The sequence below is a fragment of the Ursus maritimus genome, unplaced genomic scaffold, assembly GCF_017311325.1.
Source record: "Ursus maritimus isolate PB19 unplaced genomic scaffold, ASM1731132v1 scaffold_11, whole genome shotgun sequence".
Classification (NCBI taxonomy): domain Eukaryota; kingdom Metazoa; phylum Chordata; class Mammalia; order Carnivora; family Ursidae; genus Ursus; species Ursus maritimus.
The window spans coordinates 32688548-32760636 of NW_024423453.1; the positions used below are offsets into that span (position 1 = coordinate 32688548).

Below are 72089 nucleotides of genomic sequence, written 5' to 3' on the forward strand. Positions count from 1 at the left end.
GCCGGCATGAAAACAGAACAAGTACAAACATGATGTATTCGATGCTTGTCACAAATATGAAGCTTATGATAACTGTGCTTTACCATTACACCCTTGACCCTGTGGTTACTACTATGCATACAACCTGCCTAGTTGCTCAAATAATTCAAGGTGCTGGATGAAAAATTACATATTGCGTGTGCCCAGGTTACATTTAAGAGATTGAATCCCTGACTGTGCCCTTTCATAGCTGTTACAAATCCACTGAGTGTAGGGTGGACACTCTAATGCTTTTTACCTAGGCTGGACATCATTTGTGGTGTTCCAATAGTCCACATGTAACACAGCTACATTTCCACTCAATGTCCAGGTGAGACTAATTTCTTTACGTAACAAATATTTATTAAGTTTCTAGTATGCACCAGGCACTTACTTGGTGCTGAAGATATAGCAGTGAACAAAGCAAGCAAAAATCCTTCACCTATTAGAACTGCATTCTAGTAGAAGAACGATCCAGAATAGTAAAGGGCAGAATAAAAGTGTTTATTCTTTGGAAATGTCATCTTCGAAGCCCAAAGATAAGTTGCCCTTACATTGGAAATAAACAGATTTTTATAAAAAGCTGTCTTTTACCTTGACATTATGCAACCTATCAAGTAAGATCTTAGGCATGGACTTCCATATTATGACCAATTGTTTTCCCTGATTTGCCTCTAACTTCCTTATTTGCACAAGGGAAACCAAATAAGAATAATACATCAAAAGATAAAATAGAGAAAAATCTATTGGCCATGAGGATAATAGTTATGGATATGTTAAAGCAGAAATACCAAAACCTTAAAAGGAATTCATAAATCATGTCACCAAGGGAAAGAAAGACACAAAGTCACTTTTAGGACTCATTCACCCAATCTCTACCATCCCCATCATCCTTTCTCTGGTGGTTCAACCTAAGCCTTTCAAACCAAAAGCAGCATCTGTAGTTTGCGATCACACTCAAGGGTTTGCACTGCAACATATCACTTCCTCTCTCCATACCTGCTACAATGGAATCAACTCCAAACCCAGAATTTTAAATATAAGGAACAGTTCAAATGTAACAGAAAAGAACTGCCTGAGCATTGGCAGAACATGCTATATTTTCTGTTGTAAGATTCATGGTATTTCTAAGTATTTTATTTAAAAAGACATAAATAAATGATTTATAGTAAGAATAATAATGGAAATGGCCAATGTTTTTTCAAGTTTATGGTCCTATTCCACACTACACACACACAAAAAGCAAACTCAGTTCCAGAATGGGTACTAATATTATGCCCATTTTACAGATAAGAAAATGTAGCACTGAAGACTAACATAACTTGGGCCCAAGTTCTCATGACTAGTAAATGTCAGAGCTGGGACTCACACATCGACAGTCGGCTGCTATCACATGCCAAACTGTTTTCTTAATACAGTCAGCTCCATCTTAACCATGACTCCATGAATTACTTTCTGCTCCCTCTTCATATTTGTTTTTCCCCTGACAGACAGAAAAACTGCTGTAGGACAGGAATTAGGTTATGTGATTTTACCTTGTCCATGGAGATTAGAATAGAGTTAGACATAAAAGCAACCTGTGACAAACAACTTAAAATCCCCAAATTTTGCTTTGTTCATATATAAAAGGTATTTCTAATCCTGGCTCTTTCAGTATCATGGGTATTTATAATGAGGTCCATGGTATTATAAATAAGAAAATGTTTTGTGAACCCAAACATGAAAATGTAGAAGAAATGTCTGTCAGATAGTGATAACTTTAATTTTTCTCTTAAATACCCTATCCGAAATTAACTTCTACCCTCTCTGGGCTCTCCAAACACAATTTCTGAACTTTCACTATAAGATTTATCTCATTTGGCCTCAATTTGAGCTAGCTCATAAGAGTCGATTGTTGTATTTTCAGGAAATTTGCTAGCTATTAAGCAGAGTCACTATTTTTTAAAAGTATATTATGTAAATTTATAATTTAATAAATTCTATTAGAAACAAAAATAGAATACTTGGAACTAATTACTCCTAATTAATTTAGGACATTTTACTCTTTGTGCTCATATGGAGCAATTGTATCTATACGATAGAAAAACCATATATTGAGCTATAGAGGACCTCTTCCCAACTTCGCAGTCAGGGAGTTCATGTCAGTACTTGAAATTGGGCATGATGAGAGAATTTTCACGATGAATATCAGAGAGCACTACAAATCAAGACTGAACTTGATGCTTTATTGATTATCTGGACTTCAGGAAACAATGATAATATGTTAATCATGCAAACTAAACTTAAAAGTGTTTAATATCCTAAAAAATGGCAACATCATACATAGGTTGGTATGGGCACAAGAATTGTGCAAAAATCAATGAAAGCATTATTTCAGAATTAATGGCTGTATGGAATTTAATAATATATTGCCTATTTTATTATTTTTAAATTATGTGTCACCTTTACATCTGTAAGATATTTAATAAATGTATGCATTTGTGTATATTTATGCATATATGCACATACAGTATATATACTATATATACACACACAGAGATATGTGTGTGGGGTCTGTGAGCAGCTGTTTGTTAGCCTTTTACCAAAATGCTACTCTTTGGAATAGAGAGAAAAATGCTAGTGTGGGAACAGAGAGAGGGGAGAAAAGGAAAAACTGCAATGGAGCACACAAAGCGGTGTGGCAATATAAATATACATCCCTTGGTGATTGAAGGTATGGAATGGGATACTTAATCTAGTTGTAGACAAAAGAATGGTCAGGGAAAATATCCCAGAGGAAAGACCACCTGAGCTAGTTTTGGTGAATGGACAAAAGCTAGCCAAGACAATGTTTGGGGAAAAACAAGTGCAAAGACACAGATGAGATAAGAGAAGGTGTGCTTGTGTGAAAAACTAAAAATTGTTTAGAATACTTCTAGTGGAGCATGCACATAGAGTATAGAAAGAAATGGGTCCCTTTTTACTTCTCTTCATTGTTGACCAGTAGCTACATTTCACTTATCTGGTGTGTCCCAGAGTATGTGAAACAGCTGTATATATCATAGATACTCAATCAAATACTCTGGGATTTGAGTAGCATATAAGTAACACCAAGTGTTACTTAGTTTCAATAATACAAACTGTTAAGTAATATTTAGTGCTACAATACAATACTTAGTTTAATGATAATACAAATTGCATTTAATATTTAGTTTTTATATTTTCTAATATTTTATTTTAATTTCTCATAAAAAAAGAAAGTAGAGTATATAGGGAAAAAAATGTGTCGTGTATTTTTTAGCCCTGTTTATCACTAACTAGAAAGTCCTGCTAGATTTTGAGGATCCAAGTAGCAACTTCACAAAAGTAATCATTTGAATTACTATCTATAAACTAGCCAATGCACTGAATTTAAACAACTTTTTCAACTACCCCATTATAGGAATGCTTGGCTCATCTAATAGCCCTCCTTTGAGTCATTTTAGTTTAAATGCCCAAATTACAGTCAAGAATAGCCAACTTTAAAATCCCCATAGAGACCTGTTTTTCCTCTATAGGTTGGCACACCAGGGATATACAAGCATTTATATTTAAAGATGCAAAACATGTAAATATAGATAGAGAACTATCAATATAATAAAGCTCTCTCAGTACTTGGTGGTAAAGACAGGAGGTCCATTCAGAAGGCCAGGGGCAGTCTCCACAGAAGCCATTCACAGTAGTATTTATCTGAATGAAGCCATGATCTGTCATTCCATGAAGAATAGATCTACCTCTCAGGAGCAGACTTATAACCAAGCTTGTCAGACTGGTGTAAAGCAAAATGGCAATCTATTAATCTATAAGAACAGTAGTGGACACATGAACTAAAACAATAATTACAACATGACTAATCCAAATTTTTTTTAGTAAACAAATATCTATATCTATAAAACAATATGCAGAATGTTTAATTACATATTTATAATAAGAAATCACTATCATATAAACTAGATTCTTTAACTTTGGTTTAAACAGTAAATTATTTCCATATAAAGAAGCCTCTTTGGGAAACCAAGTATGTTACTTATCTATTACTGTGTAACAATATCACCACATCTTATCTGCGTCCTCTGTTTAGTGTCTGACAAGACTGCAATGAAGAAGTTAGCCAGGACTTTGCTTTCATTTGAAGCTTGACTGGGGAAAGATCTGTATCCAAGCTCACTCAAGTTGTTGGCAGAACTCAGTTTCTTGTGAAATTCAGTGCTTCGACTGAGGAGTGAGAACTTCAGTGTTTTGTTGATAGTTGGTCAGAGGCTGCCCTTAGCGCCTAGAGGTCACCTGCACTTCCCTGTCATATGAGGTTTTTCAGCATAGCTCATTAATTTCTCAAAGCTACCAAAAGAGACTCCAGCAAAATGATTGCTAAAATCTTATATAACATATAATGTTACATAACATCCTACATACATGCAATCATATATAGCCTATCACCTCTTCCATCTTCTATTGGTTTAGAAACAAGACACAAGTTCCACACACACTCTAGGGTAAAAGATCTCACAAGAGTGTGAACACCAAAAGCTGGGGATCACAAGGGCCACCCAAAAGTGTGTTTGTCATGAAAAGAGCCCAATAAGAAAGAAGAACAATGTATCTGCAAAACTACCAAAAAGCAATTAACAAAATGGCAATGGTAAGTCCTTACCTACCAATAATTACTTCAAATGTAAATGGATTAAATCTTCCAATAAAAAGACATGGAATGGCTGAATGGATAAAAATACAAGATCCAATGATATGCTGCCTATGAGAGAAATACTTTAGCCTTAAAGACACACTTAGACTGAAAATAAAGGGATGGAAAAAGATATTTCATGTAAATGGTAACCAAAACAAACAAACAAACAAAACAAAAATGAAAGCAGGAATAGCTATATTTCTATCAGACAAAACAGACTTCATATTAAAAATGGTAAAAAGAGGAGAACCTTGGTGGCTCAGTTGGTTAAGCTACTGACTCTTAATTTCAGTTCAGGTCATAATCTCAGGGTCATAAGATCGAGCCCCATGTCAGGCTCTATGCTCAGCAGGGGGTCTGCTTGAGATTCTCTCTTTCCCTTCCTTTTTGCACCCCCCAACTCTGTACTCTCCCTCTCTCTCAAATAAATATTTTTTTAAAAAAACTGTAAAAAGAGACAGAGAAGATCATTATATAATGATAAAAAGGCTAATCCATCAAGGAGATGTAATGATTATAAATATATATATGTACCCAACATTGGGTTTATTATCTAAATATATAAAGCAAAAACAAAAACAAAACAAAAAAACCCAAAACCAAAAAACAGAGCTGAAAGGAGAAATAAACAGCAATACAAGATCAGTTTGGTACTTTAATACCCCACTCTCAACAATGGGTAGATCATCCAGAGAATCAATAAGGAAGAGCAGATTTGGACAACACTATAGACCAAATGAGCCTAATATATATATATACAGAATATTCTATCCAACAACAGTAGAATAGACATTCTTTGCAAGCACACATGGAGCATTTGGGAGGATAGATGATACGTTAGGCCACAAAACAAGTCTTAACAAAATCAAGAAGATTAAAATCATAGCAAGTATCTTCTCTGACCACAATAGCATATGAATAGCAATGAAACTAGAAATCAATAACAAGAAGAAAAAAATGAAAAATTCATGAACAGATGAAAATTAAGCAACAATCTCCTGAAAAAACAGTGGATCAAAGAAGAAATTAAAAGGGAAATAAGGGGTGCCTGGATGGCTCATTGGTTAAATGTCTGCCTTTGGCTCAGGTCACAATTCCAGGGTTCTGGGATTGAGCCCCACAACAGGCTCCTGGCTCAGTGGAGAACCTGCTTCTCCCTCCCCTTCTGACTCTCCTCCCTGCTCATGCTCTCTATCTTACTAACTCTCTCTCTCAAATAAATAAATAAGATCTTAAAAAACTTTCTTAAGACAAATGAAAATGGAAACAACACACCAGAACTTACGGGATACAGCAAAAAGAGTTCTAAGAACGAAGATTATAGCAATAAACATTTACACCATGAAGCAGGAAAGAGCCCAAATAAACAATCTAACTCTATGCCTTAAGGGATTAAAAAAATAAAAAAAAACAGAACCCAATGTTAGAAGAAGGAAGGAAATAACAAAGGCTAGAACAGAAATAAATAAAATGGAGAACAGAAAAACAATAGATTGACAAAAGAAAATAGAAAAACAAAAGATTAACCAAACTAAAAGTTGGTTTTTGAAAAGATAAACAGAACTGGCAAATCCTTAGCTTGACTATCCAAAGGAAAAATAGAGAAGAACCAAATCAACAAAATTATAAATGAAAGGAGACATGACTGATATCAAAGAAATACAAAGGATCATAAAAGGCTACTATGAACAACTATATGCCAACAAACTGGACAATTTAGAAAAAATTGAAAAAAATTCTTAGAAACATACGACCTATCAAGATTTAATCAGAAAGATATAGAAAATCTGAATAGGCCAATTACGAGTCAGGAGATTGAATTAGTCTTCAAAAATCTCCCAATGAAGAAAAACCTAGGACCAGATAGCGTCACTGGTGAATTTTACCAAGCATTTGAAGAATTTACACCAATCCTTCTCAATCTCTTCCAGAAAATGGAAGAGGAGGGAAGACTCCCAAACTCATTTTACAAAGTCAGCATTATCCTGATACCAAAGCTAAAATAAGGACCCTACCAGAAAAGAAAACTACAAGCCAATATCCCTGATAAACAGAGATGCAGAAATTCTCAACAAAATACTAGCACACCAAATTCAGCAGCACTTTAGAAAAGGATCATTCACCAAGACCAAGCGGGATTTATCCCTGAGATGCAAGGATGATTCAATATATGTAAATCAGTTAATGTAATATATCACAGTTATAGAATGAAAGAAAAGAATCTTATGATCATCTTAATGCAGAAAAAACAATTGATAAAATTGGATGTTCATTTATGATAAAAAAAAATTTGACAAACTAGGCATAGATGGAATATATCTCAACATTATAAAGGCCATATCTGGCAAGCTCACAGTTAATTTCATACTAAATGGTGAAAGGTTGAAAGCTTTTCTTCTAAGATCAGAACAAGAGAGGATGTATATTCTTATGACTCCTATTCAATATAGTACAAGAAGGACTGACTACAGCAATCAAGCAAGATAAAGAAATAAAAGGAATAATAAATAAATAAATAAATAAATAAATAAATAAATAAATAAAATCAGAATTGTAAAGTAAGAAATAAAATTTTCTGTATTTGCAGATGTCATGACTGTCATAACGTTTGTCACAACAAAAAACTGTTAGAACTAATCAATAAATTAAGTAAAGTTGCAGGATACAAAATTAATATACAAAAATCAGTAGCATTTCTATACATCAAAAGCAAATTTTCTGAAAAAGAAAGACATCAATCCTATTTACAATAGCATCAAAAACAAAACAAAACAAAAATACTTGGGAATAAATTTAACCAAAGAGTCAAAAGATCTTTATTCTGAAAAGTATAAGATATTGATGAAAGAAACTGAAGAAGACACAAACAAGTGGAAATGTATCCTGTGTTTAATGATTTGAAGAGTTAATATTGTTAAAATTTCAATACAACCAAAAGCCATCTATAGATTCAATGTAATCTCTGTAAGATTCTAATGGCATTTTTTTTTTTTTACCAAAGTAGAAAAAAAACTCCTAAAATTTTAGTGGAACCACAAAAGACCCTGAAAGAAATCCTGAGAAAGAAGAACAAAGCAGAAGGCATCACATTTCCTGATTTCAAGCTGCACTAGAAAGCTATAGAAGTTAAAGTTAAAACAGCGTGGTACAGACATAAAAACAGATAAGTAAACCCATGGAACAGAATCAAGAGCCCAGAAATAAACCCAAGCATATACAGTCAACTAATACTTGACAAGACATCCAAGAATACTCAATGAGGAAAGCACATTCTCTTCTTTTTTTCTGAGAAAACTAGATATTCACATGTAAAAAAACCAAAATTTGATCCTTATCTTATACCACTCACAAAAATTAACTCAAAGTGGATTAAAGACTTAAAGGTAAGACTGGATACCATGAAACTCCTAGGAAAAAAACATAGAAAGAAAGTTCTTTGACATGGGTCTTGGTAATGATTTTTTTAGAAATCACACCTAAAGCACAAGCAACAAAATCAAATATAAACAAGAGGGACTGTATCAAACTAAAAGGCTTCTGCACAGCAAAAGAAACCATCAACAAAGTGAAAGGACAACCTATGGACTGAGTAGAAATATTTGAAAACACTACATCTGATAAGGGGTTAATATCCACAGTATATAAAGAACTCATACAACTCAATGGCAAAAACAAAACAAACAAAAAGACAAAACAAAAACAAAAACAAAAAAGCCCTAAATAATCCAATTAAAAATAGGCAAAGGACCTGAATAGACATTTTTCTAAAGAAAATACATAAATGGCCAACAGGTAAATAAAAAGATGCTCAACATCACTTGGCATTAGGTAAATGCAAAGTAAAAACACAGTGAAATATCATATCATGCCTGTTAGAATGGCCATCATTTAAAAGATAAGAGATAATAAATCCTGGCATGGATGTGAAGAAAAAGAACACTTGTGCACTGATGGTGGGATTGATACAGCTACTGTGGAAAATAGTATGGAGGGTCCTTAAAAAATTAAAAATAGAACTACCATTTGATCCAACAATACTTCTTCTAGGAATATATTCAGAGGGAACAAGATACAAGCTCAAAAACATATCTGCACCCCCATGCTCATAGCAGTATTATTCACAGTAGCCAAGACATGGAACAACCTAAGTGTCCACTGGTAGATAAATGGATAAAAATGTTGACTTACAGGCACATCTCATTTTATTGTGCTTCACTTTATTGAACTTTCTAGATCATTGAACTTTCTACAAATTGAAGGTTTGTAGCAATCCTGCATGGAACAAACCTATTGGCACTATTTTTTCCCCAACAGCATTTGCTCACTTTCTCTCTTTGTAACATTTTGGTAATTCTCACAATATTTCAAACTTTTCCATTATTATTATATTTGTTATGGTGATCTGTGATCTTTGAAGTTACTGTTATAAGTGTTTTGGAGCTCTATGAACTACGCCTATATAAAATGGAGATATTAATCAATAAATGTTATGTGAGCTCTGACTGCTCAACTGACCAGCAGTTTCCCTGTCTCTTTCCTTCTTCTCAGGCCTCCTAATTCTCTGAAACAAAACAATATTAAAATTAGACCAATTAATAATCCTACAATGACCTCTAAGTGTTCAACTGAAAGAAAGAGTCACATACCTCTCTCCCTTTAAATAAAAATCTAGAAATGATTAAGCTTAGTGAAGAAGACATGTCAAAAACTGAGACAAGGCTAAAAGCTAGGCCTCTTTGCACCAAACAGCCGCACCGTGAATGCAATGAAAAGTGCTACTGCAGTGAACATATGAATGATAAGAAACTGAAAGAGACTCATTGCTGATATGGAGAAAGTCCGAGTGGTCTGGATAGAAGATCAAACCAGCCACAACATTCTCATAAGCCAAAGCATAATCCAGGGCAAGGCCCCAACTCTCTTCAATTCTATGAAGGCTAAGAGAGGTGAGGAAGCTGCGAAAGAAAAGCTGGAAGCTGGCAGAGGTTGGGTCATGAAGTTTAAGGAAGAAGTTGTCTCCATCACAGGAAAATGCGAGGTGAAGTAGCACATGCTGATGGAGAAGCTACAGCAAGTTATGCAGAAGATACTGCTAAGAAAATTCATGAAGGTGGCTACACTCAATAGATTTTCAATGTAGATGAAACAGCCTTGTATTGACAGAAGTTGCCATCTAGAACTTTCCTAACTGGAGAGGAGAAGTCAGTGTCTAGCTTGAAATCTTCAAAGGACATGCTAACTATCTTGTTAGGGGCTAATACAGCAGATGACTTTAACTTCAAGCCAATGCTCATTTACCATTCTGAAAATTCTAGGGTCCTTCAGAATTATGCTAAATCGACTCTGCCTGTGCTCTACAAATGAATAGCAAAGCCTGGATGACAGTGCATATGTTTACAAACATATAACATATGTTTATATGTTACTAAATATTTTAAGCCCACGGTTGAGACCTACTGCTCAGAGGAAAAAAAATTCTTTCAAAATAGTATTGCCTATTGACAATGCACCTGGCTACCCAAAAGCTCTGATAACGATGTACAATGAGATGAATGTTGTTTTCATGGTTGTTAACACAACATCCATCCTGGAGCCTGTGGGTCAAGGAGTCACTTTAACTTTCAAGTCTTACTATGTAAGAAATGCATTTCATGAGGCTATAGCTAGCATAGAAAGTGATTCTTCTGATGGATCTGGGAACAGTCAGTTGAAAACCTTTGGGAAAGGATTCACCATTCTAGATTCATTAAGAACATTTGCAATCCGTGGGAAGAGGTCAGAATAACAATATTAACAGCAGTTTGGAAGAAATTGACGCCAACCCTCATGGATGATTTCAAGGGATTCAAAGCTTCAGTGGAGGAAGTAACTGCAGATGTGGTAGAAATAGCAAGAGAACTAGAATTATAAGTGGAGCCTGGAGATTTGACTGAATTGCTGAAATCTTAGGATAAAACTTGAACAGATAAGGAGTTGCTTCTAATGGATAAACAAAGAAAGTGGTTTCTTTAGATAGAATCTACTGGTGAAGATGCTGTGAAGATTGTTGAAATGACAACAAAAGACGTAGAATATTGTTATGTAAACTTCATGCAGCAGCAGGGTTTGAGAGGACTGAATTCAATTTTGACAGAAATTCTACTGGGGGTAAGCCTTATCAAACGGCATCATATACTACAGAGAATTCTTCCACAAAAGGAATCAATGTGCAAACTTTATTTGTCTTACTTTAAGAAATTGCCACAGCCACTGCAAGCTTCAGCAACCACCACCCTGATCGGTCAGCAGCCATCAGCATCAAGGCAAGACCTTCCACCAGCAAAAAGAGTACGACTCACTGAAAGCTCAGATGATGGTTAGTATTTTTAGGAACAAAGTGTTTTTTAAATATTTATTTATTTTAGAGAGAGCACAAGCAGGAGGAGGGGCAATGGGAGAGGGAGAGGATCTCAAGCCGATTCCCCCAGAGTACAGAACCTGATGCAGGGCTCAATCTCACAACCCATGAGATCATGACCTGAACCAGAATAATGAGTGGGACACTTAACCAACTGATCCACCCAGGTGCCCGAACAAAATAGTTTTTAATTAAGGTATATACATTCTTTTTTTAGACATGATGCTATTGCACATTTAATAAGGTACAGTGTAGTGTAAACATAACTTTTACATGTACCAGGAAACCAAAAAATTTATTTGATTCACTTTATTGTGATATTCATTTGAATGTGGTGGTCTGGAACAGCACCTGCAGTATCTCCAAGGTATGACTATAATGTATAACAAAGATGACTATAGTTAACACTGGTGTATGATATATAAATACATTGTAAGAGAGCATACCTTATGAGTTTTCATCACAAAGAGAATTTTTTTCTTTTCTTTTTATTGTATCTATATGATATGATACGTTAACTAAACCTATTATGGGAATCATTTCACAACATATGTAAATCAAACCTGAAACTTATACAGTTAAGTATGTCAATTACTTCTCAATAAAACTAGGGGAAAAAAGGCTTACAAAGTCTATTTGTTATATCACATAAAAACATTCATTTTGTGAATAACATGAGAATTGAATATGTGATGGCATCAGGTCAAGACACACTGATAAATCCACCTCGTCTCCATCACAGAAAGTCTTTCCAACAAGATGAGAATACACAAAATCCATGAGCTTCTTCCTTGAGCAATTTTTTTTTTAAGATTTTATTTATTTATTTGACAGAGATAGAGACAGCCAGCGAGAGAGGGAACACAAGCAGGGGGAGTGGGAGAGGAAGAAGCAGGCTCATAGCAGAGGAGCCTGATGTGGGGCTCGATCCCATAACACCGGGATCATGCCCTGAGCCGAAGGCAGACGCTTAACTGCTGTACCACCCAGGTGCCCCCCTTGAGCAATTTTTAAACAGGAAATCACAAGGTTTTTCTTTGTGACTATCTTATCTCTTTGTCATTGAATGTCCAACTTTCTTCTGATTCTTAGATGCTGTGTGAGTTTTCTATGGCTGTCTAACAAAATACCACGGACTGGAAGATTTAAACAAGAGAAATATATTTTCTCACAGTTCTGGAGTTTAGAAGTCCAATATCAAGGCATTGGGAAGTTTGGTTTCTCCTAACACCTTTCTCCTTGGCTTACAGATGGCCACCTTCTCCCTGTCTCCTCACATGTTCTTTCCCTTTTGCACACGCATTCCCCAGGTCTTTCTGTGTCCAAATGTCCTCTTCTTACAAAGACACCAATTAGATTGGATTGGGGTCCATCCTAACTGCCTCATTTTAACTTAGTCACTTCTTTAAGGCCCTCTCTCCAAACATAGGCACATTCTGAGGTACTGGCAGTGAGAGTTTCAACATATGAATTTGGGGGGCATAATTCAGCCAATAACAGATGCTGTCTTCTAGAAATGTTGCAACATCACTCAGCCCACAATTGGGTCTCACTTGTCTACAACCTCTTTGAGGTGATTTACCCACTCTGACTGCAATCCACTATATTTTCATGTGAAACTTTAGCTCTCAGAAAGAAATTATGTTCCCCTTAACTTTAAGTTCTCGGGGAATTTGTGACTGTGGACTCCTATGACTGAAAAGTAGACATGTCTTGATTTTGTGATCTATCCCTACCAAAAGGACAAACACACACACATACAATAACTGCAATTTTGCTAAACCCGCTATGTTAGACATTGTATTGAACATATGCCTTAATTCATCTAACAATCTAACAATTTATTGGTCCCAGAACAAAACTACATGGAGTCTGCATTCATGGAGCCATCATTTAAATGCGGAATATGAAGGGGGAGGAGGCAGACATTAATTGATAAGCAAGCAGATAAACACATACCACGTACGCAATATGAATTGTGGAAAGCAATACACGGTAGGAAGAAGCTATGAATGTGAATGCTGGTGAAATGCAAATGCCAGTAGATTAGGGGAGGAGAAACCTCCTTTTACTGGGTGGTGAGGGATGGCCTCCCAGAGGTGAAGATGTCTCACTTGAGGCTATAAAGATATTGAAGAACCAATAATGTAAAGAGTGAAGGAAGAGTGGTTCCAAACCAGACACCAGCAAATGCAAAGACCCTTGATGCAAAACAACTTCGTGTTTGAGAACCTAAGGTAAAGTACAGAAAGTGACAGGGGCATGAAATGAAGACTCCAACTCTTGCTGATCAGTCTAGTCGCTGACACACAAAAGCACCCAGTCAGGAAAGCAGGCTCCATGAAGAGCCTGCATGTGGATGACATGTTTGGGTTCCCATCTCTGCCACCTACTAGCTGTGCTAACCAAGATGTGCCTTTCCAATTTCAACAGCATCAAGGGGTTATTGCATTTGCATGCTACTGCAAAGACTACATGAGTTAAACACAGCACTTGGTATCAGGCATACAATCTCTGTGCAGCAAATATTATCTATCTTAACATGAAACAAGCCCAACATACTATTTTCTCTCTTTGTTACTTCCTCTGTTAAACCTGCATCTGAAGATAATCTAGTAGTTTGAAAGTTTTCTTGATTAAGGATCTCTAATTGAGAGATAGTTAATTTGGGGAAGACTGAGACTTAAAGACCTCATCGATAACTGTGGTTAAAATCCAGCTGTTGATTCTGCCAAGATAAAAAGTATCCCAGTGCAGTTACAAAGAATGTGGAGATTTGGTCCATTTTTGCGCCCAAATCTTAAAAGAAGACAAATATATGTGTTGAGTATCCAATCTTCTCTCTCTAGTTTTTTTTCCCTCAAAAAAAAAAAAAAAAAAAAAAAAGCCTGAAATATTTGGTGGGCTTAGAAAAGGCAGAATCGGTACCATCGTGTGGGATAAAGTTAACCAGAGAGAGATACATTAAGTAAATTGGGTCAAAATCACTTAATCCACCTCTCACACAATTTCAGCTTCTGGGGCAGATTAGATGGTACTGCTTCCAAGTTCAGCAGGCCTGATACATTCATTGACAGATGGAACTTTATATTATTAGATAGCATCTGGCCCAAGTTCAGGACTGTTCCTCATTGCACAATACGTATAGGATTCATCCTTAGAGCAAAGAGTAATTCAGGACTCTTTTCTTTCACTTCATCACTGTGGGATTTCTGGAAGGAATATGTCTGCACTAGTGTAGAATGTGGGCTACAAGGGGCAGAAAGTGGCATGTCTTGTCATTATTTTGAGTATAAAGAACAGGACCAAAGAAAAGAGAGCTGAGGAAAATCTGTCAGGTTTAGAAAAACATACTTTTGTTTACTCTGAAGAAAGGATATGAAATCTGGGAGGACAAAAATAAGGACAAATTTTATATTCCTCTAACAGCTTTAGGGAGTTTTTCTCCAAGTTTTGTACTGCACAAAGGGAAGCATTCAAGTATTTCTACATAGCAGACAGCTTTCAGATCCGGCCTCCCAAGTCCTATTGGAAGTCAAGGGCAGGAAAACAGACTACCCAAGTTACTGTCAGATTAAGAGGTTATGGATCAGTATGCCATCTTTAAAATCAAAAAGATCAGCAGACAACAATTCTCCGTGAACTTTAGGTTACAGCAAGATAGATAGGAGTTACATACTTTCTATAATAATTATTTCCAATAATTAATCTTCCTTCAGATTACCTGATGGGAAAAGAGACTACTACAATTATTCTAAATTGGGCTTCAGTGTAGGCATATTGTTCTTTGTATGAGATTATCCCAGAGTCTTGCAACAATATGACTCCTGTTCCAGCTGATCTTAAATCTACAGGGACTGGGGATAATATAGTGGATGCTCCTAAGAAATTACTAGAAATAATGGCTGGCATGAGAGACTCACCATCTTCTGCAATTGTGTTAAAATGAAAGAATATTAATCATGCCAAAGAGAAGGACTACTTAAAAAAAGAAAAAGATATGCTACAACTGTGCATGGTGGGAGCCAGCAACGGCTGTAACATCCAGCAATTTGGCATGCACGTGCTATACACGCTGATTCTCTTCCCAAACACATTATACCTTCTGCTGCCAATTTTCTCTTCCTGTAAGGCCTTAGTGGTCTTGCACACCTTCTCCAATCATTTCCCTAATCTGATGAAAACAATCATCTAATGGTCAAGAAAATAAATCTACTCATGGATGGCTACCGGATGGAAAAAGCAGATGCTACAAAATTATGTTAGTTTTTAAAAGCCCAAGACTGGACTTAGAATTTGTACTGTACATTTATTAATGCTGTCACGTGAAACCACAAAAACATATGAGAAGAGAAAGAAGCACATGCACATTCGATTGCTTTACTTAGGTTTGTTCCAGTGGTTGGAAAGAAACCCAGGTAACTAGAGGTCTGTTAAACTTTAAGTAATATGCTCAAACAATATTTTGCTCTGTGTGTGTGTGGGAGAAGCTGGGGGAAATGCAAATTGAAATTTATGTCACGTGGAAGTAGAGATGTTCCAAAAAGAATTCAATGACTCATAAAGGGAAAAGTGCCAGTTATTAATAGTAGCATAATCAACCTATAAAGAATATGGTCTAACCGAAGAGAAAAGAAGTGCTTTTGCAAAAGCCTTTTGAGAATGAGTAAGGTGAGTGTACAATACAACTCTTTATAAGATGGGCATGGGCCGGTCCACTTGTCGGAGCCATGGTACAGCTTCCCTACTTAATATTCTTTATACTTGTTGATCTGTGACTGCTAAGCAAAATCAGGAAAAAAAAATCAGCTTCCCCCATAAGTTCCCCATAAAACCAAAATGAATAATGGTCTGTCATAACATACTAAGAGCTTGGCAGTTTGTTTACAGTACATTTTGCTATTGAGGTTCAATGTACGAGTTCTCTTAACTGGAGATTAATTACCATATATATTGGGTTATACATATATGATGCAAAAAATAAATTACTACAATCGAGTCTCACTTTTACCAGTTTGTTAGCCGTGTGACCTTAATCTGAATTTATCTAGGCCTCATTTTCTTTATCTGAAAAACAGATATAAGTCTATATTGCACATCTCACCTCCAAGGATCAAATTGAATATAGGTGTATCTTTAGCTAGCCTTGTCAATGTCTTTTTCTCTGAACGGGGTCATATTTATTTTTAGGCCAAAATTACAAGAATTCTGAGACTCTACCTGCCTAAGCAAAAAAAAATCCGCCCCTCTCAAAGATTCTATCAATTACCTTTTGAGAGTCTAGAAAAAGGATTTTATCAGCAGCAGACATTCTCCCTCTCCTCTCCTGCTCCCACTTCCCACTCCTGCTGCCTATATCCTACTAGAAGGGAGCCTTACCACCACCTTGCAAAATGAAGCAGTTGTGAGAACACGTTTGTTCTGTGCCAAGTCAGCTGAAGCCGTGTTTGCTGAAGCAGATGCTTGATTGCTTGCAGAGCCAGGAAACACAGGCTTCTTCCCAACTCTGTGATATGCTTTACACCAGGGCCATGAACAACCCCACCAGCTAGAATGCATCACCTCTCTCCTAGAATCCCAGGTTCCTGAAAAGAGTCTTTGAGTATTCCCTCTAGTTCCATAGGAGACCACGCAATCCAAGGAACCCAATACAGAAGAGCTGCCTCGTCATTCCTTCCAACGATCTGTCTCCCCCCCATCCCTCACCTCAAACAAAACCCCTGTCGAGGTTTTCCAATTTCCAGACACAAAGCCCTGAGTAAATATATGAATGCCATCAAATACTGGAGATAATTGCAAGGGGGAGAGGGTTATACAAACAGCACATGAGACCCCACTGAATCAACTGAAATACCTGTTTGTGTGTGGGTGCATTCATTTATCCGACAAATATTTCATTTAACAACATTATTGAAGTAACTGGATTTGTGATGAGAAATCAAGAAACAATATTATTTGTTTCTCAAAGTAGCTTTCAAACCCACCCTTCCCTTGAATACCTCAGAAAGGTCTCAAAGCCTTTTCTGATTCTTTTCAGGTAGTAACAGTTACATCATGGGATATTAAACATTTCTATTTCAATCAAAATTAACACTTAATCTCTTGGTCAGTTGAATGCTTCTCTTTATCCCACAACTCTAGCTGTTGTCTCAGCCTAAAAACCTGTAGTGTATTCTCCTTTTCTGACTGGAAGAATACATGAAGAGAAAAAGAGTAAGAGTTTTGTTTTGTTTGTAAAAAAAAAAAAAAAAGTTTTTAAAATAAACTATTTTTCAACAGTCTTAGAGATACAGACAAATTGCTAAGATAGTCGGGTTCCCATGTATCCCATCCTGTTTCCACTATTATTAACATCTTCCGTTAGTATGTGCAACTGTTATCATTAATGAACCAATATTAATTATTATTATCTAAAAGTTCATATTTTGTTCAGACTTCCTTGGTTTTTACTTACTGTCCTTCTTCTATTCCAGAATTCCATTCAGTATACCTTATTGCATTTAGGCATCACATCTCCTCTTGCCTATGACACTTTCTCAGACTTTCCCAGTTTTTGATAACTAGTTTGGGAAAAGACTGGTCAGCTATTCTATAAAGTGTTGGGATTTGCCTGATGTTTTTCTCATGCTTAGATTGGGATTTGGAGAGGACGACCATGGAGGTGAATTGTCATTTTCATCATATCACATCATGGGTACATACTATCGGTATGACTGATTACTCTTGATGTTAACCTCGATCACCTAGATAGGGCACCTTTAGGCAGGCTTCTCTACTGTAAGGTGACTCTTCTTTCCCCCTTTCCACACTGTAGTTTTTGGAAGGAAGTCACTATGTGTAGACCACATTTAGGGAGTGGAAATTATGGACCACTTCAAAGGCAGAGTATCTGTATAAATTCTTTGCAATTCTTCTACATGGAGATTAATCTATTCTCCCCTATTTACTTCTTTATTTAATCATTTATATCAGCGTGGATTTATGAGTAATTAGTTTATACTTTGAGTTACAATCGTATATTACTTTATTTTGTTATTCAAATTATTCCAGCTTCAGCCACTGAGAGCTCTTTTAGTTGGCTCCTGTGTCCCTCTGACATATCCTCAGCATTGTGTGTGCATGTTTCAGGGTGTTGTTGTGGTTTGTTGTTGCTGGCACTTCTTTTCTTCTGGCAGTGGAAGACATTCCATGACCATTTCATGCATTCACTCTCCCAGCCCTAGACTCAACCATTTCTCCAAAGGGCCTTGGTTCTTTTTATTGAAAAATGATATCAGAAACCAAGATCTTTTGTTTTGTTTTTCCTCATTCTTTTCAATAACTACTGCATAGTATGTGCTTTATGGTTATATTATAATAATAAATTTATCTAGTCACTGATTGGTGTGCATCTAGGTTTTCACCAATCAGAATCTGAATCCCAGTTCTAATTTGTAACACAAGGGAAAAATATTAACAATCCCGTATGCTTCAAGCCTTGTAAACAAAGTCGGGGAATAAAGCAAATAAAGTGTTTGCCATGACAAGAAAATAACACTGCACTAGTCATTCCTTAGTATAGATCTTTTTCCTCCTGTTGGATTATTTCATGAAGTAAATTTTTAGAAGTGTGTTTACTGGAACAAAGGGAGGAACATTTCTATAGTGTTTGATATATGTTGCCATTTAGCACTGTGAAAGGTTTGTATCAATGTCTAATGCCAACAGCAATAAAATAATAGCCAATATTTTTCACATGTTTATTTTGTATTTTTTGTACTATTACTCTTAAAAGTGATTTATTTCTGTTAACTCATTTGTCTCATAAATGTAAGATAATGTAGATACTACTAAAATGTAGATAGTATTATTATTATCAACCCCATTTTTTCAGATAAGAAAACTGAGACAAAGAGAAGTAATTTGACCAAAGTTACATGACTAGGAGAAAGCAAACTTGATTTGAATCCAGGCAATCTGACTTCAGAACTGTGAATTTCACTATTGCCTCTTATTAGATAATTACCTAGGATATATCAAACATTTAGATATTAAAGTTCTGGCAGGCAAAAAAAAAAAAAGAGAAGCATTAATTGCATAAAATACTATCTCAAGATTGCTTCATTTTTACTTCTTTGAATATTACTACAATGACTTTCCTATGTTCTTGTTGTTGTTATTTTGCTTTATTTGTATTTTCCTTTATATGAAATGCTTATTTAGGTATATTTTTGCAACAATTAGTTGAAATTACTTTTTTTTTATTATATTATGTTAGTCACCATACAGTACATCCCTGGTTTCTGATGTAAAGTTCGATGATTCATTAATTTCGTATAACACCCAGTGCGCCATGCAATACGTGCCCTCCTTACTACCCATCACCAGCCTATCCCATTCCCCCACCCACCTCCCCTCTGAAGCCCTCAGTTTGTTTCTCAGAGTCCATAGTCTGTCATGCTTCATTCCCCCTTCTGATTACCTCCCCTTTCTAAGTAAGTGTATATGAGGGTTGGCAAATTATCTACTTTTTAGTGGTAAGGCGACAGAAATTGAATCTGCTCTCTTGGTGGTATTTCTTCTCTCTCTGCTTACTTCTTTCTGATTCTTGCTCTCTAATGAAGTTAGCCCTTGGGCAGCTCCAACAGTCTCACTCAACAGGCGCCTTCTAACTAATAGTTGACAAACTAATATATCCGTGACAGCAGTTCTTGGATGTGAACTTACTCTAATTTCCCTTCTCCAAATACACTCCTCCAAAGGATCAACTGCAGTGTGGAAATGTCAGGGATTAGTCTACGTGATTTTTACCATAGCATGATGGAATCTCAAGGTAGAAAATGTGCATAGACAAACTAGACTTAAAGTTAATGTAAAATTTGTTAACCAAAGTTGTATATTTTGAGAGAAAAACAGAAAGCTATATTTATTTCTACTCTGGGTCAGCATATAAACAACTCTGTCCTGAACAAACCTAGACATGTAGTCATCCTAGTCATGGTAGACAATCAACTTAGCAATGTACAAATATTTAGGAAGTCATTTGACGGAGTTCTTTGCTTCCACTCTTCACGTCAGCAGGTTGCCCTATATTGGTCACCTAGCATCACTTCCCTTGTTGTAAATTCACCTGACTTCTTATGAAATGCTGAGGTAGATTCCTCCCCCCTCCCCCCCAAAATGGCTGGAATAATATTTCCATGCTCATTGGCCATTTGATTCTGCTACTTATTCCACGAAGAGATAAAGTTGATTTTCCTTCCCCGTGAGTTCGGACTGGTCTTGTGACTTGCCTTGACCAATAATAACAGGATGTCTGGGGTCCAAGCCTCCAGAGACTTCACAGTTTCCTCCTTTGCCCTCTTGGGATCGTGCCCTGAGACCACTTCAAGTCAAGAAACTCAGGATGGAATCCTCGGCTGCTTGGCCAATCCACCCCAGCAGAGGCCAGCCCCAGCTCACCCACCACCAGGAAAAACCAACAGAAATACCACCCACACAAACCGTGAATTGTTAGAAATAATGAATCATGTTTGTTTGTTTAAGCCTTTTGGGTTGATTTGTTATACAACAAAGGATCACTGTAACAAAAATTTAAAATAAATTATTTTCCCTCTACTTTTCTTTAGACACTTGAAGTTTAATAACCACAATAAAGCTATTTGAGATTTATCCAAGGCAGCAGGTTTTAAAGCCACCATAATTCTTAGCAAATGGTCTTTCTGATACCAGCGAAAGCAGCAAACTTGCTCTTGTCAGCTCTTTGGTATCAAGTGGAAACCAAAACTTAGTCTGTGTCAAGTCAGGGACCCTTCTCATTCCTTACAGGATTCACAACCACACAGATTAAAGGGCATTATTTTGTGCTTTTTGTTCTGGTCTCCAAGGTTAATATCATCTCAATTACCCTCTAACTAGCAACATTTTTCTCCCATCTGGTCTCCAAAACCACTGTTCATTCATTAAAAGTCTTTATTATGATGGGCCAAGTATGGAGCTAGCGGGATTACATCATGTCATTCAAACCTCCCAACATCTCCTGTAGGTGACACAGGATAGAATGAAATTCCTTGCTCTGGTGTCCCCAAACAGTAACTGGAAGGATAGGGACCCCAATTCAAGCACAATCTCATCCCAGCATATGTGGGATTTTCCTGTTTATTTGTGTGTATCTTAATGTCCAAATTAAAAGGGTTCTGATTTCTTGAAAGGGCTTTCCTACCTGCTCTGCAGACTCCATGCTTTTACACACGGAGAACTATGTGCACCAGTGATGCCACCATTTACTGGAGTTAGAGCTTAGATGAGGCTAAAATCAGTTCTTAAACATTCCACAATAAATTTTATGGGCTTTTCAGATAGTGTCAGGAGAAAATAATAATTGAGATAAATGCACAAATTTAGGTGACTGAGACCTAGGTAATTTTTCACTTGAATGACTCTTTGAATCACTCAGAACTCCCCTTTATCCTAAACTAGATAATCCCTTCTGAAATAGGATTAAATTCTGGAAGGTGATTGTCAGCAAGTTTCAAAATCGAACTTGCTGCCGTATAAATCCCTTTATCTGTAAGCATCTTCCTTTTGGGGAAACTCAATGAATAACATGGTAAGTGTCCTTTAAGAATCCGTGGTAACTCATTAATGATTTATATTCACTGTGGTACAATATCTACTGTCTGCCTTTAAGGCTACTGTGTCTTTTTTTGGAATACCAAGAGCTATACCAGGCAATACCAACTAAAGTACCAATGAGTTGGGAACTACCTCCCTTTTATAAACAAGAACCTACAATTTGATAAACAAATCCTCCTAACTCCATAGAAATTTGTTCTGAACATAGCTACTAGTCTAATAAAAAAAAGACCAAGATAACCTTCTTGCACCAACAAGATCTACAACATTTAAAAATATCAGATTAAAACACAGCTGTTCAAATATATATTCTCAAATATTTTGGATCTTAAGAATGTTTGCTAAAGGAATTTTTCAATCTTTTCATATTCAACATTCTGGCCTTGAAAGTGCTAAAATTCCAAGAGGAAGCTGCTGGCAATATTTCTGTTTCATTAGGAAAAGAACACTAAAATAAATCAGTTTACTCGGAATTCACATCAATTTATAAAATGAGAAGTACTGAAAATGTCAATATCGAAGGCAAATTCTTTAAATGCAAAGAAAAGCAATGATTTAAAAATGTTTTTAAGTTTTAGTTTTGCTTTTTTTTCTTGCTGTAAAAGATTATATACTTAGTACAGAAGAATGGGACAATCCAAAAATATAAAAAAAATAAATCTAAAGTGTAAGTAAAATAAATCTATGTAACATATTAATAAAGTTAATTCATGCTATATTTTATACTATTCATTCTTACATATATGGTATTATAATGAAAGTGTAATATATATTCTGATTTTTTTTTAAAGATTTTATTTATTTATTTGACAGAGAGACAGCCAGCGAGAGAGGGAACACAAGCAAGGGAAGTGGGAGAGGAAGAAGCAGGCTCCCAGCAGAAGAACCTGACATGGGGCTCGATCCCAGCATTCTGGGATCACGCCCTGAGCCGAAGGCAGACGCTTAACGACTGAGCCACCCAGGCACCCCTATTCTGATTTTTTTACTCAACATTTTGTCATGAGTATACCCATAAAAATATTTTTTAAAAAAGGGAAAAGCACAAGCTCTAATGCTACATCAACTCCACCTTATACAAATTGAATAATTTATTTAACCATTCTGCTTTTTGTTGGATATGGTGAGGAAGCAGATAAGCATTTTATTTAAATATAAAACGAGCTACAAAATTGAGTACAGGCAAACATATAAATAAACTATACTAAAGGCTATGGTGGTAACTTTTTTATTATCACACCTGAGTACTTTCTACTTGACTGAGTTAACATAAAGCATTTATAGACTGTCATGTGTGTGTTTATATATGTGTGAGGTAGCTTCACATGTTTTTAAAGTGCTCCAGTCCTGGCCAACACAAAGCCTGACACTAACGTTGGCCTGACAGTCAAGTCTCTTGGTCTCTAGAGAATGGAGACTGGATTCTGGTCTGTCAATCTGATCCAAAATAAAAACTAGAAAACTCTAAAGTTGTTTTTGCAGGTGTCTATGTACAAAACAATTTTTAAACTAACAATATGTTAAGCCTTATGTACAGACTTTCCTTTTTCTTGCATGATATTAACCTTGTTCAACATAATAATTATAGAGTAAATGCACAAATGTATAGAGAAGATACACTTTCTTAAAAAAAAAAGTATTACTTTTCAGGAACAGAAGGGTTCAAGTCATATCCCCTGCTAGGGATGGAGGAGTGAAAAGATTGTTCCACTATTGTCCTTAGTTGTTTGATAATCTGCTTTTCCACATGGATGGTTATGTTTCTGCTCGAGGGTGCAAATGCAGCAGACCCCCGGTAGAGGAGAACAGCATGCAGCATGCCCGGAACGTCAGCATCATATTTGGTTCCATACTCCCCAGGCACTTCCCACCAGATACTTTCTATTATCTGACTACTTGCTGCTGTATCTTCAGGACATAAGGTAAGCCTTTTTTTTTTTATCATATGTTAGTGACCATACAGTACATCATTAGATTTTGATGTAGTGTTCCATGATTCACTGTTTGTGCATAACACCCAGTGCTCCATGCAATACGTGCCCTTCTCAATACCCATCAGTGCGCTAGCCCATCCCCCCACACCCCTCCCCTCTGAAACCCTGTTTGTTGGGTTTCTCTTTTGTTTTGTTTTTCTGTTGGGGGGGCAGTGTTGTTGCTGTTGTTTGGTGAATGAATCACTATTTATAAACAGCCACAGTGACGGCTACACTTGCCATCAGATTTCCTAAAAATAAAGGTAGAGATTTCCTTCTGGAGTTTCTAGCCAGAACTACCAGGACTTCTTCCCTTCATTGATCTCCTTGCATAAGGCAAAAGCCAATAAAAGGGCAGTTATTCCTCTCTCATCCACGTGGAAATACCACACCTTCAATATTGTAATGAGTTTGGAGAAAAGAGGGATTAGAAACAAATATAATAATATAAATGGCCTAAAATAAAATGAATTTCTTTCTTTCTTTTTTTTAATGTTAGTAGTCTCAAATATGAAGGATTTATAAGCATCCTGCACCTTCTAACAATTTTTTCCTTTCTTAAGAAACTGTATTCTTCTATCCATTGCTCTCCAAATCAGTTTCTGGCTTGTCTCTATTATTTTTTTTTAAAGATTTTATTTATTTATTTGTCAGAGAGAGAGAGCACAAAAAGGGGGAACAGCAAGCAGAGGGAGAGGGAAAAGCAGGCTCCCCACTGAGCAGGGAGCCAGATGCAGGCCTCTCAATTCCAGCACCCCAAGATCATGACCTGAGTTGAAGGCAGATGCTTAATTGATTGAGCCACCCAGGCTCCCCTGGTTTGTCTCTTTTATATCCCCAAGGACTGGAACAAGGCCTGGAAGATAGCAGGTGCTCAACAAATGTTAGTTGATTTCCTAGGTTAAAGAGGTACCCTCTGGTCTCTACTGTCTCTCTCCATCTGACCCACTTTGAACAACACCCTCCAGTCCTAAAAGACCAGTTTGGTTACTCCCTTCTCCAACCAAAAGTCAACAAAGCTGCGTTTGATAACAATATCCATAGCCAACACCCTCACTTTCAAGCTCCTCTGTATCCTTGCTGTGTCCCACTTCTCTAGTCAACGCTGTTATCACTAACCAAACATACACTCTCATTCCACCAGTCCTTCCCATGGTCTTTCCCAGCCACCGTGCTTGCATTTTGGCAAGAATGAATCATCACTGATTCAGAAGAGCTACTTTTCTTTCTCCCTTTCAAAATCCCATTTATGCTTCGAAGAAGTTCAAATCTTGCTTTGTGAAATGTCTTTCTTTTCTTGTCACTCTTCATCGAGATTTTCTTCCTTTGAATTCATATATACTTACTACTTTATTCCTCCATTGTTTTTCTGTGGTTTACCGCTACAATTAGATTCCCTCCTCAAAGTCCCCAACAATTTTCCAGTGTGTCAGTGTATATAATTCACCTTAAGGCCCTGAGGCTGCGTGGGAGGGTCAAAGATCCCAGAGGCCGCCTAATAATTGGTGAGAGGCTAATTTAATTCACCATCAGGTCCTGTCAAATGCACAGTACTGCCATGAAAAAGTCATAAAAATGAATTTGAATGTTTCAGTTCAACCAGAAGAAAGGCCTATGAGCATGTGATCATGTGTACATAAGTAAATGTGTGTTTTGATTCTAAATGACTGACCCAGCTCTCTCTCCTTTCTTCTCCAGGTAATTCTCTTTCCCCCTTTTCTGAAAGCGTATTATGCTCAACTTCACAGAGCTGGATATCATATTAATTCAAAGTATTTAAAACTTCACGGGGCGCCTGCGTGGCTCAGTCAGTTAAGCATCCAACTCTTGATTTCAGCTCAGGTCATGATCTCAGGGTCATGGGATGGAATCCCATGTCCGGTTCTGCTCTCAATGCAGAGTCTGCTTGTCATTCTGTCTCTGCTTCTCCCCATGCACTTTCTCTCTCTAAAATAACTAAAATTTTAAATACATATGTAAATAAATAAATAAAACTTCACTGATAGCGATCCGAAACAAATACTGTCCCCAAACGGCTTTACTGCTGATAAAAATTATGATCTAAAATGCTTTCCCTAAAAAGCTTATCTAGAGTACCAGCTATAAATACCCATTGTGCTGATGACTTTCTAAAAACTATTTATCTGCTTAGTGGCGCTTATTATCCTAATTTCACACATACTTATTTTCTCTTGAAGAGGAAAAATATTTCTTAAAGATTCAACTATGTTCTTAGCCCATTTATTACTGCTTGTTTGTTTGTTCACTGTCCATGCCACTCCCATGCACCAGCTGAAACAAGAATATAATCCTAAGTCACCAAGAAGTAATGAATAGAATAGCCTCCTAACACAGCACTGTCCAAAAGAACTATCTATGATGATGGAAATGCTATGTAATTTGCACGGTCAAAGAGAGACGTCACTAGCCGTATCTGGCTACTGAGCACTTGCAGTGTGGCTAGTGGGACTAAGGAACTAGATTTTTCATTTTGGTTAATCTAAATAGCCACATGTAGCTAGTGGTTTCTTTACTGGAGAGTGCAATTTTAATATACTCAACACTGTGAAGATTATGCATTTACTGAAAGTAGAGGTTAAGTAAATAGTAGTCAAGATAAAATGACATTTATTTGAACAATAAATGCTTTTCTCACTTGCAGTTGAGATCGCTGGGTAAATACAAACAAGTTTTTGGCAAGAATATTTCCCAGGAGACAGAAGGTGTGTGTTTGCACCTACATTCCTAACTAGTTGAGTGGCATTGGGAAAATTGCTGTATTTCTCAGGGTCTTGAAAGTTTAGAACATGTGATCACCAACTTTGAAATTACTTGATTCTTTATTAGTCTCATACTTTTTAAACTATCTTGAGGATATTTTTGAGGATCAAATGAGAAAAAAATATATGAACACTTTGTGACTAGAAAGTGGCCCTTTAATGTATCTGCTACAGGCCACCAATTCTTAAGTTTACTAAGATCTTGATGCTGAAACCCTAATTCATAAGTTTTTCTGGACCCACCGCAGAATATATGCTGGAATCTGCAAATAAATATCTATAATATTTCAGATCTTGTTTTGTTTTGTTTACTTTAAGGAAAAGCAAATAATGGCAAGCACATAACACACAATAACTGTGATTTAAACACTTTATCTGGCCCGAGTATTTATAAAATAAATATTTTTTTCATTTGTGTACAAAAAATAAACTGGCTTTGCAAATGCTTCAGTTCTCTGGGAGGTCCCACATGAAAGACTGGTTTCTTCAGCCCACTGTATAGGACACATAGATGTGGCCAACAGCTCTGCCCAACTAATCACCTTCAGGAGGACGGGTGGAGGAGAAAGGTGTTTTCCAGTTGTGCTTCTCTCATAAATTGAATTGGAAAGCAGACCCCATCCTTTTTGCTTCTGCCTCCAATGTGGGGTGGAGGGGGCACAGTCAAGTAGGTTCATAAAATGATCCATTTGTATACAGAAAGAAAATATTAAAATTTCTACATTATTTATTATTTATTTAGTGTTTATCCTAAAAAACTAAGAGAAATTAAGCTTTACAAACATTTTACATATGCTGTGTTGAAATTAATTGCCTACTGCAATATCCATTCTCCCTTTCCCACTTAGTAATGAAACCCTAACTTTTAGCTCGATTTGTTGTCACTTAGAATACAAGTTGTCATTTCCTGATCCTCCTTGCAGCTAAGTTTTGGCCACTGTGATGCAATTATAGTGCTGCTGCTAAAATGTGAATGTAATGAGTACAGATCCAGCAGCAAATTTGTACAATGAGGCAAAAGACCCATGTGAGGATAGAAATTCAGAAGAGAGCTTTTTACATGATGACCCCAAGGAACTGCCAAATAGTCTTTGACTGTCAACCTTCCGATTTCACAGGGAAGAAAAGTTAAATTTCATCTAGTTGAAGACATTACTCTTTGTTTTAAATCACTGTTCTTTTTGGATGCCCTGAACCTAAGATTAATTGAAACATAGATTTGTTAGTACTGCATTTTAATGTGCAAATTAATATACAAATAACATATGCATGTTCTTTTTCTCTGATATTATGTACAGTAAAATAGTTTCAAGATTACAGGGCTAAAGGATTGTTATATGCTACTACAAAGGTCACCTCTACTTTGAATTAATAGAGGCTAATGGGTTACATCAGGCATGTACTAATAACACAACAGTAGATTCTTTTTTTAAAAAATATTTTATTTATTTATTTGAGAGAGAGAGCACAAGCAGGGAGAGCAGCAGAGGGAGAGGGAGAAGGAGACTCCGCACTGATCAGGGAGCCTGATGCCTGGCTTGATCCCTGAACCCTGAGATCATGACCTGAGCCAAAGGCAGACAATTAACCGACTGAGCCACCCAGACGCCCTACAACAGTAGAGTCTTAATATTTGGGGGAATCTATAGGTATACATCCTTGGTAAACTTCACAATACATACATCTTTATAAAGACCCCTGAATTTTTCACAAATTTAACTTCTGTCCAGAGTCTCATGTTCTCCGAATATATTTGTCCAACACATAGAAAGTACTGAAAGAAAAACGTTTAAATCACTACATAAAAAGCTATACAGTAACAAACAGAGATCACAAAAAGTATCAATATATAGAAGCTGGCAGTTACCTAGATTCATTCATTAGTTAATAACTTAGTCCCACATATCCGTCTCACAATGCATATTGCTCAATTCCATACCTTAAATTACATTTTAAAAATTGTATGTCATGATTCCATTAGGGATACTTGCAAATGGCAGAGTCCTCCAAAGTTGAATACACAAATATCAAGGGTACATTAATCTAAATTAGCCAGTCTCCAACTGCATTGCCTCATGCTATAGAAATATTCTTGGTTAATAGCAACCCATGCTTCAACTCAGTGGTGACGGCCTAAGTCGGCCCTCACCTGTCTCAAGCACGCTCAAGCCAAGAGCCCTTACACTCTTAATTCATAACCATCCATTCTCCTCAGTGGCTTTCCTTGATTCTACCAAAAGACTCCATGCCTAGAGCCACTGTTTCTACTGACAAATTGACACTAAAAGAGGTAGACCCTACTCATTCCCTGAGTGTGGAGACATAAACATAGCTGACGTACATTCACATCAACTCACACGTTCACAGCTGATCTGCCTCACCTTTGACACCTGCAAACAGGGATCACTGCTCGCTGCCCAGAGTGTATGTACTCTCCTGCAGCAAGACAGGCCCTGCCTCAGTGGGCAGACCACAGCAGGGAGCCACATTCCAGCCAGATCTTCACACCCAGAGGGGATGCTAAACAGTCATCAGGGAAGATGAGATTCAGTAACATAATGAGGGAATGCTCTGCCGCTAATTTCACAAAATTTAGCCTGCGAAGCAATAAACAAAAAGCTGGCACTATTCCAGGCACTGAATGTCTACTTCTCAAGCACAGTGTCTCCTGGAGTTCAGAGGAAACAGCACAGATGAAAAGGAAAATGACTGATTTAAGTCATCGGTTAAAATAGCTGCAACAGAAACCCTGTAGAAAACTTTGCGTGGAGGATTCCCTTATTTTCCTTCACCTTGCCTTGCCAAGGTAGTTTAACACAACTTCCAGGAAATGCAATCAAGAGAACAGCATGTCAAAAAAGTTGGAGTTTCTCATATCACTTGTTCTTCAGGTTTCATCTTTTGTTGAAGATGGACTACAAAAAATTATTACAACTGATCAATTTAAATATCACATTTAAGTAGCAATGTGGCAAAATGTCATCACAATGATGAAACAGTAATTCAAATGAGACACTCTAGAGGGAATTAAAGAAAATGTGATTTTATGTAGCTCATGTGCTTTCCGATAGTTAAAGCAATGGATATAAACAGAAGACTGCATCTCGGAAGTAGGTCGTAAGAAAAGAATGGAGGAAATATATCTATTTAGTTACCAAAGTAAGAATTATTTCTGAAATGTTTGGGTTCACACGACTTAACACAGAATCATAATTCTGGAATTCAAAATCAAGGAAGAATAGTAGGACTCATCGAGCCTAATCTCATTTTAAAGATGAAGAAACTGGGGCTTAAAAAAGCTAAGAACGTCCACAAAATTACAGATGATTAGCAGCTTACTCAAGAGAAAAACTCAGGTCTTCAGATTTTGTTCAAATTTTTAATCTTTTTTTTTTCATTTTTCCTATTCCTTCAGTATTTCTGAGCTTCACCTTTTTATTTAATTTTTTCCAAAGACTCACTTAAAGCATAACCTTTGAGAGAGCTTTTTTGGGATGATGAAATTGCTCTGTATCCTGATTGTATTAGTTCTTACACAAGCCCATGCATGTATTAAAATTCATACAACTCAATACCACACAAAGTAAATTAAAAACAACCAAAAAATAACCTTCAGTGATATTGAAAGAGCTGATTTTCTATCCAGTGTATATGAATTTTTCATGCTATAATTTCTTAGGTATTTTCCAACAACAAACCAAGAATAAAATCAGAACTCGTTGTCCATTATTCACTGATTCGGTTGTATTTGGTGGCCCACCATTTTACCATACCCAATTTCTCTATCATCAAATGTAAATGTAAAATAAGGAAAAAAGAATGAAGTGTAAATCCTTCCAAATCCTTGACCAAATCTGCCAAAAATAAATTCAAAAAAGAATTTGTGTGTGTGTGTGTGTGTGAGAGAGAGAGAGAGAGAGACACCTACCAATGGAAAGGTAAGCTATATGGATCTGCTAAAAATTTAGAAAACTTGTATCCATTTAGGTCAGTCCTGAATAGCTCATGGTGAAACAGATGATGATTACAGCTGCCTGCCACTTATGGAGTCCCTGTGCGCTAGACACTGTGTCACATGGGTGTCAACTGTATCTAGTCCAAAGTAAGTATTCAGGAGAAAAAGAAATATTTGTCACTGTCAATCATCTGTATTTATTGCAAACACAGGGGACGAATGCAGAAGATCACTGCGGTGTAGAAAGGACATGATCACCAGAGTCACTCAACAGGATTCAAATTGCAACTCCACTCTTTCTCACTCTGAGATAGTTTTGTTTTGTTTTGTATCTCTGAACCTCCGTTTTCTCACTGACAAATTCAAAAATCCTCCCTTCCTTGCTGGACAATTGTGTGGATGCACTAGTATGATCGATATAAATAATAACAGTTACGATTTACTTAGTTTTTGCCATGTACAAGACACTGTTGTTACTGCTTTAAGTGGAATGACTTATTCATCCACAGAAAAAGTCTAAAGACAAATGCTGTTATTATCCTCATCTTACAGATAAGAAAACAGACACAAAGGTTAAGTAACTTACCGAAGATCATATAGTTAGTAAAAACTGAGATCTGAACCCAAATATTGTGGTTCCGGAGTCCATTTGATTAAAGAACTTCACCACTATTGCCTCATATATAAATAACTCGGCACAAAGTAGATGCTGAACTAATGGGTGCAGCTGTAACTGCCGCTTTTTATTTTTTATAGCAAACGAGTCTCACTGGACTCCCAGAAGCTCAAAGTGGAACAGAGCTACAAATGTTAACAAGATAAACAAAACTATTTTGCTAACACTGTGATACTTTTCATTTCATTTTCTCTTCACCAATGCAGGAAAGTCAAGAGATTTCTTTTTAATGATGATGTTAACCAAAAGTGAAGAATTACATTTCAAAAACAAGTCCCCAGCTCTTCACCTCTCTCCTGAGCTCTGGACCCAGATGCCCAATGGCTCAGAAACATCTCCATGTGCATGTCATACCTGTTCACAATGGTTAGAACAATAGGGAAGAGACGGGACATAAAATGGAGAAAAAATGTAAGTGTTTGCAGTGCACTCCTGTTAAATGAATAGCCTTACTTTGAGGAGAAAGCCCATGAAACTGCCTGATGATTAGAGAAAGAGAAAACTCACTGGGAAAACTCCCTGACCAAGAGAAGGAAATATACAAGGAAACTCAGAAAAGAAACATAAGTGAAATTCAATGGTGATCCAAGACAAGGAGCAAGACTGGCACAGCGGATCATGGCCTCTGTAGAAAATGTGGGCCACTATGGGATACGGGCAACATTCAGTTATTTTTATTTTTTTATTTTTTATTTTTTATTAAAAATTTTTTTATATTAATCACATAGGAATTAGTTTCTGCTAAGAGGGATGCTTTTGCCCATAAGACTCTTGTGTAGGCGCCTAGACGTCCTCTTATCCCAGATTCTTGTGCACCGTTGACCTCCTCAGATGACCTGTGGGAACTGCCTGCATATGATTCTCCAGAGCAGAATCATCTTCACTTCTCCTTCTGATTTCCTTGTCCAAGGTCTATCACAGCCTCACTGGGTGTATATCTTCTACATCTTCTCCACTCCTAATGTATCTCCTCTGATTCAACCTGATATTTTCTATTACCAGGACTATCTGGAAATCCCCTAAAAGTCAAGGATGGTAAATGAATAGTGTATTTGTTGCCACTTCTCTCTCCTCTGCTTAATTGTGAGGGTCTTTCCATCTTGGTGAATCCTCAGCACTGTGCTCTATAAAGCCCCTATCATGTGATTGCAAATGTTCCACAAATTGACACCTATTAGTTGTATCTCCATACATTTCTAATCTATCATACATATTCTTCCTGAGTCACCTTCCTAAAACAGGGACCCAATGTGGGGGCAGAATTCTAAGATGACCTCCAGTATTTCCATCCCTGGTATAGGTAAAACTGTGAATAGAATGGATTATCATTTCTATGATTAAGTTAATAATAAGTTGACTTTGAATTATTCAAAAGGGAGTGACCTGATCAGGTAAATCCTTTAAAGGAATATGACCCTTCCTAACATTAGAGAGATTTACCTGAGGGAAATTCTCCCATGCCAGCTTTGAAGATGGAGAGTACCATGTGGCAAGGACTCAAGAGCAGCCTGTAGAAGCTGAGATCAACCCCCAGGCAACAGTCAGCAAGAAGGCAGGGACCTCGGTTTTACAACCACAAATACTGGATTCTGCTAACCATGATGTGAGCTTGAAAGAGGACCTGGTCTTCAGGTAGGAATTCAGCCCAGCTTACACCTTGATTTCAGCTTCGTGAAACCCTAAGCAGAGAACCCAGTTATACTATCCCCAGATTTCTGACCTAAAGAACTATGAACAAATAAGTGGGCATTGTTTTATGCCACTGAGTTTGAAGGAATTTGTTACATCACCATCATCATCATCGTCGTCATCATCATCATCATCATCATCATCATCCATCGTCATCAAACTAATACATCCACCTTGTCTTTTTCCATTGGAAAAATCTATCTCCCTAAGATGACAGAGTATGGTTAATTGTTCTTAACACTTGATGAAATTTTCTCTAATAAATATTATTTGATGCTAAAGGATGAACATTTCTTCCATTCTGTGGAATATATCTCCATCAAAAAACATCCATAAAGCTATGGTTCCTCAATGCATCACTCAGCCAAATGAAGGCGTCACATAACTAAGATATGATTAAAGGATTCTGCTTGGGAGACTATTGCAACTGGCTATATGTGCAACCACTGAAGCTTCTGATACACAGCTACCTGGTACAAGAGCCCTTCACCATGATACCAGAGCATAACCTAGATGACACTCTCCTGCCTTGGCAACTCTATAGAATGTCAGTGCACTTCAGCCACCTGCACAACTCTCAAGTTCCTATAGCACCATTTATCTGCTGTGACTATTCTATGGGTGTTCAGTTTGTTCATGTTTTTGATTCATCTTTTTGACAAGCATTTCATAAGATATGAACCCACTATGTTATAGAATTCCTAATGTTTACTTTCTTTGCAGGGTAGATATATTCCTTGTCTGTGACAGGCTGATTCTTCCCAAGGAGTTCTCTAAACAAATGATAAACACAAATAACTACCCACGCTGCATAACAGGGAAGGCCTGCTGCAGGGGGTAGCAAATAGAAAATCAGAGAGATGACACAAAACATTTCTTATCTATGAAATGATCCATTACTGTACAGTCACAATATGTCTACGAAATGCAAAAAATAAATCTACCTCTCCCATACTTTATTACTATCTCTTTTCACCCATTATTATGGAAGCAGTTTTTAACCAACTTTCCTGTATAATGCAGCGAACAGAATATACTACCATACAGATGAAAGTATCTGTTCTCTTCCAGGACTAAGGAAGGAAACAAAGGTAATTAACAGCTAAAAAGCATGTCCACTGGTTTTTCTTCCTACCCGAGACTGCTGGAAAAGTGAGGAGATTCTTAGGCATACATTAGAACTGAGTCCTGGGAGAACAGACAGTCAATCAGTATTGACTGATTATTGGGTTGAGCTCTAAACCTTGAAGGATGTTGATTTTCATTTACTCATTCAACAAATGTTTATGGCCTCATTTTTGATGTGGCAAAGAACAGGAGTATATAAGTATAACGAATGGCAACTGAACAAGAGTATGTAACAACTGTAACAGAATATGCATAACAGATTTGTTCAAACAGGATGAATGCAGAGGGGCTGCTTCAAGAAGTAGAGGATATTTATTTCCAAATGAGTTGAAGGAAACTCCAGAGTGGCTAAGTGGTGTGTGTGTGTGTGTGTGTGTGTGTGTGTGTGTTTGAGTGAAGGCGTAAAGAGAAAGAAGAGAATGTGCAGAGGTGATCCTTAAGCTGTGTCTTTAAAAATATGTAGGTAATATAGGTTGTGTAATGGAAGGTATTTCTAGGCAAGAAAACAACATGGAGTCATGAGAACACATGGCACATCTGGAGAAAAGACTAAGTTTACTATGACAAGGATAAAGGTATGAAAGAAAAATAATAAAATGTGTTGGAAGCAGAATAGGACTTATTTGTGTAAGGTTTTATGTGGTAAAATATAGGGGTAATTGTTTTCCTCTGCCCAATTGTCCTTCTCTCCATTCTTCTTCTCCCACGCACAGACCCTAAACCCATGGCTACCATCTGCTGTGGCCAAAAAGAATAACCCTTTCTAAAGAAACTGACCTTAGTGATGGGTCCAAAGATGGGCATAAGATTTAAGCCAAACTGGAGAAACTGATGACAGTGATGATTCAATGACAAGCACAGGACCTAAGCTAAGCATACATGGAATAAATCTGGTCATGATGTATAATTCTTTTTATATATTATTTGATTTGATTTACTAATATTTTATTGATGATTTTGTATGCATATTCATGAAGATATTGGCCTATAGTTTTCTTTTATTGTAATGTCTTCTGATTTTTGGTATTAGAGTAATGCTAGCCTCACAGAATGAGTTAGGACATATTCCCTCTGCTTCTACTTTCTGGAAGAGACTGTAGAGAAATGATGTAATTGTTTCCTTAAATGTTTGGTAGAATTCACCTATGAACCTATTTAGGCCTGGTACTTTTTATATTAGAAGGTTATTAATTCTTGAGTCAATTTCTTTTATATATACAGGCCTTTTTAGACTTCCTATTTCTCCTTTCTCTCTTCCTTTTTTTAGACTTCCTATTTCTTCTTGAGTGAGCTTTGGCAGATTATGTCTTTCAAGGAATTGGTCCATTTCATGTAGGTTATCAAATTTGTGGGCTTAGAGTTATTCATGTTAAAATGCCTTCTCCCAAATACTTTCACAAGTATTGATTCTGCCTTTTCTCAGAGCACTCTTTTTTTGACAAATATTTTTATAAGGCACAATTTATCAAATATATCATGTACAGCAGGTGACTGACAGAGACAAAAAATTAAATAGCATAGTTTTCCAACCACCACTTGGATCAGAATGAATTAGCTACCCCTAGCTCTTCAAGTTTGAGTTCATTTTATCAGTGAGCATTCTGCTTGTTGTCTTTAAATGAAAGATATTAGTATCATTGTGACAGGAATTAGTTGAAAAAAGAGAGGTGGATCATTGCTGGTTATTTTCTGTTCACTACACATATGTCTCTTCCACTTCTAAAAGAGACTATATAGGAACTGAAGTTACAAAGTAGTGGTCTAGCAAAATTTTCCCTGCTTATTGTAATTTAATTAATTAATTAGTTAATTAATAAGTGAAAGTTAAAAAAAAAACACCTCAGAGAAATACAAAGCTAGACAGGATACCAGGAATATAGGTATAAACTAGGACTATCATAGGCAAATGAGGAAGGAAGGACATACTTTCTATAATTAATGAAATCTTAATAAAAATACCAGCAGGTTTATTAGTGGTACATAACAAACTAATTTAAAAATGTGTATGAAAACGCCAAATTAGGGACACCTGGGTGGCTTAGTCGGCTAAGCGTCTGCCTTTGGCTCAGGTCATGATCCCAGGACCCTGGGATTGAGTCCTGCATCGGGTTCTCTGCTCAGTGGGGAGCCTGCTTCTCCCACTCCCCCTGCTTGTGCTCTCTCTCTCCCTCTCTCTCTGTCAAATACATAAATGATCTTAAAAAAAAAAGTGCCAAAGGAGGAAGCAAGATCCTCTTGAAGAAGAGCAAGAGAGTAAGAGGACTTCTCTACCGAAATCAAAACTTATTGCAAAGTTACAGTAATTAAGATAAGTGATACTGGTACCAAGATAAACCAATGGATAAATGGAATGAAACAGAGTACAAAAATAGAATTGAAGGGTAAAGATATTTTTTCAATAATTCATGCTAAGACATTTGACTAACTATATTTTAAAAATGGTCTAAATATGGAAGATAAAAAAATAAAGCTAAAAAATAGTATATGGTAACATAACATCAACAACTCAGCAGAGAGAAAAAATTTCTTAAAAGAATTCAAATAGCACTAAACATAAAAGAAATGAGGGATAAATTGGACTACGTCAAAATCAAGAACTTCTGTTCATCAAAATTCACATTAAGAGAGTAAAGAGGTAAGCCAGAAAGCTGAAGATTTTTGCAATACAGACAAATCAAGAATTCCTAACAATTAAAAAACAAACAAAAAGCAATCAACACAATAGAAAAAGGGTTACAGGCCTTTAAATAGCATTTGCAAAAAGAAGATAGCCAAATTGTCAATAGTCATATGAAAACTTGCTCAAGCTCATTAGACTTCAGAGAAGTGCTAATTAAAACAACAATGAGATACCATTAGAAACCCATTTAATTGGGTAAATTTGAAAAGACTCTCAATCACCACTATTGATGAGGGTGTGAAGCACTGGAAACCCTTTTTTGCTGCTGGCAGGAATATAAATACGTATCAGTTTGGAAAACCATTTTGGCAGTATCTACTAATGTTGCAGGTAGACATAACCTAAGATGTAATAACTGCATTCCTAGGTATGTTCCCATCAGAAATATGCACATGTGCAACAAGAGACATGCACAGGAGTATTTATAGCAGCATTATCTTTAATTTCCCAAGATGAAAACAACTCAAATGTCCATTAACAATAGACTGGAGAGCTAAAATGTAGTAAATTTTCATTTCCTAAAACGAAATGCTATACAGCACCAAAAATTTTAAAAGCCACAGCTTCTTACAACATAATCAATATCATAAACAACATAGAACAAAAGTAGATAGAAACGAATTGTGTGTGCTTCATATTATTTACATAAAGTAAGTCCAAGAACAGGGCAGGTTATAGAAAGTAACCAGTCAGCATACATGCTTAGGTGGTGAAACTACATTTTTAAAAAGTAACTAAATCAAGTGATTTAATTATATTTGGGGAGTGGCGGAAGCAATTCAATTGGGACACAAAGAGAGCCTCTAGTGGGCTGGCGATGTTTTATCCTTGACCTGATGATGCTTACAGGGATCTTCACTGTGATAACTCGCTGAAGAGTATGTTTTTGTTTTGTGCAATTTTCTGTATTTTTGCTATATTTCAATTTTTTACAAAAAGATAAACTCTACGATAATAGCTCCTCATTCAATCCTCATTCTATTTCATTATTTGGAGTATATCAAGTTCAGCTTTCTTTGCTTGAACTATTTTCAAAGCTTACCATAAAAATACTCAGTCAATTGGGTGGAAGTTTGGGTGAGGATTTCATAAAATTTCAAAGTTAAGACTGAAAGCAACAAATTATTAAACAGTAAATGTGAGGCTGAGAAACATTTTTCCATTCTGAATCACATGTGAACAAGAAAATCATTATATAAGGGTGGGAAACTAGATCAACTCCCCACATCAGAATATTTACTTCTACTTCTACTTCTACTGCCATGAATATTGCAGCAATATTTTCTCCCCCCCCCCCAAAGACTTTATTTACTTGAGAGAGGGAGAGAAGGAGCAGGGAGGAGGAGGGGCAGAGGGAGAGGGAGAAACAGGCTTCCTCCTGAGCAGGGAGCACAATGCAGGGCTCCATCCCGGGACCCTGGGATCATGACCTGAGCGGAAGGCAACCGCTTAACGACTGAACCACCCAGGTGCCCCTGCCGCAATATTTTCTAACTAGAATATCAAAGATCCAGCAGATGATATTCTCTCTCTTCAAAGTGTTTAAAATTGTGGGCCCATTAATTCTGAAATCATATCACAGGAAAATGGTTTGTGCTTAGATTGTTAAACTTAATTAAGAGAGGATTTTTTTGCCACACTTTAATGCTTAAAAGAATATTATCGTCAACTACTTGTAATCACTTGTTAAGTTAGCTTAACTAGCCTTAACAATTTTAACTAGTTAACTTTAGCAACCGAATATGACACATAATTCAACTCCAGGAAAGATTTTATTTATTCTGTGACTGCATTTGAAGATGAAACAGAACATTATTAATTTATTCTCTGGAGAAAGAAAATGCAAGATTTTCTTATAAATTATAAGATTGTATGATATAATTACTGAAAATCAAGATGTGGTGTCTAAAACTCTGTTGACATTATATGCTACTAGTTATCTACAAGTAAAAATATAGAAGAGATATTAAACAACAGGCCCATCATTATTTTTAAATTTTACCCCACTCACAATTATAACCACACAAAAAAGAGAAGAACATTTGTAATCTTTAATAGGAGTTTCTGGAAATGTATAGTTAATAGAATTGGACAAAGTTTCAGTGAAAGAAATGCCCTATTGATTGAAGAGCTCACAGCCTTTGGCAATCTAGGATGTAGAGGTGATCTTAGAATGGACAATCGGTGTGCAGTAGTAGAGGTGAAATGTCAGAAAAACTTTGAGTGGATCATAGGGGAAGAGAGGAAAAAATGAAACAAGATGAAACCAGAGGGGGAGACAAACCAGAAGACACACTTAATCTTAGGAAACAAACTGAGGGTTGCTAGAGGGGAGGAGGGTGAGGGGGTGATGGACGTGGGAGAGGGTATGTGTTGTAATGAGCACTGGGTATTATATAAGACTGACGAATCACAGACCTGTAGCCCGAAACAAATAATACATTATATGTTAATTAATTGAATTTAAATTAAATACAAAACAAAAAACACCAACAAAGAAAAAAAAAGGAAAAAGGAAAAAAAAAACCTGAGTGGAAATAAAGGCAGGGGACACGGTTATTAGTCTCCAAATAGCCCTTCCCCATTCTTTTAGTATAAACCCCAAATTTAGCTAGACATGCATGTGTCGTAGTAAGACTATATTGTGTATCCTCCTTGCAGTTATATGTAGCGATGAGTCAAAATTTTGGTCAATGGGATATAATATTTGCCACTTGTATGCTCTCCACATCTTCCTTCCCTCCCGCTTTTAGGAAAACAGACATGACAGTCAAGCTAAAGAAGCATTTCTAGACCATGAAGTGAAAGCCAGGTGGTAAGGCTGGCAAAACAATAAGATAAAAGGAGTCTGAGTCCCTGCCACTGGAACTGTCATATCAGCTCTGGTCGGCTTGCTCAGACTGTCAGATAAGACAGATAAACTCCATCTTCCAAGCCACTGCCATTTTGTCTCTTTTTCAGCCAGGGAACCTGTCCTAGTTAACACTGCAGATATTAACTCCAAGGAAAATGGAGAGATTTAGAAGAAAAGTAATGACATTATAACATGCTGTGTGACTCAGCTGTCAGCAACTTGTAAAACTGTAAACACAGTACATTGATTTCACCAAAGATGGTGCTTGTAACTCTGCTGGTGGATAGGAAGAAGGGTTGGTGTAGGGGAGGATCTGAGACTTCGATACTCAACTTCCACGGAAAGAAGATAATAGATCATACTTAAAATTGAGTACATAAAGAGATAATAGTGCAGTCCCATCATTAAGGGAAAGAAAAGAGGAAATGCCAAAAAAAAAATGGCTAAACAGTTGAAAATATTTGCCTCTGGGGAGTGGGCTTCAGGAGCCAGGATGGCTGGAGGGGGTGCCTGCCAGTTTTTTATTATTGTTGTTGTATCTTGAAGTACATTTTAACTATGTGCATGTATTACTGTTTTAAAGAAAAACAGTTTAAAAATGAAATGCAGTTAATATAGTGACTGAAACCCAATACTTATAATGCCTGACACCAGCTCTTCCCTGTTTTTACAGGTACAAAGTAGACAGACAGAGGACCTGAAGAAAGAGATGCCAAGAAAACAAGTGGGAAGGTCAGCAAGGATAACTTGGGAAAGGAGACAGTATTCATCTACACCACAGTTTTGCGTGAAGCCTGTCTAGCTGTGTGTGGAGAAACAGAAGATGTCCTCAGAGATGATTTATCTCTTTTATGGCCTCTGGCGCACGTAGATCAAATGAAGTCCTGCAGATAAGCCTGCATTATGTCAGTAAGCCCCCCCAATACTTATACGCAGCTAGGGAGGGAGAACTGTCATTGAAAAGGCGTGGGTGTTAAATAGAACAGATCTGAACTCCAGTCCCTTCTCATTCCCTTATCATCGTAATCACCTTAACCAGGTTATTTCACCGAGCCCCGGTTTCCTTGTAAGTGATGTGGAGATGATATCGTCCTCACTGGACTGATGTGAGAATCAAATATGACAGCAGACACAGCATTGGATTAAGGGCCCAAAGCAGGTGTTGATAAATGGTACTTTCTTCTTGTCCTTCATTGTTTTATTGTTTTCCACTATTTGTAGCAGGCAATTGGTGATTAGTTAGTCCTAAATAAATATCTTTCTGTTGACTGCGTAGGTACATATTATCTTCCTCTCTCATCCCAGTTAATTCTACTCTGAACTTCCAAATGCCTCAAAATTTGAAACAAGGTAGAATCAATTTCTTATAAAGGAACTCACTACCTCTCTGCACCATCCCCTCTATAAAAAGGTATTTTCTCGGTTAGTTTGCCTCATATGGTACACTGCCAAAGTGTAACATATACCTTTGCTGCAAGGCTATGAAACTGAATTGGCTCCGATTAGCACCAAAATACATAAAATGAGTTAGTGAACTGAGACCATAAACAGCAATGTTCTCTCACCTCTCTGCTCTACACAGTTCCTTGCAAATGCAATGATAATGAATAAATCTTAAAGAGACCCACAAACTCAAAAATACTATAGAATTGTATCATTTCAAGGGAATGTCAAAGGGCTTGCTTATTAAATATTCTTGTTTCTTATTCCACATCCTTTTGGATTCTAAAGCTCTTGTTTTCAAAGCTGGACTTCCCTTCCTCCCTAAATAGCTTCACCTACCTAATATTACAAAGAAGAAAACAAAAGCGGGGCTACAATTTCACTTTCATTTGAAACTCAATTACTCAATTAAAGTCAATAAATATTTTTGAAGGCATTTTGGAAGAACTATGGTCAGCAAGGAGGTGGAAAAAAATAGTGAGAAAGGAAGAAATGTTGTTCCTTAAAATAATGTTCCAAAGAGCAAAGAGATAAAAATATCCAAGCAAGTACCACTCACAGCCGATCAAACCCAGTGCCACAATCAGGGGGCATGATCCAAATAGCTCCCAAAAAGAGACAGCATGTAACTGAGGGGGTTCCTGAATCTAGTACCAGCATCAGTCACTTTCAGATAACATCTCATTCAGTTCTCACACCAACTACATGTGAAACGAAAAGTTACAAATTTGATAGAGAATTCAGGTTTACTGTCTTCTAATCCACTGTATTTCAGCATAGTTTCAGAAGTCAATGCTCTTTAAAACAACAAGAATTAAAAAAAAAAAAACTTCCTGAGAATCCTTTTATTATTGCTCAATGGCATCAATTTCCTCGTTAAAATAATACTTATGAAAATCATCTCACCTGGTGGTCCAACTCAGTAGGCGAGCTCCATTATCTCCACAGTTGTATACTTCTTGTCATTTTATTTTCTAAACTTTCATTTACAGGGAATAGTAGATTAACAATTTCTGTCTTCGGTGAATTCCCATTTTCTTATGGAGCGTACCATGCTTTCAATGAACCATACTCTTTTAGAGTTGGCCCAAATCTAAATGAGAGGACCTTCCATGTGCTCATTTTTTAATATCTGGCTTAAAATTATCTGACAAGTGAAGCTAATTTTGTACATCCTGTATGTTAAGTGCTTTAAGGTACCTGAATGAATTATATTTCTAAAAAAAAAAAACCCTTTGCCTTACATTTTCCATAATTAACTAGCATGAGGCTATGGTTAAGTAACAAGACTTAAAAGGATACTGTAAAGTTAATGAGTGGCACAGTTAATTATAGGAGTATAAAAACTGGAATCTGTGGCAACATACTGTAGGTTATAAACTTAATTTAATTTGGTTTTTCTCATTTATGTGCATTTTTCCTTTGAATGTCTACATGAAGGGCATGGGGACCTTCCTGTTACCCTAGTCTATCTGCTATTTTCACCTGTACACTACTAGCTAGCTTCCTGTATTATCAAATTAGCAAGACTTATTTTCAAAAGCAAGACTTACTTTCAATTAGAAACCTAATATTATTTTTTCAATCTTGAAAGTGATATATAGGATATTTGATTAATTAATTCTGAAAAGCAAGATACAGGTAAAATCAACACTAAAGAATGAGGGCAAAATTAAATCATTATTCTGGGGAAGATTTTAAAATTCCATTAGAGGAAAAAAAACTATATGGGCAATGATAAAGTGCAAAGGGTCAATTGTCATAACCAGCAATAGTCCCTGTTCTGAGAGAGAAGAGCACAAGAGGAAATTAACTTAACCAAACGGGAAGAAATCAGAGAGGGAGACGAAACCATGACGGACCTGGACTCCGGGGAAACAAGCTGAGGTTTCAGAGGGGAGGGGGTGAGAGGAGGGGGTAACCCGGTGATGGATATTAAGGAGGGCACGTGTGGTGATGAGCACTGGGTGTTATACACAACTAATGAATCATTGAACACTTTATCAAAAACTGATGATATACTATATGTTGGCTAATTGAGCATAATTTTAAAAAATTAAAAAATTAAAATTAAAAATAAAAAAGCTTAACTATAGCATGAAGAATTTCTGTCAGATTCCTAATATTCAGTCCATAAATGGATATCAACTAGATGCGGTAGAATTCAAAAAATAGGTTACAAACTCAATACTAGGTAATGTTTGAGTCTTTCTACTTGCAATATCATATCTTTTATGATAGTTAAACCACAGGAATTTCTTAATATGGCAATTCTTTCAGAATTGAAAAATCCTTTAAAAACACAACTAGATCTTCCTTTTATGCTCTGCTTAGATTTTAAGGATGATTATTTAAAACAGGAATTGTTTAGCCCCATTCACTTATAGTGTACCAGCTATTGACTAGGAGATAGTGAGGCTGTTACTTCCATCTGAAGTAATAGATGCTGGAAGTGTTCCCCTCAAAGCAGGAGACAGTCCAATTGAAACCATTAGTAGATGCACGGTTGGGGACAAGATATTAATAAATGGGGCCCAGTAAGTTCTGCCTTGGTCTCAAATCTTCCATATGATCAGATGGGGATTGTGGTAAACAGGATTCTAAAACATAACCAATCAGGAGCGGCAGACGTTGAACACAGCTCCGTCCTTGTGCACCTGTGGTCAAGTTCTTAAAAACTTCCCCGCACAATCCTGATGCTTCCTTGTTAGTGTCTCATTATTAAATAGCATCACATGTATTATCTTTGGGGTATTCGTGGTTATAATCGTCTGTGGCACTGATAGCTGTCTACCAAAATCTGCTCTAAATCACAGCATGGTGTAGATTCTGGAGGTATCTGACCAATCAGAGATACATTTCAGATTTGTCCATGTGACTCATTCCCACCGAAAGAATGTAAGAATGGATTGTGTCACCTGCAACCTGGAGCTCTGAAGAGGCAGGTAAAGCTGAGGTAACTAACTCCAAGGCCCAGAGGATGGTGGAATCAAAAGGTGAAAAGAGCCTGAGTTCCCTCAATAACCCCACGGAGGAAAACTGCCTACTAATCAGAAATACCCACACTGGACTCTTGCAGAAATGAGAAGTAAAGAAAACTTGGTGTGTATTAATTGAGACAGCTAGATAAACCCTATAACTCTAAACCCTAAAATAAAGTGAAAGAAAAATACAGATCTCTACATTTTCTTTTAATTCCTAGTTACAGAAATGTCAGATAAATGGTTACAATCTTAAAATAGATGGGATGGCCTCAAAACTGAAAAGTTATAATAATTGAAAGGCATTTCTTTCTCCAAAACATTTAATAAATATTGGCAGTCAGAAATAAAGTAGAAATAAATAAATAAATAAATAAATAAATAAATAAATAAATAAATAAAAGTTTATTTAGGTTGGGATCCCTTGTCGAGATAAATTCTCAAGATGATGGAAACATTCAATCCGGTAACTGAGAAATTGAGATTAAAAACATAGATGGGGGTGAGAGTGTGAGAAAAATACAAAGGACGATTGGTGTTTTTCTAGACCAGACATACTCAAATAAGTTATTCCATCTCAACTTTATCCTCCTTGATATGGTTAATATCTATCCTACTTGTTAAAATATCAAGTCAGATAAAAGATATGACAGCACTTGAAAAATTGTCAAGTACTTTAAAAAGTAAAGCAATATTATTGCTAATAAATTAATCAGAACAGTTCTGTAGACAGAAAGATAATTAAATTGTATTAATTTCATTTACCTTTCAGATTAGATCTGGAAGCTCAAGGAAATTTGTAATTACATATTTTAATATAGGAAATAGAAATCTAGAAGTAAAATAGAGTGAGGATTAAATGGGTGATATATTTAAGAATGGGCTAAATTGACATTTTAACACAAAGAATGTATCTTTTTAGAGAATAAGGATACTGAGACAAATGGATTTTTTCCAATACAGGGAGTAGGTAGTTTTAAAACATAACCACTTAATTGTGTATTTGAAAAAATCTATCTGGGTGCCTGGGTGACTCAGTCAGTTAAGCAGGTCTGCCTTTGGCTCAGGTCGTGATTCCAGAGTCCTGGGATCCAGCCCAGCATCAGCCCAGCATTGAGCTCCCTGCTCAGTGGGGAGCCTGCTTCTCCCTCTCCTGCTCCCCCTGTGTGCTCTCTCTGTCAAGTAAATGAATAAAATCATTAAAAAAAAATCTATCCAATTTGGTGAAATAATTAGATTTAATATTTCTTAAATCATTTATTATTCCACAAAGGAAAACTAATAAATTGGAGATTTGTATTCATTTACAAGTTCAAAGACTATTTTAATTGTTTTGATCTGTTTCTGAGAATTTCTATAGCAACTGTCACCATAGTTTTGAGATTTTCAGATAAAGCTATTAAAATTTTTAGAAAGCTTTCTGTCTGTGAAAATTTTCACTTCGATAAAATTAAAGCATATGGAATATGGGAAGAAAGTGAAAGAAAAAAAGGATTTTTAAAAAAATATTTGCTTAAATGAGCTAATTATCTTGGAAAAGTATTTCTAGATAGTCCAAAAAAAGTGACAAAGGATTGAAATGTATCAAAGAAATGGTTTAGTTATATGTGTTCTTTGAGGCAGTGAGTGCAACTTGACTTTTTTTGGGAAGTCAAGCCCCTAACTCTCTGGACTGATGACTTTGTCTACCTGAGGGTGCGTGAGGCTAATGTTCTGATCTGAACAGGAAGGCATGAAAGGCCTCTGCCTTGGAAGAAATCAACTCAGTGTCTTATTGATTCACCCTGTTCACTGTCATCCATGCCATCCATTCCAGGACTTGGATGGTAGCAGGCTAAGCCATGCCCCATAAAAATATTTCCACCAAGGCTTTCAGAGTCCAGCTTGTGACTCATCTACTTAATTCTACTGTGCTCAAGGCCGACCTGCTGCTTAACCCTACCCAGGCATCTCTATTTCCACCTCACACTATTCACTTGGGCTGCAGGCCCCTGAATCTCTTTGCCAATTCTGCTGCCCACTGCAGCCATATCAACTGTGTTTCTTTTGGGCTTTGTGTTTACTATTCCACCAAGGTTTCCCCCAATTCTGGGGTCATTCCTTCTTGGCCTAGATTAGGTTGTTGCCATCTAATTCCTGGTACTGCTACATATACAAATAGAAATGCAAGAGTCCAGGGTAGAATATCAGACAGTGTTGAATACTGTAGAATGCCAAAATCAAGTTAATCCCTTGCACTTAGGGATGCCTGGGTGGCTCAGTTGTTGGGCATCTCCCTTCAGCTCAGCTCATGATCCCAGAGTCCTGGGATTGAGCCCTGCATAGGGCTCCTTGCTTGGTGGGGAGTCTGCTTCTCCCTCTCCCACTTCCCCTGCTTGTGTTCCCTCTCTCACTGCGTCTCTCTCTGTCAAATAAATAAAATCTTAAAAAAAAAAAAAGAAATATGAAGCAGACAACAAATAACAGTAAAATAATAATCAGTTTTATACTTACTAATTATAAAGATTAAGTTTTAAGAATTTCTTTAAAGTAAAGCACTAATAGAAATGGGATATAAATGTTTCAATTTACTAAAAGAAAACAGAGTAGAAACTTAAGAGCAAAAAAGAAAAATGCAAGAAAGCATGCAAAACAGAAAACATGAACAAGATAACTGAAGGAAGAAATTAAATCTTACTTTCTTGAACCAAAATCCTATATATCATATACCCTTTTTTCCTCAGAATTTTCAATTCTAAGATTTCATTTTAAGGAAGTAGTGATTGATATGTCGATGACAGCTACAAGGTTATTCACTGTAGTTCTGTTTACTAATGCAAAAAATGGAAATAATACAAACAGCCAAAAGAACCAATTAAAAAATTATGATACAGTGATGCAGTGAGATGCTCTCGGCCATTAAAGATATTTATATAAACTATATGAAATGATATGAAAGATTCAGAATATTTTCTTAAGTAATGAAGAACACTGAAAACAATCTCATATTTAAAATACTTGGGGTGCTTGGGTGGCACAGCGGTTGGGTGTCTGCCTTCGGCTCAGGGCGTGATCCCGGCGTTATGGGATCGAGCCCCGCATCAGGCTCCTCTGCTATGAGCCTGCTTCTTCCTCTCCCACTCCCCCTGCTTGTGTTCCCTCTCTCGCTGGCTGTCTCTATCTCTGTCAAATAAATAAATAAAATCTTAAAATACTTATTTTACTTGATAAATAAATATACACATGTGTATATATATACATATAAATTGAAAAGTATATGTCAAAATATAAACAGGTGTGGGGAGGTTTACATAACTGATCCATAATTCCTAATTCCTAATTATTCTGCAAGATACACATTTTTACTTCTGCAATAAAAGAATAAAAATGTATATGCAATCTCAGATTAAAGAAAATTTTAAAAACCTATTTACAAGAGATATACCTAAAGAAAATGAATAACGAATAATGATTTACACTGTATCTTAACGAACTGAAATTTAAATAAAAACTTGGGGAAAAAAAGAAAATGAAAGAACAGTTTAAAAGTACAAAGATGAGGAAGAGTATTGAGATAAATTAAAACAAAAAAGTAATCAGAGATAAAAGCAACACTTGCACAAAAAAAGTCAAATGACTGTAAGAAATAAAACACAACATTCATAATGATTTCCCTGGGAGATTCATTATAAGTAATGTAAAAAATGTTCATAGCATGTTTTCATATTTAAACATAAATTTGTTGTCTTTATAATCAGAAAAAAATATTTAAAACAAAATATGCACCAGTTATAGAAACCCATCATTTTATGTTATCATTAAGATTGGAAGAAATAATCAATGAAAAAGCACCCCCAAATTAAGCTTTTCTTGTTTTTTTTTTTTTAATGAATTCAGTAGTATTCCTATTCACAATCTAGAAACACAGAATAATCTTTTAACAACGACAACAAAATCAATCACATGAATTTTCTTTTTCTAAAATTTCTGAGCTTGTCCTAAGATTCAGCCCTTGGAAATAAATTTTTTTAATGTGGGACTGATATTCTGTGTTTGCGTGTACGCATGGCTGTGCTTACTTTCCTTGCAGCTGAAGGGCTACAATTTATTAATGTCCAATGACATCACCAGCATTGGCCTTGGGAACAAAAGGGTAAAGACAGTGCTATCTATCAACCTTTTAATTCGCTAAAATCCCTTAATGAGGACTAATAACCCTTAATATTCATTTGCTTGATAAACAAGCCTTTTTATATGAATGGAAGGTCAACACAGCCTGAGGCTGTTTTCATGCTGTTCTGCTAGATTTAAATGGCTGTAGGAGTTCAGTTGCTATAAATACACCCACCAAATGCCCACCCATATATTTAAGCATGGACTTCATAAACAAAGGAAATCATTGAACATGACATGTTAGTCAACACCTATCTTCCTGAGCCTGGATCAATCTTTGCGGTCTGGCACTTGAAAGCCTAAATTCTGGAGCTATGTTGACCATATTGACAGCATAATGGGCCATAGAACCACCACCAGATGGGGTCATCAGTAAGACTTGTAGCTTCAATGGTATAACTGGGGGCAGTTCTCAGTATCTGTGTGCCTGCTCAGTCTTTTTCTACCTCTGCTACGTTTGTCCAATCTTCATGCTTTGGCTTTTGCTTGTTTCCTGATAGGTCCCCCATTCTCTTTCTTCAGAGTCCTGACCCACTTGGCCAGGACTTTGATATGTATGTATTGTAAGCTACTTCCATCACCAGGTACTAATCATGATGCTGACAGAATCTGGCCCCACAAAGTGGAGACAGCCAAGCCCAATAAATGTAACGCACTGAAATGTTTGACTATGGCCTCAACCTGGACATTAGAGAGGTCAGGAGTATAGGTTCTAGAATCAGACTATTAGGTCCCAGTCCTATCTCAGTTGCTTACTAACTGTGTAAAAAGGAATGCGCCATTTAACTTCTCTAAGTTTTGTCTCCTTCTGAGAAAATATCTCCAGGGGGGTTATTTTGGAAATTAAATGAGATCTCTTGTAAAGAACCAGGCATATGGCGGGCACTTTGTATGTCTAGGAACAGTATCCATGGATAGTGAAAAATATAAGGCCTTCAAGAGCAAGAAAAATGACAAGAGCCCACAGGCCCCTCTGGCCAAGAAGGAAGTCTCAGAATAGATGATTGCATAGAGATAATTGGGTATAGGAGCACAGTTCAAGAACTAACTGCTGGGATTATGATTCAGGGTTAAATCTTTGTCATAGAAAATATAAAAACTAAAGCCTAGATATTTAGGCATAAGGTCAGTGCCAAGAAAAAACAAGACTACCTTAATGTAAACTTACTTGAAAAACTAAGATAAACCTGAAATTTCACCCAACGAAAAAAGACCATTGATTCTAGAGTACTGGATGGGGATGAGAATGTAGATGTAGGTAAAAACACTAATGCTCTGGGATTTGGAAGCAGGCTCTATTGGAAGTCAGAAGGTCATTGCAAGCACCTTTACTCTTGAGCCATATAAATCCATTCTAAGGGCTGCTGACCCACCAATCTCCCTAAAGTGCAGCTATGATCATCAGCCAAGTTGTCTCTCAAAGCCCTTGAATGTATTACAGAATTACATGCAATCCTTTCAGCATAACCTCACGGTATAACCCAACTTTCCTTTGCAGACTTTATTCCAGTATATTCCTGCCTGTACTCAGTGCTCCAACAAAACAGACTGAAACATGCTGTACATTTCCTGCCCCCAGGTTTTTGCTGTTACAATTTCTTCTTCCTGAAAACCCCTTGTACTTTGTATATCTGTTGCAACTCTACCCATCCTTCAAGGCCTGCCTCAAATGCAATCTCATTGTATGATCTGCAACTTGAATTGGGTAGAACACATGGGTCTAGAAAACAAGGGAAAAGATTTGTGTTGTCCTACTTACTATCATTGCCAGTGACACTGGAAAACTTGTGCTTCTCATCCTCATAACTTTAGGTTCTGGACACCTGGGTGGATCAGTGGGTTAAGCGTCTGCCTTCGGCTCAGGTCATGATACCAGAGTCCCAGGATCAAGTCTTGCATCTCTTGCATCGGGCTTCCTGCTCAGGGGAGAGTCTGCATCTCCCTTTGACCCTCCCCCCTCTCATGCTCTCTCTCTCTCTCCGATAAATAAATAAAATCTTAAAAAAAAAAAAAAAAAAAAGCAAAACAAAGCTTTAGGTTCTGAGGGTTTAGAAGTCTTAATTCCCAAGGAGTAACACTTCTACCAGGGGACACAATAAAGCCCCACTGAACCATTTAAAAGTTTGATTTTACAGAGATATAATTTACATACCATAACATTTAACCTTTTCAATGTACAATTCCATAAGTTTTGTCAGATGCATATAATCAAGGTACCACCACCAAATCAAGATATAGAATAATTCTATTATTCCAAAATATTTCCTTAATGTAACACAGTATGTTAGCTAACTGGAATTAAAATTAAAATTTAAAAAGAAAAACAAATTTCCTCATGCTGCTTTGCAATCAACTCTTACCTAGTCCTCAATGCCTAGCAACGATTGATATGTTTTCTGTCCTTATAGCTCTGCCTTTTCCAGAATGGAATCATACAGTATGTAACATTTTGAGTCGGGCTTCTGTCACTTAGTATAATTCATGTTGTTGCATATAACAGTAGTTTGTTCCTTTTTATTGCTTAGTAGTATTCCATTGGATGAATGTACCACAGTTTATTAATTACTCAATTGAAGGACATTTGCATAGTTTCCATTTTTTTACTATTATGAATAAAGCTGCTACAAATATTCACATACAAGTTTTTGTGTACTGATGTATGCACATAAGTTTTCACTTCTCTTAAGCAAATACACAGGAGAAGGATTATTGAATCATATGGTAAGTGTATGTTGACCTCAACAAAAAACTTCCAAACTCTTTTTGAAAGCAGCTGTTCCATATGCTTACCTGCAACATTTGAGACTTCTGGATATTCTGGGTCCTTACCAGTTCTTGGTATAGGTATGCTTTTTTATTGTCCTTTTTTTTCTCTTTTTTTTCCTTCCAATTTTAGACATTCTAATAGGTCATTATGGCTTTAATTTGCTTTTCCCTAATGACTGATAATACTGGCCATCTTTTCATGTACTTAATTTTCATCTGTTTATCTCCTTTGGCCAAGGATCTCTTCAATTATTTTGCCTTGTATTTTTTTTTTCTTATTGAGTTTTGAGAGTTCTTTATATATCCTAGACTACAAGTCCTATACCAGATATGTGTTTTGCAAATATTTCCTTCCCATCTGTGGCCTGACCTGTCTTTTCATTTTCTTAACAATGTCTTTTGAAGAGCAGAAGATTCTAATTTTGATAGTCTAATTTATAATTTTTCTGTGGATCATGCTTTTGGTATCATATCTAAGTAATCTTTGCACCAAAGGTCACAAAGACTTTCTCCCATATATTCTTCTAGAAGTTTAGGTTTTACATGCAGAGCTATGATTCATACAGAATTAATTTTTGTATATGGTGCATGGGATGGGTTGAAGTTCATTTTCTTTTTTTTTGCATGTGGATACCTAATTTTTCCAGTATCACTCATTGAAAAGACTACCTTTCTCCAGTGAATTTTTTGTAACTTTGTTAAAATCACTTGATTATATATGTATAAACCTATTTCTAAAGTTCCCAATCTTTTCCATTCATCTATATATCTATCCTTTTTCTAGTACCACACTCTCTGGATTACTGTAGTTTTATATTTTATACTAAGTCTTGAAACTAGATAGTGCGAGTCCTCACCTTTGCCCTTCTTTTAAAAATATTTCAGCTATTTTAGTTCCCTCACCTTTCCAAATTTCAAAATCAACTTGATGATTCCTCTAAAAAAAAAATCACTCATATTGAGATTGTATTGAATTTACTCTGATTCTTAAAGTAGTTTGGAGAGGGTCCTGTTGAATATTGACCTATAAATTCCACCTGTCACTCTAGGCTCTTCATGTCAAAATACTAGTAGACAAGGGAAGAAGTTACAGTGCTGAGAGTAGAGTTGACTCTGATTGTCATGAGGAGGTAAGGATGCTGCAGCTCAATGGGGACAGAAAATAATACATTTGCAATTTGATGCTGACTTGGGCATTTTTGGTATTTTCTTACCCAATGTCAATGGTAAATTGGCAAGTGTGATGGTGGACCTTAGCGTGAGAGGAGCTCAGACCTCTCAGGGATTTGGATCAGCTCACTAGGCATGCCATCAAAACCAGTAGAGGTTCCAGCCAAGGGTGAATGTAATCTAGAACGAGTACAAGCTGATAGAGTATTAGTTGCAGTAGGAGCAGGACTGAGGCTGGTCATACTAAATTTCTTCTTTTGTGTTTCCCCAGGAAAAGAAACCAACCACAATCCCGGAAGAGCTGTTCTTAGATGAGGAGAGTTACTATATAAAGCAAGTGAATGTGGGTGGAACCAGCACTTAGATAACCTGTCAGGCCCCAGGCACTCATTTCCCCTGCGGCCAGGAGTGTTGGCTGTTACTAGCACGTAGCTGAGTCTCTGAGCATGGCTCAGATGGCAGACTAAACTAGGCTACACTTCTATCCAGGAAAAGTTTGCATCCAGTGACTGGGCCCTACATCCTTCCATAATTTGGGGCCATGTCCAAGGTTCCCCATAGAGTTATCTGAGGCCTCCCTATATTGCAATTACATGCTGTTCATCTTCTCCCTTTGCCCACCTTTCTTCCAATTTCTTACAAGGTTATTTCCAACAGTATTTTCCAGTTAACCTTCCTACCACCCCCAGAATGTAAAACTGCTCAGACTCTGGATGCTGGGTAATCTGTCCTATGACACACCTGCGTGTAATCCATTTCTAGAGCTCCTCTTTGAGTAAGTGTGAGGTGCAGTCTAGGCCAATGTGGTCTTCGAGGCTTTCTCCACTGTTTGTGATGTGTGCTCCTGCTTGGGAACCACTGGGATTATGGATTGAGTTTTAGTAGTGTTTTGATCCAATTCTGGTAGTAAGTTTTTAAGATAAAAAAAAAAGATATGTATGCCTATTAAAGCTTAGAGTATATGAGTAAAGACTCTTGCCATATTGAGATCAAATAATAATGAAATGTGAATTGACCTTTTCAGGAGAAATAGAAATATAAAGGCAAACCACCATGGCATTATTTATTGGAAGACTGTGCTGATGGTCTGTTGAATTAAACCCACAATGCCTGCTGACTGGCCATTTGGAATATAATAGGAAGTGAGTCACCCAGAGAGGTCAACCATATCAGACCTCCTCTAGTCCAGCTACATTTCTGGTTCCTGCCAGTTAATAAAAATAATCTTGTTTTGCTAGAAGTATTTAATTCCAAGTATCTGATAACATCCAAAATAATAGTAAAAATTTAAGTTCTTTTTAGGAAGGTATTTTTTAGATGGTATGGACTCTGTCACCAGCATATTTTTCTCATTACACAATTGACTTTGTGCGTGATCTTGGGGGAAAAAAATGTACATCCCTAGGCTTCGTTCCTTTTCTTTTTTTTTTAAATTTGAGATAGCTAATCTTTAGGTTTCTTCTGACTCTAAAAGATGTTGATTCTATGATGTGCTACTCCAAAAAAGAATACTAAGTATAAAAGAGATCTGACATTCAACATAAAAAGATATAGAAAAGGTTGGTGAAAGGAAAATTGTATATATCACACATCCATTCACAAGATAAATTTTTAATCTCTATTTTGAATTAGAGGGAATGTTAGAAAGCTCGTCCTCAGATGAGTTTATTTTAAACATGAGTGATCTGAAGTTAGACCAACATTTAGTAAGTTGAACATCTCATGCACTCGAACATTTGTTATTTCCTTTAGCTGTGCAATGAAGAATTGTATAAAGCATTCCAGAGACATCATCCCAAGAGACACTAATTTATCTTTTCTAATCCCTAAAAATTCCCTCTAATGGTAAGGCTGTGGGAATTACTCTGTTGTTCTAAGGGGGAAAAAAGGAAAGTTTAAGGAAAAATGTACTTCCTTACTAGTAAAACCAGATTTCCTTTCATCTACTTCAAGCTATTTTTAGTTCTCAAAATGTCACTGAAACTATCAGATATCCAGACCCCTAGACCTGCAGTGCTTCAGACAGCCACTGTGGTGCACTGGAAGTGGGGAAGAGCTTTTAACTGCTTTATATACTATTAATATGCTACACCTCTGAACATGATTTCTTTGGAAGACAGGGTCCTGCTGCTTTAGCAAGTCAGGAGAACATCTATCTAAAATCCAAAGGCTTGACAAGACACTCGTTATACTCCTTTAAAGCAGGGAGCTTAATGGGAAGAGCAGAGTCCCCTAAAATTTTCATGGAAACTGAATGGCATTGAAAATTGCAGGGCTATTTCTTTGTCCTCTGGTAAAGTCCTGCATGAGTATTTACCTACTGCAAGACATATTATTTTATAGTAACTTAATCTTTTTTTAAGATTTATTTATTTATTTTAGAGAAAGAGCAAGAGAGGACAGAAGGAGAGGGAGAGAGAAACTTTAGCAGACTCTGCGCTGAGCACAGAGCCCAATGCAGGGTTCCATCTCATGACCCCAAGATCATGACCCAAGCCGAAATCAAGAGTCAGACACTCAACTGACCGTGCCATCCAAGAGCTCCTAACTTGACCTTCTTTTTATTTCTCCATTCTTAGCATTAGATTTATTTTTTAATTATGTATATAGGTAGGTTGTGTGGTATCTGAATTTTATTTCAGTTTAGTAAAGCAGGTATTCCAAAATAATATTTATAGAAAGGTTGAGAAGCACTAATTAAAATCATTATAGGAGTTGCGTGTCATTGGTGTGTGGTTAACAGAGGCAGTCTGTTCTCTGGCACCATCAGCACTTCAAACCCATATAGAGGTTTGAGTTCTAGAAGATGAAGAGTTGACAAGACCTCGTCTAGCAGAAAACACTATTCAATGGGGGAATCCTTGAGGTTCCATATATCGGAATCAATCCTTACCCAGAAAACAGTAATGATCAGCCTCCCTGTACCAAGAGAACAGTCTCCTTAAGTCAGGCAGAGGACAGTAAGAGCTGGACACCTTTTAGCAGCATTCACGGTGTCAATACGTTTTTTTAAAAATGGATACACCATGTTCTTACTTAGACATCAGAGACTAGAATGGTTAAATTTAGAAATGGTTAACAACTTTCAGTGAAGATGTAATGTCTCTTCTGTCTGTTCCATTTTCTTTTCAGCCAAGAACAAGCTGGCTGGTCTCAGCTAGGCTTACTCTTCATCCACTTCGAGTTCTGACTGAAACCATAACATCACAGTGCATAAATCTAATTACTGGTATTAGTTGGTGAATTCAAACTAGGCTTGATTATTTTTAGACTAATTTTAAAATGGCACTTTAACATAAAATAGTAAAACTTCACATATTCTTATTAATTTGATTTTCTCACTTTGTGCCAGGAACCCCAGCCAAGAAGCCAACAGGAAGGCAAATCAAAATATTTCATGCAGCTACACTGCATTCCAAGATTACCTACTCCATGCCAAAACCTATTGCCCATTCTTACCTACCACATCCCCCAGGGGAAGCACTTCAACTAACATGATCATTTGTTTTAGGTTTGCTTCCAAATTAAAAAGGCATTTAGTTTCCCCTGTAAAGTAACTATTGCCAAACAACCTGAATCATTATTTACAGCTGGCTCTTCATTTCTAAATACCCATGAAGAAGAAAAAGATAGAAAATCATAGAATCAAAGACGCTTGCTTGACATGAAACACCTTCCAGCAAGTGCATAATTTAAGCCTTTTTATTTAATGAGTTAACTGCAAGCTAGTTATAAATTGAAGTCTTTGTCTCTCAATCTCTCTCTCGCCTCCCTCCTCCCCTTCACACACACACACACACACACACACACACACACAGAGTGCATCTTTGTATTAATTATTTTTACTAATGAAGAACTAGTTCACCAAACACAGTTCTGGAATTGGACTGCCAATACCAGAAATATCCCTTCAACTGTCTTCCTATTCCCACTTCACAGGCATCTCGTTTGGGTTAAGCTAAGACTTGGGAGAGGTTCTTATACTATGAGGGCAAACTAGAACTGACCAAGGTGGCCAGTTCTCTCCCCCCAATCATGATATATTTTAGGACTCCAGTTACTGTCAGACTATCAGGTATGCTCTGACATATACCCACAGCCCAAAGGTAAGCCTCACACTCTTCACAGCCATTCACAAGAGTTAGAAAATCCAAGTATCATTTAATTTTTAGTAAATTCTCGTGAACAAATCTCTTCTCAGAATCCAAAGGGAATAATCCTGAACAGCCCCAAAGCTATACATTTATGTGGAGAGGCTGCTGGGCTGATGAAGTTTTTATTTAATTCTATACACAATGTACGTAATTACATTGTCGCATCAGGTTGCATGCATAAAAATCCTACTTTCCTACAGTGTTCCTCAGTTTATGCCAGAATTGACTGTAATTACATGGTGCTTTAAACAATCTAAAGCACATGTTTATGTTAGCATCAGTTTTTCTAAACTCTGTAAGGTGTCTTAATGAGCCATGGATCTGAAGTCAATATCCTTTCCTAGCACAGGCATTATACTCCTGTTACGATAGAAAGAAGAGATTATACTCCTGTTAGCGGGAACTGATTCCACTTAACTTGAGGATGCCAGGACTGAGTGTCTTAAACATGGAATAGTCTACTGAACCAGACCAGACTTTATGAATTCTAAGTGCAATTTAATACTGAGATAAAAGGCATTGCAAGCAAGTGTGGCCGTTTCTCCTCCTCTGCTATGGATGCTAATTAATTAGCTGCCCTTGACTAACTGGGTAAAGCTGAAGAGAAAAGAGATTGAATAGGCAGGAAAGGTCAGGTGTCTAACGCTTTAAATGAAAGAGTACATTTAAAAGTGTCATTAGTTTGGGCATTAAAGCAAACATGTGGATAATAGAAGTCAAAAAGAGAAAAAAAAATAAAAGAGAAAGAAGAAAAGAAAAAATGAAAGGCTTTTCAAGGAGGTGGATGTCTGCATAAGCCAAGGAAATGAAAGCTGTTAATGATAAGGAAAAAGAAAAAAAAACACAATAGGGGAAGATTTATAGCAGAAGGCAAAGACAGTCGATTTGTTCTAATGTCATTTTTAATCTGCCTTGAAATTTCTTAAAATTTAACATAACAAATTGTATTGTATGGCATTTTAGTGCTCCATGTACATTCGATCTTAATAAATATGGCTGGCAGATATTGCTGTCTATGCTGTACAATATTTCATCATGTATAATTATCCCAAATCCATGCAGAAACAACTCAAAAGTTCAGCCATAAAGAGCACGATTTTTTCTGCCCAATGTGCAATTTAGTCTTAATGTATACCTTCGGGAGGTTTCGTATCCTCCATTGTTCTAGTGCTCTGTGTGTTTTAGCCTCATCCTTGAAGCAATATCTCTAGTAAAATTATTTCATCTGCTTCTGACATTTGAAAACAAATGTTCTAATGATGTGGAAAATGATTTTACAAGAAGTTAATTTATTCTATCAATTTCTACAACTTTTCTAGTTTTTTGACACATTTTTCCCCCAGAGAGAATATTTAATGGAATTCCTTGACAGGAGTCTCTCTCTTTTTCCCTCTCTCCCTCCCTCTCTCTCTCTCTTCCTTGTGGTTATAAAACAATACTTACTCAATTTAACCTTAATAAGGATTGTTTTAAAAAAAAGACAATAAACAAAAGCAACATCTTAAAAATCTATAGTATTATTGTATCCTTTTTTGAAGTTTCTATTATTGATGTCAATAAAATAATAAACACTAGAAAAGGAAAAATATTTCTACAATACATGTCAAATATAATAATGATCTTTAAAAATTATTAAACTATGTCACTGATAAAATAACTGTAATAGTCTATATTTCATTAAAATATCATCACTACAGGCGGCTGGGTAGCTTAGTCGGTTAGGCGTCCAACTCTTGATTTTGGCTCAGGTCACGATCTCAGAGCTGAGATTAAGATTCTCTTCTCCCTCCACCCCTAGTGCCTCTCTCTCTCAAAAAAAAAAAAAAGAGAAAAAAAGAAAGAAAGAAAAACACGTCATCACTAATTCACCCATAATAATTTCTACCTAAGACAGAGTCACTTTCATTCAAACACATGAATGAGATGGCCTGCAGAGCAAGCTCATAGGAAAAACTTGAGAAGCCAGATAATTGGGTTATTACACAGATACTTTCCTGTACATCACTGTTATAGAATAACTTCCTCATCTAACTAATCAGGATTCATGGAAAGATGAAAACTTTGCGGGGCACCTGGGTGGCTCAGTCGATTAAGCTGCTGCCTCTCCCTCTCCCTCTGCCTCTTCCCCTGCTTGTGCTCTCTCTCTCTCTCTGTCAAATAAATAAATAAAATCTTAAAAAAAAAAAAAAGAAAAGAAAACTTTGCAATAATTTACAGGATAAAATCAGCAATTTATTTTATTGGATAAAATAAAGTTAAAATTACATTAACTAAGATAAATAATGCAGCTTAATAAAATGAATACTAATTTTATATTATAAGAGATCAACAGATTCAGTATTTTAAATTATCTTAATGTACAAAGGTGTACAAATTATTTTCATCTACTCTACCACAACTTCATTCAGACAAAATAATCAACTAGCCTTATCATGGAATCACTATTATGTAGGCAAAAAACAAGACCTGGAAGATGAAGTAAACTCTTAACATACAGAAATGGCATACGAACACATACTGAAATATTGCCTTCTTGCAATGCATAAAAACTAAGGAAGTACAAGTTGATGATAATTTAATGGTATGGTAATTTTTAGTTGGAAAGAAAATAATTACACTTACAAGGTTGCCTCATAATTTTGTGTACATGTTTAATATTTACTGTTTGTTAGAACAAAACGTATTGCCTTGCTTCTATATGAAGTCTACCTTCATAAGCACCAATTTTTCTGTATATTTATCCAATACAATATTGATTTTTTCCTCCCAATAGCACCTAGTACTTTTCGTGCAAAAAAATGGCAATAAATAGTTGTTAGATGAATTAAATTGTATGCATAGATATCTCTGTTAAGAAAATGTCAATAACCTGTATTTCCTAGAGCTGTTCCCATCTTCCTAGTTTCATAATCAGTGAAGAGACGTCAAACTCTAGCTGTTCACCAATCCAAGGTAGAAGTTTCAAGATAAACTCAGGTTTATCAACATTCAATTAATAGCTCATTACTCAATATGTCTACTTTTCTCAGGGACAAAAGGTAGCGTGACTATCAATTCTTTTTGGGTTGTCCTTATGTTTTTATTGAAATTATTTTGAAGCTGATTCAAGATAAAAAATTTAATTTTGTACTTTTATGATTATTATTGAGATATTTGCAGAGGTCTTGAATGAAAACACCAAAAAGTTAACAATGAATTTGTGCATTAAGTATGAGAATAATTTTTCTATAAGATTGAATCCAGAGCATTGGAGATCGGGATATCTTTTTTTCCTAAGATTTTATTTATTTGTTTGACAGAGACAGACAGAGAGAGAAAGACAGCATGAGAGGGAACACAATAGAGGCAGTGGGAAAGGGAGAAGCAGGCTTCCCGCTGAGTAGGGAGTCCGATGGAGGGCTCCATCCCAGGACCCTGGGATCATGACCTGAGCCAAAGGCAGACGCTTAACAACTGAGCCACCCAGGCGCCCCTGAGATCGGGATATCTTGAGGTTCAGCATAGCATAACCCAAATAAATAACTTCTTACTAATTTATCATTAATGTGCCACATCTGATTAAATAAAACATAGGTAACTTCTATAAAAATAGTGATGGCACACTCACTGATAATCTTTGGCTTCCATGTAAGGTCCCATACCTAATATTAAGGCAGTTACTATAGTTCTAACATTTATTGAATATCTTTAGAATAACCATGTTGATGTTTCCCTTCAGTCCTAACACAGCTAGCTGTGACCCTTCCTGTGTGCAGAAGAGAGAGATTCTTTAGGAGGGAAGTTACATGCTGTTGTGTAAAACAAAAATGTGTGCAACAAGGAAAATACCCAATCCCATGGATTTCCTTTATGCAGCCAAATCCTCCATCTGCACTGGGCAGGGGTTGAGGTTGGGTGCGGACAGGTCAGTTTCACTGGTGGCATACTCTGGAGCACAAGGTAGAACAAAAAAAGGACTCTCCACATCCCCCACTTTAATGTGTCTACTTCGGTGTCTTCTATTTGATATTTGAAGCCTGGAGTGATATCTATCAGGAAGCACCAGGTAATGATCGGTATTTAAGCATGTTGGATGGTGATGGTTTTTGCAGCATTACTATCTGTGACTGCTGAGAATAACTTGATATTATATATATATACACCATATGGTGTATATATATGGTAATATATATAAATATAAATATAATATATGTAATATATAAATATATGTAAATATAAACATTATATATGTAATATGTTATATATATATATATATATATTTCCCTGTCCTTATGTTTTGTGCCATTTCACGGCTATGAGAATTTTAAGATCATTTAAAGGTCATTAGAAGCACTTTTCAGCAGATGAGTTAGAGACAAATTGGAAATTAAAAAGCCAATATAAAAAAGGAATCTTGGGACACCTGGGTGGCTCAGTCGGTGAAGCACCTGCCTTCGGCTCAGGTCATGATCCCAGGGTCCTGGGATCCAGCTCCACATTGGGCTTCCTGCTCAGTGGGGAACCTACTTCTCCCACTCCCTCTGCCCGCTGCTCCCCCCTGCTTGTGCTCTCTCTCTTTCTATGTCAAATAAATAAAATCTTTAAAAAAATATAAAAAAAGGAATAAGAAATGACATGTGCTGCTTTAAATGTTTTATTTTAACTGAAAATACACACACACACACACACACACACACACTTGTCAATCCTCTGAGCTTAAAACGAGGCCTTTTCTTTGAGTACATCTATGTGAATTGGTGACCACAGTTTTTCTTAAATACAATGCAACCCAGATGCATCATTTCAGCTTGGATGTCTCCAAAGTGAAGTCTTCAATAACGGGTTAAACTGGAAGGCTTGGAGTGCTCAAATCCTACACATTCCAATGAAAGGACATGTTCTTAACTGGCTCCTGGGAGGTAACTTCTAAGCTCTTAGAGTATCCTACATGATAAGACTGTCTTTGTACACCTGGGGCTTTGGGCCATGGCATATAGGTTATGCTAACAAACCAGCAAATTTCAATATAATTCATTAAGTATTACAACAGGTATAAACATAGGGTGATTTTAAAAAGGGAGTACTAAAACCAATCTGTGCTGGGGAAAGGGAAGGAAATTCGGAAAAGCTTTAATGAGGAATCGGCGCTTGAGTTGAGTCAGAAAAAATGAGTATATGTTTACCAGGTATCAACAGCGTTGACGAGCATACTAGGCAAACACAGAGGCAAAAGAGAGCATGGTGTATTTCAGGACTAGATGTTATTTGGGGAGGCTAAAGCATACGGTATTTTATGGAAATGGAGTGGCAGTAAATAAATCAGGGAAGGTATAACTTGGATTTGTCCATTGCGAAACTCCTTCAATTTGTATACATAAATAAAACTTCCTTTGGGACCTTTGTGGTTAGCACGCTTGCAAATAGGGCATTTGCTGCCATCCAACAAGGCTTCCCAGTGGATAGGTATACCAAGATTTCATGGGGGTTTTGTGAAATAACACACAATGAAACATTCCTAGAAGGAAATCTGAAACTTCATGAAAGGCTTTGCCAAAAAAGATTGCACATATATAATCCTTCATGGGAAACCAAGATATTAACACCAGAAAGTTTTGTGTAACTTATCCAAGAGAATATGATTGGGTGTTGCAGAGCTATGAGTATGGTAATGTTTTCAGAGTGGAGATCAGTATAAGTAAACAATGTGAAGTCTACTATAAAAATGCCTTTCCTTCTACCCCTGTACTTACTTAGGCAAGAGAGAACTCCACTACCAGTAATTCCCAAATAGCTCAACAGCCACAAAACTGAGAAAGACCTGAGAATTTAGAAGAGTGGTAGAAAGGGAGTTAGAAATTTAGAAATAAAAAAGCCAGTCATTTAATTATGACTTTGTATATGCCATTAATACTTGATTGCATTTTTCTGAGTGTTCAGTGGCATTATTTTTGAAAAGTTACCTTGAAATTTAGCAAGACATTTCAGCTTAAAATAAAAAGCCCAAATATCTTTAATTAAATATACCTTGGTCATATTAATCCTACATGAGAAAAACGACAATTCCCCATTACTAATTATTTGACAAAATTTAATTGGACTAAATTGGCATAAGACTACAAAAAAAGTTAGCCAGAGTGATAGTCCAAACCTCAAAAGGTCCATTTGAATGCTACATGCGAGTTATATATTAATAAAAGTGAATTAAAGAACGTGTGTGTGACTTAGAACATTTCTAAAATTTAAAAACATATGTGTGACTTTGAACATTTCTAAAATTCAGTATATTTTAAACTGCTGCCCAAAAGGTAGCTATTTATTTTCTTTGACATTATTCCCCAAGTCAGACTTAAGTATGTCTTCCATAATTTCTGAAAAGCATAACAGTCAGTGATGTATCAAAGGAACGCTGTGGGTTCAGATATGCTGTTCCCAATTTTACAAGCCACAGCAATATGCCTTAATAAGCAGAAGCTGACTTCTGCCAACACAGTCCTATACTTGCCTGAGACAGGGAAATATATAGTACTTTACAAGAAGAACATTTGAATATTTACCATTTTATAGATCTTTCCTGACTTCAGAGAAGAGGGGGGAAAAAGCCAATTTCACTTCAGAAAAATCCTTCATTGGGGAGACATTTTTAGTAAATAATATTTCAAAGACTGTTCAAGGGTGAAAAAATGTTTTATAAACAATAAATATTTCAGTGACTTCCATGGTGAAAATTTCATAGCATGGCTTTTTGATATGGTCTACTTTCATACCACTGAAATTCCACTATCTGCAACCATTTTAAAAATACAAATGATCAAGAGTTTCCCTACCAAGCTAAAGTTGTCTTTAAACTCCCACATCAGTTATACTTTCTCTAGAATCAAATAGGTTTCTATGTGCAAATTTATCCATAGCATTAAAGATATTTACCAAACAACTGACTTAAATAGGTGAGTCTACAAAAAGTATGCATTGCTACATAATAACAAAAAATTAACTGCATAGAATATATGAGCCATAAATAGATATTTGATTTTAAATACTGGATTATTGAAGTTAATGACAAAGTACAAGGCACAGGTTTACAAGTTCCAGAAGGCATATTTTCAACATTGGGTATAAATGAACCCCTAAATTGTTGGTCAGATTTTCCAAACTCTAGAATCAAGTTGGAATTGAGACTTAGAATGCTTCCAACACACTAAGACTGTGGTTTCTACTCCTTCGATAGCCCATTAGCATTTGTGAAATTCTCTAGAATGCTAGAGTTTATATGTTTAAAAACATGTTGTAAGTGAAGATACCAGTTCTCAATTAACAGAAAGTGAAAATTAAGACAATCTTGGGGAGCAAATGACAAAGTCACCAACCACAGGTTAAGATCCCTGAGTAGGGAGAAATTCTGATGACCTTGGTTGCCAGCTTGAATAAGCAATATATAGTTGTATCTTGGGTCAAAGTTCAAGAAATAAAGTTCAAATTGAAAGCCAGACTGAGTCTAGTTGGCTCTCTGTGTGAGCTGCTCTGATACTCAGTGGTCAGGATTCACAATGAAGGCTGGAATACAGGTGAGGTAAAAAAATCACAGGGACACTTTGAGTAATAAAACACAGACCAACAATGTCATCACACCATTTTCATGCAAAGGGAATGTCAGTGATGTCCAAACTACTGTTCGCCTTTGATAATTCTGATCAGCCACTCTGAACTTCAGTGTAGATCTGATGTGTTTTAAAGTGTAGAACATGCCCAAAAAACAACTTCAGTTATAAATGATAATTTTTATTTTTGGGTTTCATATGCAATTTAAAATTTGGGATGGGTTAGCCCGGTGATGGGTGTTAAGGAGGGCACATATTACAATGAGCACTGGGTGTTATACGCAAACAATGGAATCATGGAACACTACATCAAAAACTAATGAAGTACTGTATGGTGACTAACATAACACAATAAAAATAAAAAATAAAAAAATAAAATTTGGAAAAATAAACCTTTGTTAAGAGAAAAAAACTCCAACAGAAAGAAGATTATGTGTCTTCTTTATTTCTACTCTCTAGAAGTTAGACAGCAGGTCATCCAAACCAAAAATTGAAGAGTAGTATATATCTATTTTTTAGGAGATAAGGGATGATGACCAAGTCTTGTCAAAAATAAAGTAGTTTTGGAGATAAAAAATCAGATGTATGGCAGGGTTTTCTTTCCTGTCCACTGGAAACAGTCATGGTTTCAGGAGGGAAAAAAAAAAACAAAAAACAACTCAAGATTCTTGAAAACCTGGTAAGAAAGAAAGAGTTTTGCCACAAGTAAAATGGGGGATTTCATTTTTATTGAAAGCTTATGAGTGCTGAGAGTTACTTAGAAAGAATATCAAATAGAAAAAGATGAAACCGACCCACTGACAAGGAATCAAGAATGTGCTCCAACGCAGAGAAGAACTGGGAGGATTATGCCAAAGGATGCATGAGATTAGAAACAGTATTTGATTATTTTTACTAATTAATTTTAAATTCATTTCAAAAGGGCTTCGGAGGACTTTCTAAAATAGCTACAATACCAAAGCATAAAATTAATGAGTGAAAAAAAAACTGAGAAAAAGAGAAAGTAACCATTGAAAATTCAATAAGGCTCTGATTGGGGTTTGTATACAGAAATAGATAAGCATTGAGTTCTTCTAGAGTCCCCAGAGCTGGGAAGCAAATTCAGCTTTCACTTTTCCAGGATTCAAAGCAAAATGGGACACAAGGGCAATGAGGTTGCTAATTCTTTCTCTTACTCAATCATCCTTCCTCAGGAAAACCATTGAAGGAAAAACAGAAGCCTTGGGCTTGTCCAGGTAGTGGAAGCTGAAGTTCTGCAGGCAAAAGCCAGGCAGGGAGACGACAGCCAGAAAGAGGAAGTATGTGGAAAGCATGGAGCTATGCCATGGGCTTGCTGGTGCCACATTTACGTTGCTAGGAATAGAGGACACAGTCCTGCTATCAATGATATGGATGCTATTTGATGAGACACTCCCAACAGCGTGGGATGTTGTGGGATTCTCAGCGACCACACACATACCCTGGGTCCCACTCTTCTAATCTGTCAGGCTCAAGCACTACCTATACTGCCAGGGTATTTTTCCTTGTCCGCATACCAATCTCTGCTTTGTCCCTCCTTTATCCTTTGTGTTTCTCTTTCTGCCCAGCTCTTTCTACCCTGTCCTATGAACCCCTGTCCCACCATGACAGACTTGACTGAACTTTGCTCCATGTCTCTTTGCCTCAAAGAAACAACTCTTGCCTGAAGTACTGTCTGCCCTGCTCATTCTCCTATGACCCACAGCTCATGAATAGATACCAAAGCTGAACTGACCCTTCTCCCACAGACACCTATCCCTTTTAGAGCCTCATTTTTTCTTATCTTAGAGTATTTTTTAAAAATTTTCTTCAAAACACTTTGCAGATTCATTTCATCACCAGAATGAACCCTGTAATCAGTACGAAGTCATCCTCTTTAGTAGCTAACTGAAGGTCATTTCCTGTATGATTTGTTTTCTTTGTGAATACTGAAATGAGAGCAAGATTTTGATAAGAAACACTGCAAGACTACATACAATTCCCTAAATACACTATGATCTTTCTTGCCTCTATGACTCTGCACATGTTATTTCCTTTTTTTTCTGGAAAGCTGTCCCATAATATTTTTATCTAGAAAATACACTTCCTTCGAGACTCAGCCAGGAGACCTCATTTCTGGTAGATGTTCTGAGCCATCTCAGGAAGCCAACAGTCCAGTTTTGTATCACTGCTGTACATAGTATATTCACTAATAGAAATGAATATTTCAGATATACACTAATGGAAATTAATCTCTCACATATACACTAATGGAAATTAATCTCTCACATATGCGCTAATGGAAATGAATCCCTCACATATGTGCTAATGGAATCTCAAACATATATGCTAATGGAAAGGAATCTCTCACAGCAATTAATTACATGTTTCTTTGTTACGGACTTCTTAGAAGAGAGACTAATACCCAGGGTCAAGTGAAGGTCCCAGAATATTGGTAGACAATAAATATTTGTGAATTGAATGAAATTTTCTGAAATTGCAATCTCTTACTCAAATAACACGTTAAGAGTGCTTTCAACAGATAGTACCAAGCTGCCCATGACAATCTATTTCATTAGGTTTAAACCAAGAAATTATAATCCCTTCAACAGAATTACCCAGACTCATTGCTTCAGGGTCATCTTGGAACAAAAAGTCCATAAAATATTTGAAGAGCTAGTCACATTTCTCTACTTAGTGGTATTAATTCTCAAGATCTGTGATACTAAACTTCTTTAAAAAGTAGCCCATGCTGATGGTATAGAATGAACCACAATACAAGTCACATTCTAAGGCATTAAGAAAAGCCTTACAGTGGCTACAGATCAACATTTGTAAGTAAACAAATTCTACCGTACATAAATGCATACGTTCGTATACAGCTGAGTAATCCTTTAGAAAATAATATTTTGTCTTCTCTCCTTCCGTCTAGAATTAAGTTCACAAGTAAGTACTAAATTCTGGTTTCAGGGAATTTTAAAAATTCAAACTTCCCTTATCTTGCAAGAAAGATAGATAGATAGCAACTACGATCTGCATAACAAAATACATTGACATTTATACATTTAATAACCTTTTCCATGATACAATATCCTGTATATCACTTTGAAGTTTTATTCAAAAAGTGAATGACATACTCAGCTCTGTATTGGTGATAAGAGATCTAGTCACCAGAGGGAGTTAGGATGGCGGAGGAGTAGGGGAGCCCTTTTTCAGCCGGTGCGCTGAGTTGAGTTGAATAGGTACCAGACCAGACTGAACATCCACGGAATCAGCCTGAGATGCAGGAAGATACATCTGGATCTCTACAAATGAACATCTCCAGCGCTTATTGAGGTATGAAGCAGGGAGCCGTGAAACCCGCACAGATATCAGAAGATAAACAGAAGGGGGAGGAGGCGCTGCCTCTGGGCGCTGGGAAGCGGTAGCCACCTGCACAGGGGAGCGGACGGACTCGTGGACCGGCACCCGGGAGAGAACAGACTGAGACCATGAGCCGGGGCATGCGTGCGACCAGTCTGAGGGCCGGAGCTCCGGAGTGCGTGGGGGCGGCTGGCGGTGTTAGAAACACAAAGGACAGAGAAGCGCCGGCCCTGGAAGTGAGGGCTGGGACGCTGGGTGTGAGGCGCACATCCCGGGATGCTGCAGGGTTGAACAGCACCAACAGAAACAGAGTTAAAGTGGCTAGAACATCAGTGGAGAATGGTCAGCGATACCTCTGTTCTGAGACAGAGGCTGAGATTAATAATTTGGGCTCTGGAAACCCCGCAACCTCTCTTCATCAGAATGACAAGAAGGAGAAGCCCCCCCCAGCAAAGAAAAGACAGTGATTCTGTGGCCTCTGCCACAGAAATAATGGATATGGATGTAACCAAAGTATCAGAAATGGAATTCAGAGTAACGATGGTCAAAATGATGAGTAGAATTGAAAAAACTATTAACGAAAAGGTTACTGAGAATATAGAATCCCTAAGGACAGAAATGAGAGCGAATCTGACAGAAATTAAAAATTCTATGAGCCAAATGCAGGCAAAACTAGAGGCTCTGACGGCCAGGGTCGCAGAAGCAGAGGAACGGGTTAGTGAATTGGAGGATGGGTTAATAGAGGAAAAAATGAAAATAGAAGATGGTCTTAAAAAAATCCACGCCCACGAATGTAGGTTACGGGAGATTACTGACTCAATGAAACGATCCAATGTTAGAATCATCGGCATCCCCGAGGGGGTGGAGAAAAACAGAGGTCTAGAAGAGATATTTGAACAAATTGTAGCTGAAAACTTCCCTAATCTAGCAAGGGAAACAAACATTCGTGTCCAAGAGGCAGAGAGGACCCCTCCCAAGCTCAACCACGACAAACCTACGCCACGTCACGTCATAGTGCATTTCGCAAATATTAGATGCAAGGATACAGTATTGAAAGCGGCCAGGGCAAAGAAATTTCTCATGTACCAAGGCAAAGGTATCAGAATTATGTCAGACCAGTCTACATAGACCTGGAATGAGAGAAAGGGTTGGGGGGGCATTTTTAAAGCTCTTTCAGAGAAAAACATGCAGCCAAGGATCCTTTATCCAGCAAGGCTGTCATTCAGAACTGATGGAGAGATAAAGACCTTCCAGAATCGCCAGTCATTGACCAATTTCATAACCATGAAACCAGCCCTACAGGAGATATTACGGGGGGTTCTATAAAAGTAAAAAGGCCCCAAGAGTGATACAGAACAGAAAGTCACAGCCAATACAAACAAAGACTTTACTGACAACATGGCAGCATTAAAAGCATATCTCTCAGTACTCAGCCTCCACATTAATGGTTTAAATTCTTGCTTTAACGCCACAGGGTTGCAGATTGGATAAAAAGACATGACCCATCCATTTGCTGTCTACAAGAGACTCATTTTGAACCTAAAGATACATTCAGACTGAAAGTAAAGGGATGGAATACCATCTTTCACGCCAATGGACCTCAAAAGAAAGCTGGGGTAGCAATTCTCATATCAGATAAATTGGATTTTAAACTACAGACTATAGTTAGAGATGCAGAAGGGCACTATATTATTCTTAAAGGATGTATCCAACAAGTGGATATGACAATTATAAATATATATGCACCCAACAGGGGAGCAGCAAGATACACAAGCCAACTCTTAACCAGAATAAAGAGACATATAGATAAAAATTTGTTAATAGTAGGGAACCGCAACACTCCACTATCAGAAATAGAACACCCATACAAAAAATCGAAAAAGAAAGAAGGGCTTTGAATGCCATACTCGACGAGTTGGACCTCATAGATATATATAGAACACTACACCCCAGAAACAAAGAATACTCATTCTATTCTAATGCCCATGGAACATTCTCAAGAATAGACCATGTTCTGGGACACAAAACAGGTCTCAACCGATACCAAAAGACTGAAATTATTCCCTACATATTCTCAGACCACAACGCTTTGAAATTGGAACTCAACCACAAGGAAAAATTTGGAAGAAACTCAAACACTTGGAGACTAAGAACCATCCTGCTCAGGAATGATTCGATAAACCAGGAAATCATAAATCAATTTAAACAATTTATGGAGAACAACGAGAATGAAAAAACAATGGGCCAAAACCTATGGGATACTGCAAAGGCAGTCCTAGAGGGAAACACATAGCCATCCAAGCCTCACTCAAAAGAATAGAAAAATCTAAAATGCAGTTTTTATATTCTCACCTCAAGAAGCTGGAACAGCAACAGAAGGACAGGCCTAATCCACTCACGAGGAAGCAGTTGACCAAGATTGGAGCAGAAATCAATGAATTAGAAACCAGAAGTACAGTAGAGCAGATCAACAGGACTAGAAGCTGGTTCTTTGAGAGAATCAATAAAATTGACAGACCACTGGCAAGACTTATCCAAAAGAATAGAAAAAGGACCTAAATTAATAAAATTATGAATGAAAAAGGAGAGGTCACAACCAACACCAATGAAATTGGAAGGATATTAGAAACTTTTATCAACATCTATATGCCAATAAATTAAGCAATCTGGAAGAGATGGAGGCCTTCCTGGAAACCTATAAACTACCAAGACTGAAATAGGAAAAAATTGATTTTTTAAACAGGCCAATTAATTATGAAGAGATTGAGTCAGTGATAAACAACCTTCCAAAAAACAAAACTCCAGGCCCGGACGGTTTTCCTGGGGAATTCTACCAAACATTCAAAGAAGAAATAATACCTACTCTCCTAAAGCTATTTCAAAAAATAGAAACAGAAGGAAAGCTACCAAACTCATTCTATGAGGCCAAAATTACCTTGATCCCCAAACCCGGCAAAGACCCCATCAAAAAGGAGAATTACAGACCCATTTCCCTAATGCACATGGACGCCAAAATCCTCAACAAGATCCTGGCTAATAGAATCCAACTGTACATTAAAAGGATAATCCAATATGATCAAGTGGGATTCATCCCTGGGATGCAGGGGTGGTTCAACATTTGCAAATTGATTGGTGTCTTAGATTTTATCCAGAAAAAAAAATTCAAAAATCATACGATTCTCTCAATAGATGGAGAAAAAGCATTTGACAAAATATAGCATTCTTTCCTGATTAAAACCCTTCAGAGTGTAGGGATAGAGGGTACAGTCCTCAATCTCATAAAAGCCATCTATGAAAAGCCTACAGCAAATATCATTCTCAATGGGGAAAAGCTGGAAACCTTTCCCTTAAGATCAGGAACACGATAAGGATGCCCACTCTCGCCACTATTATTCAACATAGTACTAGAAGTCCTTGCAACAGCAATCAGACAACAAAAAGGTATAAAAGGTATCCAAATCGGCAAAGAAGAAGTCAAAATGTCTCTCTTTGCAGATGACATGATACTCTGTATGGAAAACCCAAAAGAAGCCACTCCCAAACTATTAGAAGTTATAGAGCAATTCAGTAATGTGGCAGGATACAATATCAATGCTCAGTTGCATTCTATACACGAATAACGAGACTGAAGAAAGAGAAATTAGGGAATCCACCCCATTTACAATAGCACCAAAAACCATACATTACCTTGGAATTAACTTAACCAGAGACGTAAAGGACCTATATTCTAGAAACTATAAATCACTCTTGAAAGACATTGAGGAAGACATAAAAAGATGGAAAGATATTCCATGCTCATGGATCGGAAGAATTAACATAGTTAAAATGTCCATGCTACCCAGAGCAATCTACACTTTCAATGCTATCCCGATCAAAATACCGAGGACATTTTTCAAAGAACTGGAACAAATAGTCCTTAAATTTGTATGGAAACAGAAAAGGCCCCGAATCTCCAAGGAACTGTTGAAAAGGAAAAACAAAGCTGGGGGCATCACAATGCCGGATTTCGAGCTGTACTACAAAGCTGTGATCACAAAGACAGCATGGTACTGGCACAAAAACAGACACATAGACCAATGGAACAGAATAGAGAGCCCAGAAATGGACCCTCGGCTCTTTGGGCAACTAATATTTGATAAAGCAGGAAAAAACATCCGGTGGGAAAAAGACAGTCTCTTCAATAAATGGTGCTGGGAAAATTGGACAGCTACATGCAAAAGAATGAAACTTGACCACTCTCTCACACCATACACAAAAATAAACTCCAAATGGATGAAAGACCTCGATGTGAGACAGGAATCCATCAAAATTCTAGAGGAGAACATAGGCAGCAACCTCTACGACATCGGCCAAAGCAACCTTTTTCATGACACATCCCCAAAGGCAAGAGAAACAAAAGATAAAATGAATTTATGGGACTTCATCAAGATTAAAAGTTTCTGCACAGCCAAGGAAACAGTCAGAAAAACTAAGAGGCAGCCCACGGAATGGGAGAATATATTTGCAAATGACACTACAGATAAAGGACTGGTATCCAAGATCTACAAAGAACTTCTCAAACTCAATACACGAGAAACAAATAAACAAATCAAAAAATGGGCAGAAGATATGAACAGACACTTTTCCAATGAAGACATACAAATGGCTAACGGACACATGAAAAAATGTTCAAAATCATTAGCCATCAGGGAAATTTCAAATCAAAACCACACTAAGTTACCACCTTACGCCAGTTAGAATGCAAAAATAGACAAGGCAAGAAACAACAATTGTTGGAGAGGATGTGGAGAAAGGGGATCCCTCCTACATTGTTGGTGGGAATGCAAGTTGGTACAGCCACTCTGGAAAACAGTGTGGAGGTCCCTTAAAAAGTTAAAAATTGAGCTACCCTATGATCCAGCCATTGCACTACTGGGTGTTTACCCCAAAGATACAGACGTAGTGAAGAGAAGGGCCATATGCACCCCAATGTTCATAGCAGCATTGTCCACAATAGCTAAATCATGGAAGGAACCGAGATGCC

At 36.9% G+C, this 72089-nt stretch overlaps 1 long non-coding RNA gene across 1 annotated transcript; it reads left to right on the forward strand.

The window, feature by feature from the left end:
• The first annotated feature begins 22650 nt into the window (after positions 1-22650).
• Positions 22651-41731, forward strand: LOC121101866. The gene is made up of 4 exons (XR_005833894.1): positions 22651-23653; positions 30472-30586; positions 31322-31526; positions 40140-41731. It is a non-coding gene; the product is annotated as an uncharacterized LOC121101866 (long non-coding RNA).
• The last annotated feature ends 30358 nt before the right edge of the window (positions 41732-72089 follow it).